Below are 72,089 nucleotides of genomic sequence, written 5' to 3' on the forward strand. Positions count from 1 at the left end.
CAAGTTTCTTTTTTGATGATCTATCTTGGGAAGCTTCATCGTTCCTCTTCCAATCACCACCCTTGCAGGACCACCGCACAGAAAACCAGTCAATGGGATCACTTCCAAAGGCGTAATCCTTATCATAAGGTGCAGCCAACCTAGTTTCTGCAACTTCTTTTGATATAGCATCAAAAGATCTCCCAAATTCCTCATCTCTTCGATATCCAAATGTCTCCCCAGTGCCAGGTCGGAACCTTGTAAAACCTGCATGTTCATACAAGAAATTATTCATCAACTGATACAAACTGGAGTAGAAAATAATTGTTAACTGATCCTTGAAAACTTGTATAGGAATGACAGTGGTAAGGGATGCACTGATAGGTAAAAACAAAATTGATAACATAATAGTAGAGCTTCACAATTCACACTGCATGATGTTACACTAAAGCTAGACCATCTTCTAAAATTTAGCTTTTATCATTTGAGCATGCTTAGAAATAGCTTCTTTGTAACACCCAGACAGCTAATTCTAAAAGCCCAGCTGGGGTTGAGCCAGTTGAAGGCAGACCCTGTCATAATGAACTAGAAGTTGGTGGCCAGGAAGGAGAAAAAAAGGTTCAGTGAGATCCATATTAGTGCCCTGATCCATTACACTAGTTTCCATTCCAGCAATTAATGTGTTGAATAGAAAATTGACAGCCAAAGCACTAAAATCTGTGGCCACAAAACAAATTCTGGAAAGCTGCATAAATTTCAACTTACTTGTTTACTCGATCTAAAGATATGCCACTTACCTTAACCCCTTTGTTATACTTGACTTTCTCATTCAATTGTCATGAAAGGCTGTGTTTAGGTTGGAGAGTAGATTTGGTTAACTTTTCTCAAAAAAAAAAAAAAAAAAAGTTGGAGAGTAGATTTGTAATTGAATTCCACACACTCAATTCTTCAGAATTCAATTTAGTACCCTCTACTAGGAAAATAAGGAAAGAGCAGAAAAGAAAAAATTATTTTCGATAAGGAGTATGCTCCTTGCTCATTATGATCTGCTGACAAAATGGATCCAAAAGGTTAACATAGAGACTTGTGATATCGGTCCCCCAATTCCACCTACAAATATAATCCCACCCTGATTAAAAAAAAAAAAACAACAACTAAATTTGATCTTATTTCTCTCTCAAAATTATCTCCAGGTTCTGTTTGTAGACTCTAATATATATTGAATATTTCCTGAAGATATGTTTATTTGTGAAATGCCATTGTACCATTGGATGGTACCATCTGGCTACCTAAAATATTTCCTAGAACCAAAAACAAAGCATATGGTTGAATATCATATGAAAATTTTAATCATATGACAATTATCAAAAAAAAAAAAATCATATGATCATTCTTGTGCAAGCAATTAGGTGCGCTCTTCTTTGATCTTGTATACATACATAAGCATTATGCTAGTAGACTTCCTTGAAATATATTGTACCCTTTATGGGCAGTGCACCCAAATCAATTTCACAGCACCAGTCAGTCGAGGTCTAGAACCAAGTTGGTTGGTTATTAAAGTTTAATGAATTAAAAGTGTTATGTATAATAATAAAAACTGTAAGAGGCTAAAAGGTAAGATAATCAGCTTGGTATTTCATAGGTTCGTGTATTTAATTCAGCATTGTGTCTGAAAATAAGACACTGAAATATGCACAAAGCCACAAACTATAATAGTTAAGCTTAGAGTTGTAAAGTGTTCTTTGATACTTAAATTTCTATGTTACTGCAACAATTGCTTATGTGCCTTCATGGTATGGTAAACTGCTTTACATAGTAGAATGCTTGATATCTCTTATTATGTAGCACATTACATAGTCTTTGGTATAGTATAAAGGCCATTAAATAGTCTTGGTATCATTATCCAAATTTATTACATAAATTAATTTTTCTATTACCTAGGGCACTACAGAGGTCATGTATAGACCTGTTCACAGGCCCGGCTTCAGGCTCAGCCCATGCAAATTTTACATTGCTTCTGGCTTGGGCTTTGGGCTGGGTCAATTCAAATTTTGGCAAAAGCTAAGCCCAATCCCAGCCCATGAACAGGTCTAGTCATGTGTTGCCTAGACAAGATTGGTAAGCACCATCGTTTCTGTCATTCAATCAAAAGTTCTATTTATGTTAGTTAGATGGCAATAATATTTTCCCCCACCCCAACCACATCAATCAGAGACAGTCTGGGGCACTAGATTCAAAAGCTTGGCACTGTTATGGTTCTCCTCTAACTTTCAAACCTCACTCTGGCCACCTGGGTAGTATTTGGCAATAGCACTGAAGGGGCCATATCAGCAAAAATTGCAAAAAACATGCTTGCTACCTCTTCTTATAAAGAAAATAGCAATGTAACAATTTTCTCAGGTTTTGGCAATTTGGTCAACTTCTGTAATCATAAGATAATGATTTCTGTTATTATAGAAACCACTATCATCAACAAATTGATGTAGAACATGCACCTGATATTTGTAAAGACAGTCAATTAAGTATAAAACTGAAACTGGCATGCTGAAAACAGGTACTGGCAAATATGTTTCCACAAAACTGTTCTGAAAACAACACCAATATGAGATCTTACAAACACCCTTTGAAGCTGATTTCAAAACACCTTATCTTGAACCGCCAAAATCAGAAGCTATGAAATGCCACCTTATTTACTGGTCCCATCATGCCAGGTGAATTTATTCCTATTTAAGAGATCCCATAGGCTAGACTTGATGAGACTAACCAACCACCCAGCATGCCCTCAATTTGTATGTAGTACCATTTTACATCATACTATTCACATTATACTACAAGATTTGGCAAAATGTTAAATTTTAGAAAGGTACTTGATTACTCAGAGTGAAGAATCCATCAGTCAGATATTAGTGAAGGTGTGCAATAAGATTTATCAGAATAATCTGTCCAAAGCTTTAAGTATGTAGGAGGCATGAAATTCATGTTTCCCCACTCATCAGGTCTCAAAATGCCCTTAAGTTTGTGGTAACTCCAATATAATAAAGTCATTATCAAGTAATCAAATATTGACAATTTTCATTCAAGTAAAGAAAACAAATCAAGTTACATATACAGACATATACATACTCAACCCTCTCTATGTGGACCACAGCCATAACAAATTACAAAATAGAAAAACTGAATCAACAAAAAAATGTGATAACATTATTGATAAATTTTGTACAATGCAGTGCTAGAACAGTCATCATATAACACTATATTGCAATTTGAAAGTTAGTTATTTACCTAGTGATAGAAACAGTCAAATAGAAAAGAACAGCACAATGACTACACACACACACTCTCTCTCTCTCTCTCACCCTATTCTTTTTCCATTTTTTGGATCAATCTAAAGTAGATCATATGAGTAAAGGCAAACCCAGAGAAATAAAATTAATAAAATAAAACCCAATGCAAAATAAGATGTACCTTCATGGCTACCCCATTTCTCCAAATCCGTGTGCTCAAAGGTTGTCTGTAAAATTTCTGCAAACAAAAAGAAGTGGAGAAATATATAGAATCAAGATACTCAACCATAAATCAAAAATGACAAAACATAAAGAATGATTTTTTTTTATAAATAAAACATAAAGAATGATTCAGGAAAGCAAGAAAAATGGGAAAGGGAAATAAAACAAGAAAAAAAGAGCATACCTCCTATAGTCTCAAGTTCCCTTCCAGGAATAACAGTATAACCCCTTAACAATGCCCCAACCCTTTCATCAATGTGGAGATCTTCTAAAGGCTCGGATGAAACTATACTACTGGCAGGTTGTTCCTGCCCATATTGATAGAAAGATTGCCCAGCATCACCACCATCTTCCAATACATTTCCAGGAGCTTCAGGGGGGCTTACAAGCTTAGTAATAGAATCTGAAACAATTGATGAGAAGTTCATAGGCACCAATGGAGAAGCAGCATTTTCAACTGTCATCCACCGGTCACTCTCAGAGTGCTTTATTAAATGATCTGACAGAAGAACCCCTTCAGCAACAAGCCTCTTAAGGTCAGATAACTTAGAAGGACCTTGTTCAATACCAAGATGATCGAGGTAAAACCATTTTCCTGGGTTGGAATCAGCCATGAGAGGAACATGTGGCGGTGTGTCACATATATCCATGTCTTCTTCCATGGAGAGCAGCTCTTCTGGACCTCCATCAACTTGAGGAGGTTGTTCGTTGGTATCAGTATTTGGATTTTGCAATTGTTCTTCCTTGTGAGTCTGATCATTGACATTTTTCTCAACAGAACCACCACCACCGTGTGAACTGCTGTCCTGTGATTGTTTATTTGAGGAATGCCTATGGGAATCTTTTCCAACAGAATCCACCTGGCCAAGCTTTTCTTGCTGTGCTTGGCTTCCATATCGACTATGATGTCCTTCACTCTTTCGACTGGTTTCCCTGTGATCATGGGCCCGTCCACGATCAAGTGGAGATCGTTCCAAGTAACCCGGAGTCCGGTCCCTGCGGTCATGGTGGCGCACTCGGTCATGTGGGGACCGCTCAGAATGAGCGGGACTTCGGTTCCTGTGATCATGGTAACGGGCTCGATCATGTGGAGATCTATCAGAGTGGACTGGACTTCTGTCCCTGTGATCATGATGTCGGGCCCGATCGTGTGGGGACCGCTCGGAATAACCAGGACTTCGACTCCGGTAATGTCTATCATGCACTCCCCTAGAAGACAAAAAGGAATCATGATGCCTAGAAGAATACCTGCTTGACGAAGAGACCCTTAATGAAGAGGAAGAATTCCTATGTGAGCTCTCGACTGAACTGCGAGAATGTTGCTTCTCTGGGTGGCCAGACCTGTTACCGTCCTCAGAAATCCTCCTGCTTTTAGAACCAGAATAATCACCATATTCTCCATGGTATTTCCGTGTGCCGGTCTCTGAGTCTGTACCATGCCGTTTCAGCCAACTTCCAGAGGAATACTCCCTTCCATAGCTCTTTCCATTAGTGTTTTCATGCTTATAGGAACTCAGTTCCTCGTCTATAGTTCTCGAACTGATTCTTGAATCTCTCTCATGGTCCCACCTGGAAGACCTCCTTCTACGCTGACTACCACTCCTAGTGAAGTCTTTTCTCAGAGAAGCATCCTCATCCGAAAACTTAGTAGGAGGTGGGGTACGCTCTTGCTGACATTTCCAGCCCTTCTCCTTGGCAGTGTCATCTTTCTCTACTTCCCATTTCCGCCCTCTTCCAGAACTAAATTCATCCTTCAGGACTTCTCCTTTTCGCCATTTTTCTGGGATAAACTCACCTTTCTCCAGTTCACCTCTCCGTGGTTTACCTGAACTATAGTCTGACCGTTCTGCTTCTCCTCTTCTCCACTTCATCGAATTGGACTCTCCCTTGGCTACTTCTCTCCGCACCTTTCCTGTACCAAGTTCCCCCTTTTCTACTTCCCCCTTCCGCCATTTCTCTGGAACAAACTCTCCCTTCTCTACTTCCCCCTTTCTCCATCTATCAGGCACGAACTCCCCCTTCTCAACTTCTCTTTTCGGCAACTTATCTGGAATAAACTCACCATTTTCCAATTCTGCTTTTGACCCCTTCCATGGACACAGTTCTCCCTCCTCAATTTCTTCCTTCGGCAGCTTGTCTGAAACAATATCGTCCTTTTCTACTTCCCCTTTCTTCTCTCTCCCAGAAGCCAAGGCCTCCTCCGAGCCTTTTTTGCGCCCTTTGACTGAACCGGATTCTTCTTTCTCTACTTCCATCTTCTTCTCATGCTTTCGCTGAAGCTGTGACTCTGCAAATTGAAAAGACTTGGAGCTGAAACCACCATTGCCTCCGCAGAACGTATCTGGAATCGGAAATCTTTCCATAACATGCTGCAAAGGCACGCACGCGACTCCGCCATCGCCCATGGAAATCCAAGGACTGCAGAAAAGAACCCTAATTCTCCCCTTCCTTGGGGCTATCGATGCTCATACTGCAGATTCTTTGGCCGGATCAATCCAAACACCAAACTTGAAACCCTAAATTGAACCAAAAATAAAATCATAAGCCAAATCAACACGGAAATCTAACTGAAGCAATGTAGGGTTCCGGAAACATCGGAAAGAACACAAATTACCCAAGAACCTCGAATTACAAAAGAAAAGAAGAAAAAAAAAAGAAACACGAAAATTCATAACCGAAGTTTCAAATCTCAAATTAAAAGAAAACAAAACAAAACAAAATCGATAAGAAAATTTTAAAATAAAACTCACGACGAAAACCGAAGAGCTTGAACAGCAGATCCGTGAAGAGATTTCAGGAACTTCAACTGCAACAACTTAGGAAGAAACACTCATGTATACACGCGACCGACAAAAGGCCATGAGAGGTCTAAGAAGGAAGCTCTGACACCCTGTTTATCTCCTCTGTTCTCTTCCCTCCCTTTCTCTCGTTATTTTTTAGCTCTCTCACAATCAAGGAAACGAAAGTTTTCGTCTATAATTATTATTTATTTTTTTTCTTCCCTTCTCTTTTTTTCCTTCCTCTCTGCCTTTCCCACCTAGTATTTATTCGAAGAACGAGAGAGGAGAAATACCGTCCAGGCTCCAGAGTCAGGCGTTAACGTATTATTAGACCACGGATCAATGGGACATACCGCATACGGACGGTCAGCGGGCAGGCAACGTACATACATAGAGGTTGCTAATTTGCAAATGCTCTATAGTTTCGAGCCGCCCGAGCTTGGTGAATCGTATATTACTAGCTTTACCATAACATATTTGTGTTGTGAGATACGGATGACTTTTGTGTTTGTTACCGCGCCAAAATTACCATATGTTTGGGATTATGAGAGACATTTCGTTTTCTTTGGTTAATTTCGATGGTATACTATTTCACTTTGGAAGTGTATTTTGGTCAATTGAAACCTAATGGGCGCTCAACTCAACTTGATTTCTTCCGAGATGGAGGGAGAGGCAAAGAGTATATATATTTCTTGCGCACCAAGTGATGGAGCCCGGGATTCTCTGTAATGTTTGGAGCCCAAAGTTGTTGGAGCGGAGTATCATGGTCTAACCATAACAGGTGAAAGTTCAAGTTGCTCTGTCTCTGCCTTGCCTTGTAAGTGCGTTAGTGCCTGTGCCAGATTCCATTGTTTTAAGGCATGCCTAGTGCCTGTACTGGTGTGTGCATATATGGGCAGGGCGGGAAAAGGGATCTCGGTTGCGCTCATATCGCCTCTCCCTTTGGTTTGCTACCGGCTTGGTCCAGTTTCTTGCCCATGGTTGGATTACTACAGTTTGCCCAACAAATGTTTAAATAAATAAGAATAAACTCCCAAAAAATTCCCCTCAACTATGGGAATGGGGATTGCATCACTTCAATATGGTGGTGTTCGTGTTCGGTAAAATGTCTGAGATCTAGAAAATTTGCTTTTCTGCTTTTAAATATATCTGAATGTAGCGGAGTTGTTCGGCAATCTAAATTTTTGGCATCTGAAAATATGTATTTTGCAAATTTACCCTTTGTATTATTTTCTTTTAATAATAATAACAAAATTTATTAAAATTGTATAATGTGATGTTACAAAAAAATATTATAAAATATTAATATTTGTTATTTTTAATTTGTCTTCAAAATATTAATATCAATGTGCAAATATTAATATTATAATATATCTTTAATATTAATATTAATATAAAATAGTATTTATAAGATATTAGTATATTAATATTATATAAAATTATAATTGAACAAATGAGAGGTTATCTTCAACAGTTCAACCTCTTGCACAGTCGCACCACCACCAAACCGCATCAGTAGGTGTTCTACCTGAGTCCAAATCTCCTGCCCACGTTTATCGCAGCCACACAAGGAGAACATCTCATCCTCTGCATAGTATTATGCAGGGGGAGATGTTCCCAATTCACAGGGGGTAGTGTGTTGTGGGTAGATGTGGACAGGAGATCTGATCTCATTTTACCTCTCTCTCTCTCTCTCTCTCTCTCTCTCTCTCTCATCCCTTCTCTTCCCTTCCCATTCATTCACTGTACAAACCACCATGTGCTTTGTCTAGCCCTTGTTTAGTGTCAATTCTTCAATCCAATCCAAAGCAAGGTTTTAAATTTTGATACGATATGCTCGATACAGGGCGTATCATATCATATCTTTGAAAAACGTATACGATATACATATTGGACCTGTATCAAGGGTGTATCGATAGCATATCAACGAAAAAGATACCGCCAAAAACTAAAAAAAATAAAGGGGGAAAGCAAGTTTCTTTTCCCTAAAATAAGCCTTATTTCACCCCCCCAAATGACCCTAAAACTCCAAACCCCATTCCTAGAGTGCTAGATTTGCAAAAAATTTGCAAGTAATAAGTGTTAATCATTAATTTTTTAAGATTTTTCAAATTTTGAAAAAATATGGCAAAAATAGGTAAACTTTTCAATTTTTTATAATATCTTGTGATTTCTTTTTCTCTTGAATGTTTAAATTTATGCTGATCTACATTTTTTACCTTCAAAATCACAATTTTTTTGTGTTATCAATAGATTGAGGGAAAATTCATGAAGATATTTGGGGAAAATATAAATTAACAAAAATTTTGAAAATATAATTTTTCCCTACCTATAAATTAACAAAAATTTTGAAATTTATTCTTTAATATATACATATTTTATTTTTTATTTTTAGAATTAAAAATAAAAAATAATCAATTATATTTTAGCATTTGATCACCACAATTGAATATATTATAATTCTATAGATGATCTATCATATTCAAGACCAATTGAAATCATCTTTAATATTTTTTTTTACTTTTAAAATTAATTAATTAAATTTTATCATTTGATCACAATGATTGAATATATTATAATTCTATGGATGATCTATCATATACACAAAGCAATTGAAATTTTTTCTTTAACAATTATTTTTTGAATATGTTATATAATGTTTATTTATTTTTTATAATTTTTGGAAATAAACAATAATTACTAATTATATTTTCACTTAGAAGTTATGCCAATGCATGTTTTATAGTTGGATAGGAGAGTTGGGCTTTTCTCATCCCATAAAACATTAAAACTTAAGAATTATAATTTATAAATTATAGTTAAGCATAGGATTTTTAATGAAATTATAATTAACTACATTTAGTGTTGTTGATGTAGTTTTATGATTTATTAAAGTATTTATAGTGTTTCCAAGCGTATCTATGCGTATCTTAGTTGTTCGCCAATATGCATGTGTATCTCGATACGTCTCTTAAAATTGTCTTTTCGATACATTTGGCGTTTTCCGATACTTTGAACATTGATCCAAAGCACCCATGTGCAAGTATGAACCAATATCTCCATTGTTGGTTCTCCATCACCATGAACAACTCAATAAAACAAGTTGAAAAATGACCATTTTCTAAATGTTAGAGCATTGAACATGTTGCAACAACATAAATAATATATATATATATATATACTAATAGGAAATAGGTACGGAAGAGATGCTAAGAATTCGCTATTTGGAATCTAATAGTAACTTTCGTGTTGCTTTCCCTCTAGTGCCCTCCACAATTTTATTTATTTTCTTTCAAGCAAGAAGCTTAACAAATCGATTGACATGTGTAAGATCCAATGGTGGTCGATACCTATGCAAACTTCGATACTAACGAGACTGACTGACTAAGATTGGGGCTAGCGTAAAACACGGCACGCTTGCCAGTTGTGCCTTTACGTGAGGATTGACTTTTGACTGACAGATTGACTAATGCTTGATAAGGGTCAGCGTGAAACGCGGCATGATTGCCATGTGTGGAAAGTTGGCACCAACGTGACTGATTGACTTCTACTATTAGATTGTTGGGGAAGGCATTTATTTCCCGAGAACCTTTTCTTTAGTTGTTCATCATCTTGAAGAAAACTGCTACTATTGAATTATTGAGAAAGGCATTTGTTTCCCAAGAACCTTTTCTTTAGTTGTTTGTTGTCTTGGAGAGCCTTCTTCTTTTCGGATTCATCTTCCGATAGGAGCTTTTACCTGAGAACCTTTTCTCTGCCTTCTTCTTTTCCGATTCATCTTCCAAGAGGAGCTTTTTTCCTGAGAACCTTTTCTTTATCTGTTCATCGTCTTGAATAAACTTTTATTGAGGGAGCCTTTTCTTGCTCTAATCTCGCTATGCTAGAAGTCAGGTATACGTTTATAGTAACGAGGGAACCTTTGTTTGCTCTAATCTCTATCGTTCTCCATCTTTTTCCCTCTCGTTATACTAGAAGTCAAATATGCATTTATAGTGGTATTTGTTAATAACCTTTTCTTAAGTCGTTTGTTGTCTTGGAGAGCCTTCTTCTTTTTGGATTCATCTTCCGATAGGAGCTTTTACCCGAGAACCTTTTCTTTGCCTTCTTCTTTCCAATTCATCTTCCAAGATGAGTTTTTTTCCCGAGAACCTTTTCTTTAGCCATTCATCATCTTGAATAAGCTTTTATTGATGGAGCCTTTTCTTGCTCAAATCTATATCGCTACTGAGGGAGCTTTTTCTTGCTCTAATCTCGTTATGTTGGAAGGCAGATATACGTTTATAGTAATGAGGGAACCTTTGTTTGCTCTAATCTCTATCGCTCTTCATCTTTTTCCCTCTCGTTATGCTGGAAGTCAAGTATGTGTTTATAGTGGTATTTGTTAATAAATCTTGGTTGTGATGCCCTTGTGTTTGGGGTTTTCTTTATTTGTTTCTCTTTTGCTTAGTCCATTGCATTGAAGAACCTTTTAATGAGATCATGCTTGGGTTTTTCCATTTGGCTCTACCTGGTATTTGTATTTTGATGTGTTTCTCCTCTACTTAATTTTTTTATTGCATGCTTGGCTTTTTCTATTCAACTTTGCCTGGTATTATGTATTTTTATTATGTAATCTCCTTCACAGTTTCGTTCATTTATTCATCTACGTTAATAATTTTTCTTTGTCCTGTTAGTTTCTACTTATGTATTTATATGTATATTCTTTTCTATTGATACTTTTGCAATGTTCTGTTATTTTCTATTGGTTTATATAATTGTATCTATTAATTTCTGTCCTATTGGAATGGGTATTAAATGTTCTATTGCCTTCTTGTTTTTTTCAAAATTTTTGTTTAAGTTTTGATGTTGATTTGTTTTATGTGTTTTATTAGACCTTGTAAATAATGGGTTTTCTCTAAGCTTCCTTTTCTGGTTCTTAAACTAATTTTGGTTCTTGTTATCTTTGTTTTTTTATTTAGCAGCCATGTGGGGTGGATTTGGCACCTTGAGGGCTACATCCATAAAGGGTGTTATGCCTTGTTTGATTCTCTTTTTTGCTAAACATGTACATGTTTTTTGTTTCCTTTGATGCAATTATCTTAGATAGTTGTTAGTTATTTATACTCTTGCTTATTGTTGTCTTTTTCAACAAGGTTGTTGCACTTGCTCCTTGTAGGATGTGTTTACAAGTTATTTGTATTTACACATGATCCTGATGTAGTTTACTACTAGCGAAATAACCCGTTGAAATCAACCACCGGGTTTTCCTCCGTAACAAGTTCAACCACTTCCTAAGAACCCTCAGCCTAAAAATACCAAGGCTATTACAACCTTAAGGAGTGGGAGGATTTTAGAGAACCCGTGTGAGAAAAAGAGAGTTAGTAAAAAGGAGCAAGAAGACCCTAAGTTGGGGGGAGAAGAAAAATGAAATGAAACTTTAGAAAAAAAAAACCTTTAGTGAACCAATCTGTAGTCACCTTTCCAACTACACTCACAGTCGGGCCGATGCAAAAGAAGAAAGAGATCCACAACGAGGAGAAAAAGGAAGTCCATATTAACTTCCCTCTCCTCAACGCGATCCAATATATTTTGGCCATTGCCAAGTTCTTAAAAAAATTGTGTACTCAAATGAAAGAGCCATGATCGACTCCACAAAAAGCGTTGTTCTCGGTAGATGTTAGTGTAGTTATCCTAAACCAACTTCCCCAAAAAAACAATCAATAGAACCATCAGCTTTCCTCTTCACTTTATACACCCACTTGCAACCTATAATATTATTGTCTTGGGGAGGTGGTACTAAAGGCCATGTATAATTCTTGAGTAGCGCATTCAACTCATCAAGCATAACACCATGCCAAAGAGGGTCTTTCTCTGCTTGTGAAAAACATGATGGTTTAGTTGGGATGAAAGAAGAGGCAAGGCATTGATACCATAATAACAAAATAGAAAGAAATAGGAGTTATTGTTAGGCAGCCATCAATCCTCTATGGTTGCCGAGAATTGTATTTTAAACTAACAGTTAGATAGTTACATGTTTTTGAATATTTGTATATAATTATAATAGTTTGTGCATAAACATAAAGAACATCATATTAGAAACTAATGTGACAAGTGTTAGACAGTTCTGTATGCCCTTAGCTTCAATCAAAATGATGTACTTTATGAATTTATTGTAAATGAATAAAAGTGCATATTTGATTCACGTTCCTTTGGTATGTTTCTGTGTAATACCCTTAAACTGGACACTTAATGAAACTCGTGTTAGTTTAGAATGTTCACAGCCAGTGGGTCGGTCTGGGGAGACCTATCCTGACAAAGCTGGCACTGTGATGCCACCAAGTCGGTTGGGGTGGCTTGTCTCAACTGCCAGGGTGAGACCCTAAGCACATACAATGTATGATTAATTGAATATTTGAACTGGACTAGATTTCCAGTATTGCCCTGGACCTTGGAGATTGATGGGCAAAACTGGAAAATTTCACCCGACCCCTAGACTGGATTATGATACTACACTGGGTGTCAGATTAGGCTGTCTTTGATGCACCAATCAATGAGATCCTTAGCGGGGGTCAAAACCTGGGTATATTGGGACAGTCTGAGAATTCATCTGAGTGGGCGATCATAGTGATAGGATCAGCCCCTTTGTCGGACAAAGGTAATGACCGGGGATGCACTCTCACTGATGAAAACCAAGACTATCGGCAACCGATTTCAATCGTTGAGATTTGTTTTGCAAAATATATTTTATATAAGATATAAAAGTATATAAATTATGGTTTCGAAATGATTTACAAAAGGTTTTAATTCTCAGGATCCATACAAGAGAGAGTGCAACACTATTCCTTGCAACCGAAGGAGAGGTCCTCTCTTGTCGGGTAGTGTATGATCATTATGGGCTGAGAGGTTAAATGTAAGACCATTGAAGATAATACATGATGGGCTAATATTGCGTCTGCCCACAGTCCCTAGGTGTTACAAGGTGGCTTGGCCCATGAACCACTTAGGGTAAGTATTGGGCCCATAGAGCCCATGAGATGGATTTCAGAGGGTGCACTGTCCATAATAGTGTATTCGGCCAAGCCTTGTAACAAAGGCTGGGCCGAACCTATGTGGCTGATGTGTAGATCAATGTTTGGGTCCCACGCCATACAAGGAAGCCCAATTGGGCAGCAATTTGGAAGGCTAAATGAATACATAACCTTAAATGGGCCTTAAGCCCATTTCGAACTGGGTTGATTTAATTAGTCACTTAAGGGGCGAATTCTGAGATGGATCAACTGATAGGATTGGGCCCAGACCCTATCCACTTAGAGAGTCCAATATCTAAATGAGATTTAGATCTGGAAACATCCTAATTAGATTAGGAGATGGCTGATCTGATCTGCAGATAAGATAAGGGTTATCCCTTATCACTTAAAGGGACTTCTAATCCAAATATGATTTGGATCTCCAACTCCTAATGGAATTAGGAGATGATCCCTTTAAGTCTATAAAAGGAAGAGGGGGCGACAACCTTTAGACATGCAATCTAGAGATCCTTGTCTTCAGAGCTGAGATTACTAGAATAGAGAATTTTGCATCCTACAAAAACTCTCTTGCCTTCTCCTTCCTGCAGCCGCCGCCTACAGCAGTTCGATCTCTAATTCTTGGGAGAAATCAAGATTTGATCTTGATACCAATCTTTTGGAGAAAAGATTGGTGGAAGTTGTATTCACAAGCCGTCCAATTGATTCTTGCAAAGGGTCAAGTTCTTTTGGAATAACACTGTTGATTATGCTCCACCATGCATAGCGTCATCTTCAGTGGGAGCAGATTTTGGATCATTCCTTGGGCGTAAACACCTCCATCAGGAGATACTGCTTCTCTGTATCAGGTATTATCCCTCCCTACTCCTTTTGGTTCAGTTTATGGTTTAAGAATAATCCTTGAAAATATGATTTTCTAAATAGGGAATTCGATTCCCAATTGAAGGGAGAGATAAATTTTTGAAATTCGCCCTCTTTATTCCGCAATCTTTGGGTGTCCATGTGATGGATTTCCTATCCCTTCAATAAGGAGGTTTTGCTAACACCCATCATATGCAAATGTCATCTTTAGTCCGTTCAATGATAAAAATGGCAAGGTGAACGGAGTCGAGAACCCTATCTATGATTTAAGAAAATCCGAAGGTCTATGAAGATTAACTTCGTCGAATTATGAATACTTAAAGATTTTTATGTCAAATCCTGTAAAAGAACATGAGACTTTGAATTCGCTTGTTATTGGAGGAAACACTTCATGTATCTAATCATGGTGAAAACTAACATGTATGAGTTTGGTGGATCAGAGTTCAGCGTGCAGAGGCACTTGTTCCTGCATTGCAGCAACTCACTGAGATCAACGTCATCATGTTCTACGCCTTGGTGCTTTTCAAGATCATCGGGTTTGGATTTGATGCATCTCTTATGTTGGCCATCATCACTAGTTTGGATCTGTGTAGTAGGACAATATCATTGCCATCATCATAGTAGCAACCAATTCAATCTTAAGGTAGAAAATAATGAATAGCGTCTTCTTTCAAGGTAGAAGATAGGGGTGGATTTGAGACGAGCCAAGCCGAATAGCTAGCTATTCGAGCTCGGCTTGCCTAGGCAGTAGAGGCTCAATCTCCAGCTCGAGCTTGGTTTGAGTCAAAAGCTCGTAAGCTTGAGCTCGGCTTGAGAAAAATGTTCTATAATATATATATAATTTATATTTGATATTTAAAAATTAAGAATTATAATAATTAGTTATTATTATATATAAAAATAAAATATTATATATAATATTTTATTATTTATTATTTTCTATAATATTCTATTATTATTATTATTATTACTACTAGCGGGGACCTATGCGATGCACAAGATTTATTTAGAGAAAGCTAAATAATAAAAAGGGTCATACACTAAAATATCCTTATAGTTTCATGGATTTACTAAAATCTACCCGATAGTTAGCATTTTACTTAAACACCACTTATAATTTGTAATGGATTTAATCAATCTTCCATTAGGTGACTGTGGAAAATGACAGTGTTGACTTTAATGTTCATTTAAATAAATTTAATCAAAAGAAAATAAAAATACCACTTTTTCCCTTAATAAGACATGGGCAACCACTTTATTGGCTACATTTGTTCAACTTTTTTATACAAAAAAAATGTTATGGGTATTTTTGGAATAAAAAATCATGGGCTTAGGGGCAAAACAAACACTCCTTAATGAAATCGTGAGCCTAAGGCCTTGGCCTTGATTCTAAAATTTGCCTCCATCCTCGATCCTTGACAAGGCCTGAATCCCCAAAATGTCTTCAAATAATAGTATTTTTTAAAATAAATAAAAATTTTAAATTATAAATAATGTTTTAAATATATATATATATATATATATATATATATATGTGTGTGTGTGTGTGTGTGTATGATGTGGCATGATCCGGGCACTCCTAGCTGGCTGCTGACTGGCTCCTTGTTGACAACGGACGACACCTGAGAAGATGGAAAAGAAGGATTCCCGGGGATTCACCCGGTGGGAATACTCCGAAACTTAAGTCAGAACATTGGGAAAGGAAAAAGAAGAGTGTGAAAGCTAAGAGTGTAGGTCGCGCTTTATCACTGTGCTCGACAGATTAGCTCACGAGTAAGTAAAGACTTAGGTTGAGAATATGAGAGTGCGAAAGTATTCAAAAATCTGAGAAAAATCTCCCTCTTCTCCTTTGCCTCAAGAGCTTTTATAAGGGAGTTCTTGTCAAATCGGGTGTAACCGCCACTAGGCCCTTGCCGCATCCGTTACATGCTAGGGCTATGTAGGTGATCGTTGCAACGTACCTCTTGTTCGGATGAATGACATGTCTTAAAGGGGCATGCACGCCTCCGCCTGCTGAGCGACGTGGGTGCAGACTGTCGAAAAAACAGGGATTGTGCCGTCAGTCAAGAGATGTGGTGCAGTCTGATCGGTATGGTTTGTCAGGTAGAAGCTTCCTGAGAAACGTCTGCACTGCTGATTCGTGAGCTACTTTGTAGCGAACTTAGGAATACTTCGGGGTTACCCTTACTAATATTGTTTTCTGGGGTGACTTATCCGCTTAGGGGCTGGAGCGAGCTGGTTTCCCTAACTCACGAGCTGAAGTAGTCTTGGAGTATCCCCTTTTAGTTAGCTCGGGGGACCCGGAGCTTGTGTTGTAGCGATCTTCTCCTACAGCGAACTATGATATAGCGAGCTGCTCTATGGGCTCGTTACTTAGCCATGATCAGGCTATGATCATGAGTTGTTGTCCATGTTGAGTCAGGTCCACATGTCATCATTTTATAGGTCGGGTCAAATCATCCTCCGTCTTTCCTTCCCTTTTGTTGTCCTTTGATTCCAATCTCTTGTTGGTAGGTAAACATCACCATACACGCCATGGCCCTCTAGACGCATGCCCACTCTTGTGACGCTCATAACCAGAAGGTCAACATTCAGAAGCTCTAGGGCGAGCTCCTTCACACTCGCAAGGGGAGCGAGTCCCAGGAGCTGCTCGTCCGAGACCAGGAAGCGTAAATTGTCAGGCTTTTTGCAGAGAGCATGCTCTACAGGGAGGAGTCGTTGAGGGTGGCAGCGGAGAAGGAGCTCCTTCGCCAATAGGTTCGGGACTTGGAGTCCACTCTTCTGGATCGAACTCAGAACTTCAACAACATGGTGGAGGCTGAGCGAGAGAAGGTGGTCCGGGACTTCAAAGACTCCCAGGAATATCATGACCTCCAGGTAGAGTATGGCTCAAGTTCGTACCGCTTCGGGTTCAAGCTCTACCAGTGGTTGGTCCGAAAGAAATTCTTTGGGCTCAACCTCAATGGCATCACTATGAAGGGCCTGTCTCCCAAGACGGCAAACCAGGCGGAGGAAGAGGAGCCTGACTCTCTGGAGGATGAGGACGAGGAGGTGGATCCCTAAGGCTTCGGTGGCATTTGATCATCTGCTTTGACTTTTGGTGGCTCCCAGGTGCCATAAACCCGGTCTTGAAAGGATCTTTTCCTGGGCAGTTGTGCCCTTTTATTTTCTATTAGACTTTTTTGAGCTTTTTAGCTTGGTTGTTGTTTTGTTGTTTTTTTTTTTTTTTTTGAGACAATAATGAAATTTTCTTTTTCTTCCATGTAAGGTGTGCTCTTTTTGTTTTTGCTAAAGCGATCTCTTCACTTCGAGCTGTTAGGGCTATATGCCTACAATAAGACCTTTCAGCAGTTATGTTTAAGGCATCTCTATAGTATACTGCGGAGTGGTCACCATGTATGCCCGAATTACACGTTTGTTTCCTATACTTTGGTTCAACCAATGTGCGAAGACGAGCCATGCTTCATGGGGTTTGGACCCGATCTACCAACGCCTCTGATATTTCATACTTTGCCTTCGCCACTAAAACGACTAAGTCTTTCCTGGTGCTGAGTTTTTTTTGTTAGCTCTGTGTTTTAGCCCTTAGGCTGAGGGGGTGACATAGTCTGCCCTTGAAGTTTGCCCATGCCATAGAGGCGATTGGGTCTTGTTGCACCAAGGTTGTGTTAGCTCGGCATTTTGGCCCTTAGGCTCCAGGAGTGACTCATGGTCTACTTAGTAGTTCACCCATGCCACAGAGGCGACTAGGTCTCATCGTGCCAAAGTCGTGTTAGCTCGACATTTTGGCCCTTAGGCTCTGAGAGTGACTGTGGTCTACTCAGTAGTTATAGGTAATATTACCTTAAGTTGACAATATTCCATGCCCGATGTACTTGTTTCCCTTCGAGGTCTCGATCTCGTATGCTCCTTCCCCGAGAACTCGTTTCACTCGGTATGGTCCTTCCCAATTCGGTCCGAGCTTGCCAACGCTGGGCTTAGGAACCATAACTTTCCGAATGACCAGGTCGCCAACGCAGAGGTTCCGCTTCTTGACCCTAGCATTATAGTATCAGGCTACTCTTTGTTGGTAAGCTGCAGCCCTGATATATGTGAGGTCCCTTACTTCGTCGAGTAGGTCGAGATTGGTACGTAGCTCGTCTTCATTTGCCTTAAGGTCACTCCCGTCGTTCAACTGGGATGACTGCTTCGATGCCATAGGTGAGGTTGAAGGGAGTTTCTCCTATGGCGGTCTTCTCTGTGGTTCGGTAGGCCCATAAAACGCTGGGTAGCTCATATACCCACAGTCCTTTAGCTCAATCTAGGCGCATTTTCAGTCCGTGAAGAATAGCTCTGTTCGTAACCTCTGCTTGACCGTTCGCTTGAGGGTGTGCGACCGAAGTGAAGTTCTATCGTATCCCCATGTCTTGGCACCAGTTTTGAAATTTTATGTCCTCGAACTACTTGCCGCTGTTAGAGATTAGCACCCGAGGTAAACCAAAGCGGCACACTATGTTCTTCTAAAAGAAGTTCTATACGTTTTGGGCTATAATTGTTACAAGAAGTTCAGCTTCTACCCACTTTGTGAAATAATCCACTGCTACCACTAGGACCTTCCTCTGGCCTGTCGCTGGTGGCAACGACCCAAGTATGTCGATACCCCATTGTGCAAAAGGTCACAGGCTGGTGAGGTATTTGAGGTCGGCAGCGGGCTGATGATGGATGTTGGCGTGCTTCTAGCACTTGTCGCATTTTTGACGAGTTTGGTGGCATCTATTTTCATTGTTGGCCAGTAGTACCCTTGTCGTAGTGCTTTTTGGGCGAGGGCCCTGCCCCCAAGTGTCCGCCGCACAGGCCTTCATGAGTGTCGAACGGCCTGGGAGCTTCGGGCTCGCCCAAGCTGGGGGCTTCGTGCTCAACCGGCTTGGGGACTTCGGAGCCGAAAGTGCATTCTGCAACAAAATTTGCTAAGGCTTGGGCTTTGATAGCAGTTTGTGGCTTATATTGAAGATCGTACTCACTGAGCTCAACGGACCACTTCGTCAGTCGATCGGATACCTCAGGTTTGAGTAAGACTTGCCTCAGAGGTTTATTGGTAAGGACGACAACAGTATGAGTTTGGAAGTACGGGCGGAGCTTTCGGGCTGCGATAACCAGTAAGTAGGCTAATTTTTCTATCTTTGGATATCTTGTCCCTGCTCCCTACAATACTTTACTATCGTAGTAGATAGCCCGTTGGACCCGATCTACTTCCTTTATTAGTACCGAGCTGACCACTTCGTCGCTGGCCGAGAGGTACAACTCTAAAACATCGCCCTCTTCAAGCCGGGTTAAAACCAGAATACTGGCAATGTACCTTTTGATCTCGTCAAACACGAACTGACAATCTTGGGTCCATTTGAACCCTTTGCTTTTCATTGCCTTAAAGAAAGGTAGGCAGCGATCTGCTGATTTGGACATGAAGCGGCTCAAAGCGGCTATCCTGCCATTCAACCTTTGAACCTCTTTCGCTTTCTGAGGTGGTCTCATATCTAAGATGGCCTTTATCTTGTCCGAGTTGGCCTCGATGCCACACCAGTTCACAATATACCCTAAGAATTTACCTAAAGCAACTCCAAAGACACACTTATTCGGGTTCAACTTTATATTGAATTTATGCAGAATTTCAAAAACTAAGTTCAAGTCTTGTATTAAATCACAAGAAAGTTGGGTTTTGAAGACCATGTCGTCTACATAACATTCCACTTTTTGGCCAATTAATGGCTCGAACAGTTCATTTACAAGTCTTTGGAAGGTCGCCCCAACATTTTTTAACCTGAAGGGCATGGCCTTGTAACAGTACAGGTCGAGCTCGGTTATGAAGGTAGTTTTCTCCTCGTCTGCTGGGTCCATCCTGATCTGATTGTAACCCGAGTAGGCATCTAGAATGCTCAACAACTCATGCCTCGAGGTCGCGTCCGCTAGGCAGTCAATCATGGGGAGTGGGAAGTAGTCCTTTGGGCAAGCTCGATTCAGGTTGGTGTAGTCAACGCACATGCGCCATTTACCATTAGCCCTTTTCACCAGAACGAGGTTGGCCACCCAGCTCGGGTAATGGACTTCCCTGATAAAATCAGCTACAAGGAGCTTACCAACCTCCTCATCGACTGCCCTCCACCGCTTTGGGGCTAGGTTGCATTTCTTTTGCTTAACAGGCCTAACTACAGGATCGGTATTTAGCTTATGAGTTATAATGCCGGGGTCAATGCTAGGCATCTCTACCGTAGACCAAGCAAAAACATCTAAATTCTTAAGTAAAAATCGTACCAGTTCGGACCACAAGGGGTCCTCGGCAGAAGCGCCGATCTAAAGTGTTTGGGTTGGGTCCTCTACCAAGGTTAGAATGGAGACAGTCTCCTCCATAGGCGCATCTCACTCCTCGCTCTGCTCCACAGGTCGCTTTAGCTCGAGGTCATCGGCCACCTTGGCTTTTCCCTTGAGGGCGGCAACATAGCACTTGCGGGACTCAAGCTAGTCACCCCGCGCTACCCGATACCGAAGTCTGTGCGAAACTTCATGGCCAAGTAGTAGGTGGACACCACAGCCCGTAAGACATGGGTAATCGGCCGACCTACTATGGCGTTGTATGGGGAGGGGGTCGCGACCACTAAGAAGTCATGGTTGAGCCTTACAATGCTAGGCCAGGTGCCGATTTCCATAGGTACTGTTACTCTTCTTAGGGGTCGAACTTCCTCTCCGCTGAAGCCAACCAGGGGAGTGTTTGTGGGCTTTAGGTCGCTCTCCTAAAGCTGGAGTTTGTTGAAGGCCGCTTTGAAGAGGATATCCACTAAACTGCTTGAATCAACGAGGACTCGCTTGACTTCGATGCCGTTGACCCTCAGCTTTATGACGAGCGCGTCGTCATGGGGGTAGTGGACCCTGCGTGCATCGTCCTCTATGAAGAAGATGGGGTCTTCTATCCTTGGCCGTTTTGGAGGGTTCTGCTCTTCCCTGCCAGATTCACAAGCTGACGCACGAGCTGCTGCTGAAGTGCAACCCGCTACAATCGATCCTTCGACTATGACGTGGATGATCCCCCGAACTGTTCTCTCTTTGAGGGACTGCTTCTGCGGTTGCTCCGCTTGTTGGCTGGATTCGGGGGCATCTTTGCCTTGCTCCCCCTATCGACATGCTTTATTATTATTATTACTATTATTATTTTGTACAAAATTTTGTAAATATCCATGATGGATGAACTCTTCTATCTCATCACGGAGGTTTTTACAACTATCAGTACTATGATCGTGATCTTTATGAAAACTACAATACAAATTTTTATTCTGGGTGCTAGGGTCGGCCTTCAGCCGGGGTGGCCACTTCACATACAGAGCGTCCTTGATCGCCATGAGGATCTTAGCCCATTTTGTATTGAGGGGCGTGTAGTCCCTTTCTACTGCTGGGGCTCGGGAGGGCTGGACTGGCCTCACCCCTCGAGCTATGTCCTTCTTCCTGCTGTCCCCCTGAAACGGGGGTTCTACTTCCCTCTTTCTTTTTTTGGGGCCTGTTCTCCCTTCTGGTTGATCTCCTCCTCAGTCCCAATAAACCTATCTGTGAGCTTAAGGAACTCGGTTACAGTTTTGGGTTGGTTGACAACTACGTGCCACTTGAACTCCTTATGGGTGATACCTCGCTTGGCTATTGTGAGGCATACTGCGGGATCCAGGTCGGGTATCTGCAAGCAAGCGTCATTGAACCGCTTGATGTAGCTTCGGATGGACTCCCCTTCCTTTTGCACTATGCCGAGGAGGCTTTCCTGAGTTCGCGGGCATCTCTTGCTGGTGATGAAGTGGGAGGTGAAGACTTGCACAAACTGTACCAGGTGCGGGCCACTCCTTTGAAAGTAGTGGAAAAGGCCACGCACATGCAGGACTCGCTAGCCCGTGCCAGGTGCATTTGGGACTGGAAGGTATCCACATGGTCATTTGGATCGAAAGATCCATCATACTTGTCTAGAGGAGGGGGTAGTTTTCACTTCAGTCGAGCACACCTCCTCCTTTCCTTTGAGCTCGGGAGAGGCTCTGGAAGCAGTTCGATGAGCTCGTCGGCGCCTTCGCTGCTACTTTGCTGGTTCGGCGTTGGTGCTCGATGCCTCGGTGTTGCCAAGCTCGATAGGCTCAAACTGCTGGTGACGGCTCTGGACTGAAGGACCTTGTTTGTAGCCCGTGCTAGGACTCGAACGGGTTATCTACTAACGGGAGCTCAAACTGTGAAGGTTGTGGTGACACGGGCTTTGTTGGGTGAGAGGCCCCTGACCCGCCCGCAGGCTGCGAAGCGGGTGACGAGATGGCAGCCGACCTCTCTTTCTTGCCACAGGAAGAGGCGCGGCTCTTGGCTGGATCTTGGACCTGGGAGGCTTCTTCTCGACGAGGCCGCTCACTCCGACGGGTTGGTTTGGCCTGCTTCATGGGTGGGTACCGAGGTGGAAGCGACATTTGGGCCTGAGGTAGAGAGGGAAACTGCTGCTGGTACTGGTACTGGGAAACCTGGTGCAACACTTGTTGTTGGTAGAGTTAAAATTGTTGGAACTGTTGCATTTGAGCCTGCATGGCCCGCATGCATTGCACTAATTCTTCTAGTTGGTTCGGGTTGGCCACTGGGGGCACAACCAAGGGTTTAGTAGAGGTTGCTCCTACAGTAGAAGGGAGCGGAGCAATGGCGGGTGCCATTGTAAGAGGCACATTCAGACTGGGGACTCTGTCCATGGTGAGGGGGATGGTAAACTGTCCAATGCAGACAGTAGGAAGCTTGGGCTGCTCCCCACTAGCGTTATGGCTGTTGCCACGTCCGACGTTGCTGGAAGAAACCATTAAGAATGCTAAGTTTTTGGAAGAAAAGTGCTATAAAAACTTGGAGGAAGGCTTTTAGAAGCGTTTCCCACAGACGACGCCAAATGATGCGGCACAATCTGGGCACTCCTAGCTAGCTGTTGATTGGCTCCTTGTTGACAACGGACGACACCTGAGAAGATGAAAAAGAGGGATTCCCAAGGATATATCCAGTGGGAATACTCTGAAGCTTAAGTCAGAACGTTGGGGAAGGAGAAAGAAGAGTGTGAAAGCTAAGAGTGTAGGTCGCGCTTTATCACTGTGCTCGAGAGATTAGCTCGCGAGTAAGTAAAGACTCAAGTTGAGAATATGAGAGTGCGAGAGTATTAAAAAATCTAAGAAAAATCTCCCTCTTCTCCTTTGCCTCAAGGGCTTTTGTAGGGGAGTTCTTGTCAAATCGGGCATAATCGCCACTGGGCCCTTGCTACAACCGTTACATGCCAGGGCTGCGTAGGTGATCGTTGCAACGTACCTCTTGTTCAGATGAGTGACACGTCTTAAAGGGGCAGGCATGCCTCTGCCTGTTGAGAGACGTGGGTGCAGATTGTTGAAAAAACAGGGACTATGCTGTGAAGCTTCCTGAGAAACGTCTGCGCTGCTGATTCGCAAGCTACCTTGTAGTGTGCTTAGGAATACTTCGGGGTTACCCTTACTAAGGTTGTTCTTTGGGGTGACTTATCCGCTTAGGGGTTGGAGCGAGCTGGTTTCCCTAGCTCACGAGCTGAAGCAGTCTTGGAGTATCCCCTTTTAGGTAGCTCGGGGGACCCGGAGCTTGTGTTGTAGTGAGCTCCTCCTACAATGAACTATGATATAGCGAGCTGCTCTATGGGTTCGTTGCTTAGCTATGATCAGACTATGATGCTGAGCTGTTGCCCGTGCTGAGACAGGTCCACATGTCATCATTTCATAGGTCGGGTCAAATCATCCTCCATCAGTATATTTAATATAAATAACATTTAATGTACACACTCATATGTATAATCAGGGCCGGGGTGGGGCAGGGACCTCAATCCCCATCCCCGACCCCGACCTTGATTGGTGATTCCTATTAATCCTTGTCCCTGCCCTTGCCCCACCAAAATAATCCCCATCCCCACCCCCATTGGGTTGGGGAAGTCAAGTTCCCGTTGAGGATGAGGAAAATTGCCACCCCTAAAAGTGTGTTCTAATAAATGACCCTAATAGAAATACATAAGAGTATACAATTGTTTTATATTTTTAACTTTTAAATAATTAATAATTATTCATATTTTATATACTACTTTTAATAATATTTTTATAATACAAAAATAACAATAATTAATTTCAATTAGGTTAATTTATCAAACTGATGAAACCAACCAACCCAAGTTGGTCGGTTTTCTAGTATTTTAGGTTAGCTTTGGTTAAAAAATTTCCCAATTCGACCAAGTTGGATCAATTCCACTTTGGCCATTTGTTAACCAAAATCGAACGACCTAACCATGGATATATATATATATATATATTATATTTTAAATATAAAATTTAATATGAAAAAGTGGGAATTTTCCCATATTTCTTAGTCTAAAATGTTTTATATCATAAATATATTTTTTAGTTTTATTATTTAATAATCACATTTTAATTTTTAAAATTAAATTAAAATTTTAAGCTTAAATCTTTTGAACAGATTGACCAAACAAAAAAATCGACCCAAACCAGTACAACTTGAGCATGTAGGTTTTCACAAAAGATTAGTAGGTTTTAACTAACCAACTCCCTAACCTGACCATGTCAATTTGGTTGGCCAAATAGCTTATGACCACACCGAACCAACTAATGAACACTCATAATTTTAGCTAAATTAATAGTCTTATCTCTAATAAATAACAATAGTTTAATCTCTCATTATTATTGAAAATTTATAGCAAAAATACACAATTATTGAAAATATATTGATAATGAAAACTACAATAATTACAGAAATTACAAAAATACAATAAGTACTAAAAATATATTAACTTAGTCAATAAAAAGTATAATCTCAAATAATAGTTTAATCTCTACTAAATATTGATCAATAATTTATAACAAAAACACAATAAATACAGTAAGTACAATAAATTAAACATAGTTATTGAAAATCCATTTATAACAAAAGACAAAAAATATTAATTTTAGTATATATAATTATATAATAAATATAGATTAAGAGTTTAACTTTATTATTAATAAATATTATTTTTTGAAAGTTATTTTCTTGAATTATTATTCGATATAAGTGAAATTAATTATTTACAATATTGTGTAAAATAGTAAATTATTATTAATATCAATATTATGTTATAATTATTTTTCTACTTTTTATATATATTTTTTTAATTTGTTACATAATGTATTTATTTTAACTATTTAAAATCTAGTTATGTTAAATATTTTGTTATTTAAATACTTAAATAATATGTAAGGTATTTAAATTTTAAAATATTAATTATTTATTGAATTTAATTTTTTCATAAAATCATAATTTATTTTATGATTACATAATTTCATTATTAAAATTTTAATATATTAAATTATTATTACTTTAAATATTATGTTATAATTATTTTTATACTTTAAAGAAGTTTTTTAAATTTATTACATAATTTCGTTATTTTAACTCTTTAAAATCTCGTTATGATAAATATTTAGTTATTTAAATATTTAATTATTCTATTAAATATTAAAGTTTTTTTGTTATTCAATTTTTATTTATTTAAAGCTTCTACATATTATTAAATATTTTAAAAACTTTTAAATTGATAATCCAAAAAAACATAATTTAAATTGTTAGTACATAATTTCGTGATATATTTTATAAAAATATAAAAGTTTTTTTTGTGTTTCTAATAAATATTTTAAAGTTATTTTATAATTTTGTTATAATATTTAAATAATTCTTAAATATTTTAATCCAAACTTTCTTTAGATAGATATAGATAAAAAGTATGGGAGAGGATAAATAGGAATCAAAGATAACTTAGGAGAGAAACTCTCTACTAAATTAAAGATAATTTTGGAGAAATTATGAGAGATAGTTTAGGAGTAATTTTAGGAGAATAGATTATTTAGATTATTGGGAAACTGATTTTCATTAGTTGTTGAAAAGATGACATGGAATTAAAAAAAATTCAAAAAAGGAAAAAATAGATAAATAGATTTTCTCAGAGGAGAGACTTTTAATATATAGATTATTATTATTGTTGTATGTAGCCATTCGAACTCGACTCGTGAGCCTCATGAGACGAGATTTATTAGGCTCGAGTTTGACTCGATTAATAAACGAGCTTGAGCTCGAGCTCGGTTCGAAGAAGCTTCTTTCAAAATAAAATACAATAGACAATGTCTTCGGTTTTGATATTTTAAAAAGTTGTAAGCGGCACATGTCATCATGGCCATTAAGGATTGGGACCTATTAAACATATTCTGAAAGTTCAAGTACTATATGGACACATTTTAAATTTTGGGTACCGACTTGAAAAAACCGTTAAAATTCAGGGTACTAATCAAGAATTTTCCAAAAAATAAAATACAGATGTGTAATTTGGCCGGATTAAAATTACAAAAGGGTAAACCTGGATCATCATTATGCCAGCCTCGATCCCGTGAGGCTCAAATTACATGCAGTCTCAACTCTCAAGCGACAACGCCGACAAGACAAGCCGCAAGGCCCGTAACGGCATTTAACCAGCTGAGTGAACTTTGGGTAATTTCGTAAATAAAAAAGAAAACGAAGGGCATTTGTATGAGATTGGCCATTCATTTAATAGGGGCCGAAAATCACTGTATTGCAGCAGGGGAACCTTTCTTGGCATCTCTCCTCGCTTTTGATCTGAATTGGGTCGGTGCACGCTCTCTCCCTAAACGCTGGTATCCATCGTCCTGAAGAAAGAAGTTACAAGAGTAAAGGAAGAGAGGAAATAAGGTCGGAGGGACGCAGAGAAGGAGAATGTCGAAGAAGAAAGCTTTCAGCGGATCTACAATGACGCTGAAAGACTTTCACGGCGGTTCCATACCTTCTGATCTTCCTTTACCTTCTGCGCCTGGAGTGTAAGCTACCACCAATTGCTTATTGATCCATTTCTTTTATTTTGTTTGTGTTTCTTTGTATATCAATACAACTTCCTTTTTGATTGAATTTTCTACAGATTTAGTTCAGAAGAATAGTTTTCATTTTTTTTTTCTTCCTGGGTTTCTATCCTTAAACATCTGTTATTTAGTCAGATAATCGGAAGTTCAGATATTCGAGTTAGAATTTCTTTTTATTTCAGCTCAATGCCACCTTAGGCTGGATCTATGAATTGAAACCCTAGTTTTCTGAACTTTCCTATATCTATGCAGCACTGTAAGGCCTTCCGATCGCCCTGGTTTTGACCGTCACATCCCAACAGCTTGGGGAAACCCTATAGGACGATCCGATCATCGTTCCAGGCCAGGATCTTCTGGGGCAACCCGTAACTTTGACGAGAAAGCTTCGTTCCTTTCCCACCCTGCACACATCGGCCGGAATTTCGATGAAGATGAACGCAAGCCGTTAGATTGTCTGTCTGTTCCGCGTCGGACCGTCAGTGATGAAAGCCTACGCCCACCAAGTCGTCCCGAACAGAAGCCAGATTCACTGTCTTCGGTAAAGTTTTCTGGATCTGGGAAGCAAGTGTCGAGCCCTGTATCTTACACGGCAAGTACTGCTGCAAGTTCCTTTCCATCGAGGTTCACTGGAGCGTCACCTGTGGGTGGTAATCCACAACCATCGAATGCTTCTAATGGCTCTACTGTTTCCAGCTCTTCTCCAAATGCGTGGGGGATGAGGAAGGAGGTGGTAGGCGTCAGTGAACCTGTTCCTTCATCTGCCTGGTCTGGTCCGAGTGCTGTCTCAAAGTTTGCCCAAGCCACTGCGCTTGAGAAGGTTTCATCAGGTAGATGGCAGTCTAAGCATCCGGTCCATCATCAACCCGATGTTGAAGTAATAAGATTACCTGAAACTGAGGGTGATTTTTGCCCAAAGGATGGCTATGCATACAATGTTGTTGATCCAGCGAGTGAGAGGGGTGACCATAATGTGACACAGGGAAGATATACTGAAAAGGGCTGGACTGCTGCAGACGGGATACGGAGTGGTGGGAAGGAGGCGGTAGATTATGAAAGGGCAAGGTCTCCGATTTATCCAGAAGCAAAGGAGAGGAATTTGTCATTCTATTCTGATGGGGTTCGTCCAGCTTCTACTGAAGGAAGATTTGTTGGATCTCAATTACCACCACCAGTTCCTTCAGAAGTATCTGAGAGGCCTAAGTTGAAACTTCTTCCAAGATCTAAGCCATTGGAGAATTCAGAACCACATCTTGTGGATTATAAGCAGGTATTTCCTTAACCACTGGGTGTTACTTTCTGCTTTATAGAGTCTGTGGATGGTTTGATTTTGACAAGTATTTAATGTCTGTTTTAATTCAGGGGCACCATCAGTCCACCAACTCTGGTCATTTAGAGACTCTCGACGAACCATGTGCAAATGCAAATTCTTCAAAACCAGGGTTAACTGGTGCTGAGGGGTCAAATCGCCCAGCTGAACGACCCAAATTGAATCTAAAGCCCCGCTCACAACCTCTTGAACAATCTGAAGGAAATGTTGAAAGAGAAAGGTTGGTAAGCTCGTCATGAATCTTTTTGTTAATGTTGATTAGGCTGCTCATGGAACACTATTACACTGCATGCTGAATGACATACCATTTGCTGACAACTTGAATGTGTTTAACTGTTAGAAAGACATGGAATGATGTACTGTTGGATAAAATGAACTTTGTAAGACTTTTGGTATGTTGGTAAATTTGGCGATGTTACCTATCCCTGAATTTACTTGTTGAATGCTCGATGAAGATCGTTCACTTATGTTTATTGTGTTGATATCCATGCTTCCTTGATGTGAATATTCATCCATGTCTTCTTGGAGTCATGGTTTAAAAATTAAAAGGGTTATGGACTCAGACATGAGAAGGTGAGGTTGAGGAAACGCATTGTTTGCTCTGTAAGACTTAAGTCATCACAACATCACCTTGTCAGCCATATCCTCAATGCTTAAGATGCCAGATGCAGCTAAGGCATATGCCTTGTAATCCTGCAGCACTTGGTTTGTGTTAAAGCTTTATTTTATCTTTTTCTTTTTCTTGTTACTAAGCCATTAGCCATGACACGGTAGACCTCTAATATCTTAACCAAGTCAAAGAAAAAAACAGATGAACAAGAGATAATGAAGTTCTAGTTCACTCTTTTATTCTCTTTTTATTTTATTTTTTATGATTGGAGAAATTTGTAATTTGTAGGGATTTCTTAGTCATTTTGTGCTTCTTTGTTTGTTAATATATATTATATAAGTTGTTTTTTCCTCAAAAAATACGCTGTTCTATTCGCTTCAATTTAGTTACTTATTCTCTTTGGAATGTTGATTTGAAGTCATCTTACTATCCTACTAGTCTACCAAAAAAATGTTGCCTTTTGCTTGTGTTCTGGACTTCTAGTATTTATATTTTCTAGATTGATTATCAATCAAACATTCTGTTGTAACTGTTATTTTATTTTATTTTTGATTTGATTAAATATTAAAAGGTGTTAAGAAATGGTTTTAATCTTTAATCATAGTGAGCTCATGGAAGTTGATGCTGTGGGAAGGTGGTTGTAGGGTTGAGTTCTGGTATTTTAGAAATTTACTTTTCTTAATGAAAAAGCAAGCAAAATCTATTATAGGAACTTTTAGACTGATTATTTCAGGCAGTTCCTGTGCTTGCTTTTTATAGCAATTGTGGTTTACTATTTTTTAGTAATTTCTGGTTTCTTTAGAATTAGATTAAGTTAGTGGTTCTTGCTTGCTTTAACGAGTTTGTGTGAGATTAGAAGTTCTTGGGTGTCAAATTTATAAATATAGTATAAAGCTTCACTTAAGAAATGGAATGAATATGGGTTTGATTTGGAGTTGTTATGCCATTTGAAGTACATTATCCTCTCTCTCTCTCTCTCACACGCAGCACAAGCACCTTGGGCTTCAACCTACTATAGCTTGTAACATAATCTACTTTAAATTGCACATTCCACCACTAAAGGTTGCAGCCCGAAACTAGTTCTATCCCCTATATAAACACCTTCAAAACATTACCTTTTCTTCATCCTTAGCCCACCGATCTATTCCTTAAACATACTATAACCATCCTAATCTCAGAAATTTACTAGTTTATTTTCCTTCATAATCTACAAATTTCATTGCTTCTCCTTAGCCCACCAATGTCTTCCTTAAACATACTATAACCATCCTAAATTAATTATCAGGAATTTAGTAGTTTATTTTCCTTCATAATCTACATATTTCATTGCTTTTCCTCCATTTAGCCTATTATAGATCTTACTCGTAAGACTTTTTCCTCTGTCCTACATAAATAATATAAATAGAAATTTTAGGCTGTGTTTTGTTTGACAAAAAATAAGAGAGAAACAGAGAATTGAGGGAAAGTTCTTAAGGAATTTCACAGGTTTCCTTATGAAATAAGAACTTTCCTTCACCTTTCTGTCTCTCTTTTATTTTCTATCAGACCAAACATGGCTTTAGTGTTTACAAAAATTGGGAAGTCCTATATGTAAAAACATTAGTAGTTTATTAGCCTCAAAAATTATATTAGCAGTTTATTTTTATTATGATTTATTAATTTAATTTTTTTAAACTTTTCCTAGGCTTATGTTTTAGCCCCAAAAAGTCCCATGTCTGACCTTTGCCTTACTGTTCAGATACATAAATTATATGGGAATATGAAAGTGTTCTTTGATTGAGTTCGATCTTTATAGTGTCCTTGTTATGCTTTATACTATTACATATTCTCTTAAAACGGGTTAGAAATTTTTGGTTTTAATAGTATGAGCTTTCTATCAAAACTTTTTTGTTTCTGGTGGTGACAATTTTCTTGGGTACAGATGAAAGAAAGCTAGATTTCAACATTATATATATATATATATATATATATATATATATATATAAATTATATGGGAATATGAAAATGTTCTTTGATTGGAGTTCGATCTTTATAGTGTCCTTGTTATGCTTTATACTATTACATATTCTCTTAAAACGGGTTAGAGATTTTTGGTTTTAATAGTATGAGCTTTCTATCAAAACTTTTTTTGTTTCTGGTGGTGACAATTTTCTTGGGTACAGATGAAAGAAAGCTAGATTTCAACATTATATATATATATTTTCTAATCCACTGTAGTTGAAGTAGATGGGCCATGGGTGCAAATGTATGCAAGAAGATTTCTGTAATCCATCTAAATGTGCTTCATCAACAATAAGTTCAGTTTAGATTCAGATCAGGAAAACTGAATCTTCTGATGAGTGACTAATTATTTACTTAACTATTGAATTGTTTTTTAGCAAGAGGAAACATATTGCCCTCCCACCCTTCCTTCTCTCCCCTATTCTCTTTTATGGTACTAAAAAGAAACCCTTGAATGGGTGGAAATATATGCTGGAAAATTTCTGTAATCCATCTAAATGTGTTTTATTTGCAAAATGTTCAGTTTAGACTCGGACAAGGAAACTGAATCTTCTGAACTATTGAAGAAACTTCTCCTTTTCCTACTATTCCCTTCCCTTTTCTTTTAGGGTGCAGAAAAAAATCCTCCAATTTGCACTAATTTGCAGTGCGACCTTTTGCTGATTTAGCAACTCGTGAATATGCTAAAAAAGATTTGACCTAGTTCTCTAAATCTAATTGTTAGCAAATATTTCCCATGGGTTTCAAGCAAAGAAAGTTGTCTGATGAGACACCACTTGCTTGTTTCCAAATATTTATGAAGAATCACTTTAACATGTTATTAAGTGAAAGTATGCATTGATATCATTAGGGGACCTGCCATGAATTGTGACATTGTACATGGCTTGTCCAGTACTTGGATTTTCTTTTCATTATAACTTCTAATGATACAAAAATCAGTAGTTCAAACTTCAAAGACTTTTTCCTTGTAACTGATCTAACCTTTTGATTAATGAATTAAATTTTCAATTATAAAAAAATAAAACTTCAAAGACTTATTGCCCCTTCCCTTGCAAGTGAGCAAAAGATTTTGCTGTTCTTTGTATCTATCTAAAGGAGAAGTTCATTATGGTAGCATACGATCTTGCTTCCATTATAAAAATGCTGTGTCTGCTAAGGGCTTAGGTTGCCTTTTCTTATCCATCTTATAGATACTTGAGAATCTCCTTCTGTTATTAGGTTGCAGTAGTTTAAGTGGTCTAGTCAAAGTCCCTGTGGCAAGGGTAGGACTTCAGTTCGAATGGAATTGCCAATGTGTTTTGGCCCTGAATGTGCACCAGTTGGATCCCTCATTGATGATACTCATGTGCTCCATCCACACCTCAGTATCTTGTTTTACAAAAGGCTGCAACCATGAAAATTAACTTGTTCAGTGTGGAAGGAATCCATTCTTGTAGTGCTGGATTATTGTGGATGATGAGGCTGCCTAATGTCAGCCCCAAGGATGTCATCAGTGCTGAAGATCTTGATTGATACTTTCAGGATTTGCATTCCACCACATTCAAATTGCCCAAAGTATAGAAGTTCTTACATATCTCAATGGGATCTTTCCCTTCTTGTTGCAGGGAGAAGTTTTTCCCCTAAAACAAGGAACTTCAATTCAATATATCTGAGTCCTACAGCCAAGCTTCGACCAAAAGCAAGAGCTTGTGGTCATTTAGCCACATGATCAATTGTTAGCTCAAGCTTCATTATGTAGCTTATGCAAAGAGCTGCCCCAACTCTTTGTGTTTTCACTTTAAGACTTCACCTTAAATATGGCATTCCATTTTTCTTTTCCTCTTATGCCTTTCTCATCTTTTCTTAATTACAAAACTACCCAAATTCTGACAAGCATTGTTCAACTTCCTTGAAACTGTTATTCTATATCTGTTTTTGTTAAAAATCACCTAGCCTTCAGTACTCCCAAATGGGCTCTAAGTTATTATTAATGATGATTAATTGGTGTGGAAGTAAAAAAAGTTTGTATGAGTTGATCTTGTTATTATGATTTTTCCCGGTTAGTGTATTAGAACATTTTTGAATTAAGCCTTGCACTAATTCTTATGTGCACCTATAGGCTGGGGATTCCCATACTTGCCAATCTCTAATTGTATTTGACTCAGACTTATATATGCAAAGTTTAAAATGTTGGAAATGCTGGATGGAAGTATTGTAAAAATTATAGACATAGTGGAAACATTGTGAAATATGTGAAAAATATACTATGATATTTTATGAAGTGATAAAAAAGCAGAAATATACCCCCTTCAGTAACTTATTTGTTAATAATATAGTATACTATGTGTTAATATATGTGGTATATGTTTTTAATTTTTATTTTGCATATTACATTTTTTTGATAGGAAATGGTAACTTCTATTGATGAAGTTAAATAAAGAGTACAAATATCACCCCACCCACAGGATGGTTGGAGAAGCCAAAAACAGAAAATGCCTTACAAAAAAGCCCACAACAAAGCCTCTCTATTATCTCCTTGCTTAGCTAAAGCATCGGCCATTCCATTTGCTGACCTTCTTACCCATTTAAATTTCACCCCAAGCTCCCTTTTTAAGCTTACAATCTCTCTTAGAGGCTGTCTAAGTGACCACACTCCCAAGTTTCTAGATTGCATCCATCCACCCTATTACTAGCTTGAAGTCTCCTTCCACTTCTAAGTTCTCATTCCCCATTGCTTTGCCAATCTCAGGCCTTGACTTCTGCCCTTGAGGGATCTCCTGCCCCAATCTGGCCCGAGTGTAGGGCTAAAACTCTTCCTTCCTTGTTTCTGAAAACACCCCAACTCTCGATAGACCTGGATTACCTAATGAGCTTCCATCAAAATTTAATTTCACCCTGAACTGAGGCTGTGGGGACCAACTCTCTTGAACTTAAGGGGAAGAGGGAGAGGATACAACAATAGAATTCCAACTTCTAATTAAAACAATTGAGTAGAAGTCCTTGAAAAGCTTTCAGCCAATGTAGAATCTTGATGGTAATGCCCTCAACAAGTGCTTCCTTAGATTTTTCTTGCCCTTGGAAAATCCTATTATTTCTCTCTTCCCAAATTGACCAAAGGAAGGCTTCTCTTGTTATTTTCCACATTACCCTACCTCTTTTCTTTGGTTGTTGGAAGAAGCTAGAGTCAAAAAGGTTCAACACACAATTCATCAAAAAAAAAGGTTTAACACACATGAGGGGGGATTTCACCTGCAACCAAAAAGAGAGGAAAACCAATCCCACAAGAAGCAAAAGGACATGAAATCAAAAGATGAGTCACCGTCTCACCACTTCTTAAGCAAAGGCAATAGACATGTGGTGAAGGCACCAATTTAGTATGAATTTTGCATATTACATTTTCCTAATTCTATTTTTTAATTTTTCTTATTTTCTTGAAATTTAAATTAAAGACAGTAAAATTATTATTTTAATGATTTATATGTTACTATAGATATACTATGTGTCATGTATGTATATATTTTTATTCTAATAAGTAATTAGTCTACTTCTTAATCTTTGTTTTTGTTTAATTGTACCTTAAATGTCAAATTTAAATTTAAAACAATAAACTAACTAATGACTATTTAAGTACCTTATTTGTTAATAATATAATATACTGTGTTAGAATTTGTGGTATAATCCATGTTTCTCATATAATATTTTCCTAACCCTATTTCTTTTTTTCTTATTAATCATTTGTTGAATATGAAATTTAAATTAAAGATGGTAATTAACAATGATTATTTTAATCAATTATTTGTTACTCATATAAATATAAGTATATAAGATATGATATATGTTATTTTATTTAACCATTCTTTTCATTTGTTTTTATGTTAAATATGTTAGATTTGAATAATAAATTAGCTTAGTACTATTTTACTATCTTATTTATTTTTTTGTACTTGTATCTATTACTTAATGAGGTTTATTGTTCACTATGATTCTAAATGACTGGCTTGTTTTATGAATTTTTGCAAAACACTTTCCAACTTGATGTATTGTAGTGGGCTTTTATATTAAAAGTGAATATTGTTTATTAAATATTCCACTTGAGTGGTTCTTTTGTGGGGGTCTACAAAATATCTATAGACCTTCATTTATCTTATATTGTTTGTAAAGGTTTCATTTTAATGGTTTCTTGGTCTGGTTTTGAACTTTTGATTTTTATTTAGGACTCTTTTTTGGGGATTAAGTTAGGAGGGTCTACAAGATTTTCATAGACTGTCTACTATTGCATGACTTTTGCAAGTTACAACAGGGGTTTCACCGTTCATTATGCCATTCGGTGAGCAAGGTTGTATTGACATGACACGCTGATATGCCTTTTTTAAGGCTAATCACCAAACTTTTTATTTTATATGTTAATCCATGCTTAAACCTATTCTTCAGCCCTATTTTCAAAAAAATAAAAATTAAAAGAAAAAAATAAAAAGCGCGTAGTACAGTGTTCCATTACACCCATTATGCTGTATCGTAGTGTATCGATACTTCAAACCTTGCCAATGAGTAATGTCCTGATTCCTGAGATTGAGTGTAGGAATGGGAGAGCTGAAATGGAGCTTTAGTTGGGAACGCCAAATTTAAAAAGCGCGTGGTACAAAGTTCCATTACACCCATTATGCTGTATCATGGTGTATCGATACTTCAAACATTGCCAATGAGTAATGTCCTGATTCCTGAGATTGAGTGTAGGAATGGGAGAGCTGAAATGAAGCTTTAGTTGGGAACGCCAAATTTAAGTGTTGAGCTGGAAGAATTGAGCTCTACAGAAGCTTCCATTTCTTCGCAACCTCCTCCTTGTCTCCTCTTCTTATTCTTAATTCTTTTTTTTTTTTCCATTTTCTCTGTTGTAATGATAGATTTATGGTAGGAATACATCCTTACCAGATAACACAAGCTTTGTTGTATTTTCTACTATTCCCTACCAGATTTATGGTAGGGAATGCCAAATTTAAGTGTTGAGCAGGAAGAACTAAGCTCTACAGAAGCTTCCATTTCTTCACAACCTCCTCCTTGTCTCCTTTTCTTATTCTTATTCTTTTTTTTTCCATTTTCTCTGTTGTAGTGATAGATTTATGGTAGGAATACATCCTTACCAGATAACACAAGCTTTGTTGTATTTTCTACTTCTTCCAAGATGCAGTCACTAAACTACTTCCATGAGCTCCTTAGCTCCACTCATTCTATCAGTGTCTTGTTTGGCATCTTGCCCTGAAGTTCTAGTGTTCAATAACTCCAAAAACTCCACATATCTAGCACAACTCTTCAACTTATGGGTTTAAGGTATGTAAATCCCCTTTCCCATTTTACTTTATCTCCACTTGATCAATTATTTTTTGGCTTTTATTCCTTTCTTTTCTTTTGAATATTTGATATTTGGTGTTCTATTCTCATATACATATCACCCAACCTGTCTGTCTTGAAGGGATAGGAAATCCATCACGTGGACGCCCAAAGATTGCAGAATAAGGGGGCAAATTTCAAAAAAATTTCTCTCCTTTCAACTAGGAATCGAATTCCCTATTTAGAAAATCATATTTTCAAGGATTATTCTTGAACCATAAACTGAACCAGATCTGAACCAAAAGGAGTAGGGAGAGATAATACCTGATACAGAGAAGTAGTATCTCCCAATGGAGGTGTTCACGCCCAAGGAAAGATCCAAAATCTACTCCCACTAAAGATGGCGCAGTGCAGGGTGGAGCAGAATCAACAGTGTTCTTCCAAAAAAACTTGATCATTTTCAAGAATCACCTGGACGGCTTGTGAATACAACTCCCACCAATTTTTTCTCCAAAAGATTGGAATCAAGATCCAATCTTGATTTCTCTCAAGAACTGGAGATCGAACTGTCGTAGGCGGCGGCTGCAGGAAGGAGGTGACGAGAGTATTTACAGGGTGCATATTCTCTCTTCTGTGATTTCAGCTCTGAAGACAAGACTATCTGTTGCTTGCTCGTGATGTGTCTAAAGGCTGCCCCGCCCCCTCTTCCTTTTATAGACTTAAAGGGATCAACTACTAATCCCATTAGGAGTTGCTAACCCAAATCATATATGGATTAGAAGTCCCTTTAAGATGCAGATTAGATCAGCCATCTCCTAATCTAATTAGGAAGTTTCAAGATCTAAATCTTATTTAGATCTTGGACTCTCTAAGTAGATAGGGTGTGGACCCAATTCTATCAGTTGATCCATCTCAGAATTCGCCCCTTAAGGGACCCAAACATTGATCTACACATCAACCACATGGGTTCAGCCCAGCCTTTGTTACAAGGCCTGGCCGAATACATTGTTATGGACAGTGCACCCCCTGAAACCCATCAGATGGGCTCTATGGGCCTAACACTTACCCTAAGTGGTCCTTGGGCCAAGCCACCTTGTAACACCAGGGATTGTGGGCAGATGCAAGATTAGCCCATCAGGTATTATTTTCAATGGTCTTACATTTAACCTCTCAACTCATAATGATCATACACTGCTCGACAAGAGAGGACCTCTCATTTGGCTGCAAGGAACAGTGTTGCACTCTCTCTTGTATGGATCCCGGGAATTAAAACCTTTTGCAAATCATTTCGAAACCATAATTTATATACTTTTATATCTCATATAAAATATATTTTGCAAAACAAATCTTAACGATTGAAATCGGCTGCCGGCAGTCTTGGTTTCCATCAGTGAGAGTGCATCCCTGATCATTACCTTTGTCCGACAAAGGGGCTGGTCCTGTCACTATGATCGCCCCACTCAGATGAATTCTCAGACTGTCCCAACATACCCAGGTTTTGACCCCCGCTAAGGATCTCACTGATTGGTACATCAAAGACAACCCAATCCGACACCTAGTGCAGTATCATAATCGAGTCTAGGGGTCAGGTGTAACTTTCCAGTTTTGCCCATCAATCTCCAAGGTCCAGGGCAATACTGGAAATCTGGTCCAGTTCAAAGATTCAATTAATCATACACTGTATGTGCCTAGGGTCTCATCCCGGTAGCTGAGACAAGCCACCCCAACCGACTTGGTGGCACTACAGTGTCAGCTTTGTTAGGATAGGTCTCCCTAGACCGACCCACTGGCTGTGAACATTCTAAACTAACACGAGTTTCATTAAGTGTCCAGTTTAAGGGTATTACACAGAAACATACCAAAGGAACGTGAATCAAATATGCACTTTTATTCATTTACAATAAATTCATAAAGTACATCATCTTGATTGAAGCTAAGGGCATACAAAACTGTCTAACATGTCTCTCTTCCAACGTGAAATTTTCTGTCTGTATTTTTAGTAACATTGACATTTTAGATGAATTACTGTGTTGAGCAATAAATGTTTTGTGTATATCAACCAAATTGGTTGACATTGACCGGAATTTTTTGACACATCGACATTTGTACTTTTAAGATTCATCTTAATGTTTTTGTTACTGGCGAAATATGTTAAGCCAACATTTCTGATATTTATCAACTTTTTAAACCATTGTTTTAGGATTATTAAATGGTAAAAATTAGCATTTGACCTTCAAAATAAGAATTTCCTCATTAATGACTATTAAATGGTAATAATAGAAGTAAATCTTGAATATAGAAACAAGAATTTACAGCCTCTTCATATTACATTTTCACTGGTTCGTACATGATCAAAAAGAAAAGAAAATAATTCTATTTGGTACAACTGTATAAGGAAGATGTAAGAATGGTTATTATTCTCTTAAGAATGGTTAACTGAACCACCCTGAACAAAGCTCGGGAAGCTCAGCTGAATATGAACTATGCTCATTTAGTTATTGTGATATGTTTGATGTAATTGATACATCAGATATATTTGATAATTTCTGCATTAAATCAGAGTTAAAATCAAATATGTAGAAAACATTCCAGTATAAAATTTGGATAAAAAAAGGAAAATTAAAGGCAACATAATTTATCAAAAAAGAAAATCTAAGCCAACATATAAAGCAGATGTGCACCGCCAACTCTTACAATACCAACTAAAGAAGATGAACATTAGGCACCTACCATAGTCCTCTAAGTCAAATTTGAAGAGCCACACTTGGGAACTCAAACAATCACTGGTCAGCCTAAGAACATGCCTCAGATTCATCCTCAAGTAGCCAAGTCAATGTTTACATGGAAGCACGAGGCAAGGCACTGGGACCTTTAGATGCATAAAGCACAAAGCCTCAAGTACTTTTTAAGAGAAATATGAAACTAATGTGAGATTATAGAAACATGCATGATAGTATGCTGTTTTGATCAGATCATGCATGATAGGTATATTATTATCCAATAGAAGCATTAATGAATAAATGATAATGCAAACAGTGGAGTTAAGTCTAAATGATTCTACAAACATAATGCTATATTATCATTAGCAAATAGAAACATATGAATGAATAAATGATAATACAAAGGAATTAAAGAATATTATGATCCTTAGATAGAGGTGTAATCATGACCCACTTTTGTGGGCTGCCTACACTGTAGTGGGCCTTATTGTGCTGGCATGCGGGCCTCGGCAGACTGTGCCTTCATGTCATGACTACTCAAAAGGGAAGCTTGGCACAACTACCGGACGTGCTCCTTTTTGATTTGCATCATCTGCTGAATCATCAATTGAAATGTCACGTCCTCCTTGATCTTGGAATCTGTCATTTGCATCTAGCCAATCCTTCAAACATATGCATATCTCCAAACTTTCATCATTAATATAGCTTCTCTTGTCCTTCAATACCCTGGTACCTGCACTAAAACAATTGTGGCCCGTTATCCAAGCCATGCCATGCTTGGGTTGTGGTCTGTGCTGGCATGCCCCAGTTGTTCATGTTGTTTTATGTTGGCCCGTGGGCCTCAAAACCCAAGCCCGACATGGCACGGTGGTGTGAGACGGGCTTGGCACCACCTGTGTTGTGCAGGGCTGAGCTGGCTTGTGGGCGGCCTGACCCACTTTACAGATCCATCTTTAGAGAAAGTTATCAAGGGAAGCTGTTATTGTTAAATATTAGAACATTTCGGTCAATGTTGACTAAATTGGTTGATATACACTATATATATATATTGTTCATTACAATATCTGGTCTCAAAGGTTGATGGTACTCAATATATAGACAGAATATTTCATGTGGTAAAAGAGAGGAAGGCAAATTTGTTTCATGATACATGTGAGAATAGAATAGCAAGCATTAAACAATCAAAAGAAAAACAAGGCATGAAAGAAAAAAAGCAACCCTCAATTGGAGAGATTAGATTGGGGGGGGGGAGGTTTGTATTATATACCACCTACACGTTGAGGAGCTGTGCCAGATTTGTGAAGCACTAGAACCTTAGGGCAAGATGTTGAGACACCAACAGATTGAGTGGAGCCGAGGAGCTCTTGGCGAGGCTTGCAACTTCATCTTGGCAGCAGTAGACAACACATGTTCATCTTATTTGATAAGGATGTATCCTTGCTATGAATCGGTTCCTGCAAAATAGAAGATGAAAAAAATGAAACAAAGAGGAGATTAGGATCGCCTTATCCCTTCCACTACTGCCATAACTTCAGCCTTCAAAGAGTCACTGATATGCGATGGAGGAGGACAAAAACTTTGTGGAGGCAAAGAACTTTCTGTTGGAAGAACTAAGAATCGGAGGGCAGATTAGTTTGAAAATCAGAGAAGCCAAGATAGCTACGGTGATGTTGGTAGGATTGAATGTGGTAGAGTGGCTCACTGATTTTATAGTTGCAGCGAGTACAAAAGGGAAGGATAGGTGTTGGAAAGAATTCCAAGCAGAGATGGGAAGGAGATACGTGGTGGAGTGCAGGAAAAATAAAAAAGGATTCTTCATAACTCTCTCAGAGCATTTTAACAGTACCAGGAAGCAAATGGTCTGCTTCCCAGAAGGAAGAACTTAGGGGTGGACTGAAATAGCCAAGGCATTGAGAGAGTTTATGTCTAGAATGAAAGCGAAGAAGGAAAAAGTTTTGGAAAAGAAGATAAGAGAGGACCTCTCGAGGACAGAAGTGGACCTGGAGTCCCCCAACCAATTGGCCCCTACTGTGATGCAAGATGGAAATAGAGCGGCAATCTTGTTATCGGCCGATAAAAGAAAGTGGTCCAGTAAGCTGGTTGTTGAAGTTGATAAACCAGGGAGAAGCTGGGAGGAGGTAGCTATATTGGTGACAAAACAGTTGAGGATGAAAACCACATTTGTATTAACGCCTTTTGATGGGTGCAAAGCTCTGCTTGATCCTCTAGATAACAACCCAGAAGTTGAGGTTGTATGTCTGCAAGACAAGATGGGCTCGGTGAATATTTTCAGGTGGTCTCCTTCATCAAACTCGAAGGAATTCCCAGTAATGGATGGGGTAAAAGTGCGTGTGGTTGGTCTACCCTTCCATCTTTGGAAGGATGAAGTAGCAAAAGCCATCGCAGCACTGTGTGGAGCAAGGCTGGCTGGTGTCTTTTGGGGAGACCTCAGGTCTGTAGCCCTTCTATTGAATGGGGGGTCAAGCCTGAGGAGATTCCTAGGAAAGTGAACCTGAGAGTTGAAGGAGCTTTCATGGCGGTCTGGTTGACTTCCTCCATTGAAGCTGAAATGTGGAGTGATGCTCGAAGGGAGGAAGATGGTAAGACTGAAGAAGAAACCTTACATGGCAGCAAGGGGTTGGCAATCCTGCAAAGAAGAGAGATTTACACAGAAAAGGCCAAGCAAGGTTTTGGAAATTCAAAAGCCTTGCTGAAGATGGGAAGTCTCAAGCGTGTTCTACAAGGCACTAGCTGGGCCTCTGACAGATCATTTGCACAAGCTGTCACAGATGGCATTAAAACCAATTCCTTAAACACACATGGTTGTTTGGGAAAAGGTGATAAGGGGGCTGCAAGTTTTCTTGAATTAAAGTCAAAAGACAAGCATAGTTTTCAAGGCACCAAGGCGAGGCTAGGCGACTGGGGGGTGCCTAGTTGCCTAGTCGCCTAGGCGATGGAATTTTTAGGTAAAAAAGCATAGATCCTAGGATAGTTCTCTAGGTACCATAACCATATTTCTTTAATAATTATTCATGATTTTCATAAGAAAAGTATAAATTTCATATTTAAGTATAGAAATTCAACATATTCATGAGAAGAAAAGGAAGAAGGAAAATAAAATTCAAAAAATATAGGGCTGAACCCTTATTTTTGTTATAGGAAAAGAAAATAAAAAGTGTTGGTAGTAGTAGTAGTAGAAGAAGAAGAAGAAGTAGAGGAAGAATATATGGAAGGGGAAAATGTGCTGATTAGATAAAATTTTTAGTTCTTCCTTACTTATTGGTTTGGGTTTTTAAGTCTTTGAGGGTTCAATACAGCCTTTAACAATGTTTTTGTTGATTAAACCCAAATAAATAATAAATTAATAAAAAGAAATTAGTATATAAACACACAAAATGATTATTTTATTTTAATAATGTCTATTTTATATTATAATATAAAAAAAGAATGAATAAAAAGTTTTTTATAGTAGGAAGTAGAAAACTGTTAGGCGATTAGGCGAGGCGAGCCTCAAAGGTCGCCTTGACAAGTATGAAAACAAGTGGGAAGCTAAATTGTTGGGCCGTTTAAAGTTATTTAGGACCCAACCCAATCCAGGCCAGGTAATAGTGAGTGGGCCTTCTCAAATTGGTGGGCCCGGGCCAATTTATAGAAGAAACGACAGAACTAGTGGGCCGAACTCTATGGGCTTATCTAAGCAGGGGCAAAGGGCTTCTTAAAAGGTCACTTGACCAGGCAGGCAGCGTCGATAGAACCTCTTTACAGTGGGTCGTGTTAGAGAGAGCTTCCAGGAATTCGTCGAAAAACAGCAAGCCGAGCCGTCTCAGTTGAAGTGAAGCAGAGGACAATTCCAACATTTCTGATTCAGACGATACGGTCAGTTTAGGGAGCATTGACCTGAACAGTTCGAGAGATGTGTTTGATGAAGATAGCTTGGGTACGAAGTTGCTGTTTCAAGAGAACAAGCAAGATGATGACCCACAAACAGGTGAAGGAGTTGACGAGAACTTCTTGGTTTGGCTGGCAAAGGATGTGGTACAAGTGCGACCTGCATTTGCAAGGGAGATCAACCCAATAGTATAGGAAAAACAGGATATCAGGTCGGTAGAGAAGAATTCCAACACTTCGAATTGTAATGGGACACTAGAAGAAGGACATCGTGGGAAGAAGAGTTCAGCTGTTAAAGGGGAGAGGGTATTGAATCCAATTGTAGAGACTCTAAGGCAAGCTCAATCAAAGGGAATCGATTTAGGCCTTTCTCTTGGTGCGAGTCCCCCTCCATTATTTGCTGGTCCTTCGGTTCCCAACAACAAAGGTATGGTTGTCCATTCGGTTTTGGTTACTGATGTGCCTTCTGTGCTTGAAATAGATATTCCTGCATCCCAAGCAGAAGTTCCAGTTAGGGGTAAAAGAAGAGGGAATAAGAACTTTGACAGTGAGCTAAGAGAGGGAGAAGGGACACCTAGAGAGAGATAGGAGGTGGAATTGGAGAGAATTTGGGAAATGATTTGCGCTTTGTTGGAGGAGTATAAGGAGAAGAGGAATTAGATCAAAGGGAGAGAGCAACAACTTATTAAGAAGAGGAATATTACAGAAACTCCAATTGGGGGGGAGAGGTGGCTAAAGATAATGCTTTATGTAGGAAGAATGAGGGGAATAATAAAAGGAAAAAGAAGAAAAGATCAGAAGTGGAAAGGTTGATTTCAGATATTGAGGGTGGTACTGGATTTGGTGGGAGAGGGGAAAGAAGGAAGATTTTGCCGTAAGGTGGACTCTCTTGGGAAGGGTGTCTGAAAGGAGTGCTCAATGAAGATTATTAGTTGGAATGTGAGAGGATTGGGAAGTGAAAGAAAGAGAAGGGCAATTAAGGACTTGCTAAGAAGAGAGAAACCGGACATAGTGTTGATATAAGAAACCAAATAGGCAGAATTGGATAGAAGATGGGTTAGAAATGTGTGGAGATGAAGAGGAGTGGGAAGAATCGGTGGAGTTAATTGGGAGATATTCAGTGTCTTTAAAGGTGAGGAATGTGGGGGATGGCTTTACTTGGGTTCTAATCAATGTCTATGGGCCCAACACTTATAGAGAGAGGAATGAGATGTGGGAAGAATTGTATGGCATTCGAGGTTTATGGGAGGGCCCTTGGTGTCTTGGGGGGGATTTCAATGTAATTAGGTTTTGTAATGAATCAAGCAATCCCCAAAGAACAGTCACAACCAGTATGAAAAAATTTAATGAATTCATTAATATTTGTGGGTTAAAGGAGCTACCCCTCTCACAAGCCAATTTTACCTGGTCCAATTTCCAAGAAAACCCTCTTTGTTTGAAATTAGATAGATGTCTCTTTAATGAAGAGTGGGAGAACCATTGGAGGAACCTGATGGCTAGAGCCTTACCCAGAGTCACTTCTGATCACTGCCCTATCCAGTTAAGTCCTAAAAGTTTAGCCTTTGGTACACGACCGTTCAGATTTGAGAATATGTGGTTGACTCACCCGGATTTTGTGCATTTGATTTGGGATTGGTGGAGGGAAGAGGTAAGAGGGGTGAAGTGGAAGGGAGTGAGATTCCACAAGAAGCTAATAAGTTTGAGATCCAAGATCAAGGATTGGAACAAGGAACACTTTGGAAGGATAGAGGAGCAAAAAAGTAACTTGGTGTCTAGGATTGAGGAATTAGATTCCAAAGAAGGCCAAAGGACAATGAGTGAACAAGAAAGGATCTTGAGAAGAAACATTAAGAAGGATTTGGAAGAGGTTCTTTTGAGAGAGGAAATTTCCTGGAGGCAAAAGTCAAGACAATGGGTCAAGGAAGGGGATGGAAATACAAAATTTTTCCATGCGTTGGCTAATGGGAGGAGAAGGAAAAATTTTGTGGCTAAGTTAGAGGTAAATGGGGAGGAAGTCACAAATCAAGATGAGATAGCAAGATTGTTTGTGGATCACTTCAAATCAATCTATAGAAAACCTTTGATTAAAAGGCCAACATTGGAGAATTTGGAGTGGACTAGGTTATCTGAAGAACAAGTGTTTTTGGTTAGAGAGGGATTTCAGTGAAGTAGAGATCCAATAGGCGATATTTTCAATGGATAGATCCAAAGCACTTGGCCCAGATGGCTTCACAATGGCTTTTTATCAGGACTATTGGGATGTGGTAAAAGAAGATCTTATCGGGGTGTTTCAAGAGTTTGCAGATACGAAAAGGGTAAGCCCCGGAGTTAATGCCACCTTCTTAGCCCTAATCCCAAAAAGATAGATGCGAAGAGCCCTAAGGAGTACAAGCCGATTAGTCTGGTTACAAGCATCTATAAAATTCTAGCCAAAGTGTTGTCCTTAAGAATTCGAGTAGTACTACCCTCCATTAGTCAAGCACAAGGTGCTTTCGTGTAGGGAAGGCAAATAACAGATCAGATCCTAATAGCAAATGAGTATGTGGAGGACATGAGAAAGTCGGGGAATCATGGTTTTGTATGTAAGTTAGACTTGGAGAAGGCTTATGATCTTGTGGATTGGAGCTTTTTATTAGAGGTCCTTGGGTGCTGTGGTTTTGGAGATAGATGGTGCAACTGGGTAAAGGGTTGTATTGGCTTCTGTCATTACTCAGTTTTGGTGAATGGGGTGGTCAAATATTTTTTCCCTACCTGTAAAGGCGTTAGACAAGGTGACTCTCTCTCCCCATTTATTTTTACCTTAGTTGTAGATGTTTTCAATAGATTAATCTCTAAGGCAGATAGGGAAGAGGAAGTGAGTGGCTAGAAGATAGGAAGGAATAACATTAGGATAACCCACCTATAGTTTGTTGATGATATCATAATTTTTTTGTGAAGGGGGTGACAGGCAAAAAGTGAGGAATTTTAGAGCATTGATACAACACTTTGAGGAGGTATCAAATTTGAGAATAAACACGGAGGAGGGTTGTGTGGTAGGTGTGAATATGAATGAGGGGATCATCCAGATTGTGGTAGGTTGTTCCGTCATTACTTGGCCTCTACAGTACTTAGGTCTCCCTTTAGGGGCTAATCCAAAAGATAGTAGTTTCTGGACCCTAGTGTTGGAAAAGTTTGAGAAAAGATTAACTTCTTGGAAAAAGAACTACATCTCTATAGGGGGTAGAGTGACTTTATTGAGAGCTACTCTAGCAAATCTACCGGTCTATTTTCTCTCCGTTTTCAGGATTCCTAATAGGGAAGCTAAAAAGTTGGAGAGATTAATGAGAAATTTCCTTTGGGAGCTAGTGGAGGAAAAGAAAGACCACCTAATTAACTGGGAAATAGTTTCTAGGAGTAAAGAGGAAGGTGGCTTGGGACTAGGAAGGCTAACTCTCAAGAATAAAGCTCTCTTAGGAAAGTGGTTGTGGAGATGGCCTAGAGAAAGGGAGAGGTTGTGGCATGAAGTGATAGCTAGTATACATGGTAGACTGGAAAATGGTTGGGATGCGGGTGTATCACGTCAAGCTATGTTGGCTTCCCCATGGAAAGCAATCCAGAGTATCCTCTCTCAGTTTCTCAACTTTGTTTGGTATGATGTTAATTCTGGTACCTCTGTTTTATTTTGGGAAGACACTTGGGTGGGTAATGTTGCCCTAAAGGACCAAATTCCATCTCTTTATTCCATTTCCCTTTACAAGGAAAAGGTTATCTCTCTTTTTCTCCCATCACCTTTTTCACCCCTCCTTAAGTTGGGACTTTGGATTTCGGAGAGGCTTGAGGGATGGTGAACTTAACAGTGTTTCAGATTTGTTGTCCCTTCTTGGCTATGTCTTCTTGGACCCCCGTAGTTTGGATGTGAGGTTATGGTTCCCTCACCCAAAAGGTTACTTTACCTATGCTTCCATTTTCAAATCCCTTTGTTCTTCCCAGGGACAGTGGGGTTTTCCAATCTCCTTTTTCACTCCCTCCTTAAGTTGGGACTTTGGATTTCGGAGAGGCTTGAGTGATGGTGAACTTAACAGTGTTTCAGATTTGTTGGTCCCTTCTTGGCTATGTCTTCTTGGACCCCCGTAGTTTGGATGTGAGGTTATGGTTCCCTCACCCAAAAGGTTTCTTTACCTATGCTTCCATTTTCAAATCCCTTTGTTCTTCCCAGGGACAGTGGGGTTTTCCAACCAAGGAGATTTGGTCTAGACTGGTTCCACCTAAAGTTATTATTTTCTGCTGGGAGGTGTTTTATAGAAAGATTAATACCCTGGACTGTTTGCAGAGGAAAAGGCCTTCTTTGTGTTTGACCCCTAATTGGTGTGTACTTTGCAGGTCTAGTGGTGAGGACTGCTCTCACTTACTTGTATCTTGTTCCTTTTCTAGTGCTATTTGGAGTTGGATTTTCATTTTCAAATCCCTTTGTTCTTCCCAGGGACAGTGGGGTTTTCCAACCAAGGAGATTTGGTCTAGACTGGCTCCACCTAAAGTTATTATTTTCTGCTGGGAGGTGTTTTATAGAAAGATTAATACCCTGGACTGTTTGCAGAGGAAAAGGCCTTCTTTGTGTTTGACCCCTAATTGGTGTGTACTTTGCAGGTCTAGTGGTGAGGACTGCTCTCACTTACTTGTATCTTGTTCCTTTTCTAGTGCTATTTGGAGTTGGATTTTCATTTTCAAATCCCTTTGTTCTTCCCAGGGACAGTGGGGTTTTCCAACCAAGGAGATTTGGTCTAGACTGGTTCCACCTAAGGTTATTATTTTCTTCTGGGAGGTGTTTTATAGAAAGATTAATACCCTGGACTGTTTGCAGAGGAAAAGGCCTTCTTTGTGTTTGACCCCTAATTGGTGTGTACTTTGCAGGTCTAGTGGTGAGGACTGCTCTCACTTACTTGTATCTTGTTCCTTTTCTAGTGCTATTTGGAGTTGGATTTTCTCTTTGTTTGGGTGCAGGTGGAATCTGCCCATAGATTTAAGTCAGCTATTCGATCCTTCATTTTTTGTGTGGCCTACAAAAAAAGGAAAAATAATGTGGAGATGTATTAGAGCAGCCGCCTTGTGGACAATACGGGAAGAAAGGAATGCAAGGGTATTTAAGGAGGAAGAAAGAAGCACTCAAGCTGTTGAGGACTGTATATTAACTAGGGCCATTCATTGGTTGAGAACTATGGACCTATTTTATACGTTCTCCTTTGATGATTTTTGGAGAAACTGGATGGCGGTGGCTAACAGCCATACAAGGACGGACAGGAATTCTGTTGTGTGGATGCCTCCACCTGAAGGATGGGTAAAGCTGAATTTTGATGGAAGCAGCCAAGGAAACCCAGGCCCTTCCGGGATAGGAGGGGTGCTGAGAGATGATGAAAGCAAAATATTAGCATTATTTTCAGGCCCCGTGGGAATAGGAGACTCCAATAGAGCTGAGTTTTTAGCGGGAGTACAAGGTATTCAGATTGCAGAACAGTTAGGAGTCCAGCACTTGTTAGTTGAAGGGGACTCTGAGATTGTTGTGGGATGGCTGACAGAACCAACTTCAGCTATGTGGCGACATGGAGATATGCTAAGGAAAGTCAACTGGATCACAAACGACATGGCTGTTACCTTTCATTGGGTGGGAAGATCAGCAAATGCCTTAGCGGATGGGTTAGCTAAGCAAGGGGCCTCAAGGGAACATTTATTTTGGGCTGCTTTGTAATTTTAGTTCTGGTTAATTCTGGTCAGTTCTGCTTTAGTTTGATGTAATATTTATTAGAAGAGGTAACAACTGGTGCCTCCTCTTGGGTCTACTGTATTGCCTCATATTTCTGTTTTAATAAATTATCTTCATTCATCAAAAAAAAAAAAAAAGAGAGGAGGAGATTAGGATGGGGAGGAGGTTGTGAAGAAATGGAGGCTTTTTTAGAGCTCAGTTGCTGCTTCTTGTTTAGTACTTAGTTTGGTGCTCCCAAACTCCTCGTTGCCTCTTCCTTTCTTGCTCTCAATCTTAGGTCATTACTCGTCAAATGGCATAATCAACGGTAAAATCCTTGTACTTACAAGGGCCATGCTATAGTATATGAAGGTCTATGAAAATCTTGTAAAACCTTGTAACATAAACCATAAACCAATCTTAAGCATGAAGTAAAATTTCGAAAGCAGGCCTAGAATTAAGATGGAATCTTTATAAACAATATTGGATACATGGAGGCCTACAGAAATTTTGTAGACCCTTGCAAAAGTACCACTGAAATAAAATCATCATCATTGAACAGCATTCACTTTCAATATGGAGGCCCACTACAATATATCAAAGTTTGCAAAGGTTTTGCAAAAACTCATAAAGCGAGACACTCAATTTGAATCTTAGTGAACAATAAATACACGTACGCAAAAATAAATTAGATACTAAAATAGCAACTAGTTTTTTCACGTACGCAAAAATAAATAAGATACTAAAATAGCAACTAGTTTTTTATTTAAATCTAATATATTTAACATATAAATAATGACAAGAATGATCAGACAACATATATTATATTTATATACTTATATTTATATTAGTAACAAATAAATGATTAAAACAAACATGGTTATTTACCATCTTTAATTTAAATTTCATGTTCAACATTGGAGAATAAGAAAAATAAATAGGATTAGGAAAATGCCATATGTAAAATTAGACTTTAAATATATACACTACAAATATTAATACATAGTATACTATATTATAAACAAATAAGTTACTAAAGGGGTGTAATTGTGCTTCTTTTATCACTAGATAAATTTCGTTGTATATTTTCACATTTTTCACATTGTTTTCACAATGCAATTTTTGTAGTATTTCCATTTGACATTTTGATTGACACCAACATTTCCTAATCCTCTTTGTCAGCCTGGCTCCAAGGGATATCATCTTAGATCAAACTATTTCTTATGTAGGCACTTAGTTATGGTCAAGACAATTAGGTACACTAATGGTCTTAGGTGGACAGGTTTCCTATGATTATGCTGGTTTGGGCACTGGGAGATGTACAATGGCTTAGATGTTTGGTCTAAATGGAATTTTAAAACATGGTCTTTTTTTAGATATTTTGTTTGTGTGAATATAGATTTTGGAAACTTCTGGTATTTCTGAAGTGTGCTAGTACCAATAACTGTGGTAGAATATCTTTATCTGCGGTATCTTCTGGCTCTTATTACTTGATAGTTGGAAATCATGACATGATAAAAGAAAGAAGAACAAATGAGGACATTCTTTGGATGCACCCAAGCTAGATTGCGTGTGACATCTTTATGAACTTGTTCTCTGTCTAATAATATGGAGTATTTGACTTATGAATGATGTACGATAGGTGTAACAGGTAAGGTTGGGATTTAACTTAATATAAAGTTGTAAGATTTAGCATTCTTATTTCTTCCTAACTCCAAATTGTTAGATAAAGACCATTACTCCAAGGGGTGGATTTGGCTCCAAAAATGGTAGATCACATTAAGTCATTTGATTTAGGGTGCTCTGGGCCTCTGGCTTCTTTTCAGGTGGGAAAAGAAAGATGCCTTAAAGTCACAAGTGTTGGAATTTCTCAGAACTCTAAAATATAGTATATACTAATAAAAAGGATGTAACAGTATATTATTTATTCATTTGATTTAGATTTCTTTGTATTCATATGGCATTCAAAACTCATCAGATTGGTTACAGGTCCTTTATCTGATTATGTTATTCTTTTACTCTGCAACTATGAGCTAACTCTTTTCGCCTTGTTGATGCAGGCAGATGTTATTTGGTGGTGCACGCCCTCGAGAGCTGGTAGGTGGTTTCCTCAAGTTTTTGTATAGAGTGGTTGTCTGGTTAATTTACTTGGAGAGTTCATAAAAGTTTCCCATGGTATAATTGCTTCTATGGTAAATATAGCGTTTTTGCTAATCTCTTGTTGCTGTGGTAGTTGTGAGGAATTCTCAGTTTTAGCTGATAGCTTAATAAACAAACAAGGCAGGCTTCATTATTTACCAGTCTAGAACTAGAGCGCATCTTGCTTCTATTTTTTGTGTTTAAGAACAAACAAGGCAGGCTTCTTTATTTACTAGTCTAGAACTAGAGTGCTTCTTGCTTTTCTATTTTTGGTGTTTTTGCCTAAACATTGTCTTACGATGTTAGCTTGATGTTCTGCATATTCTCAGGTTTTGAAGGAGCGGGGTATTGATGATGTTTCCATCAACAACCTTGACATAAATCAACAGTCCAACAGGTACAGGCCTTCTTCAATTGTCCATTGGTAGGATTGCTTGAATTCACGACCCTGGATATTATTAGAATACAATTTTTTATAGGCATACATTAACTATAACGCATTTTTATGCACAGGATTAAACATGAATTCCCCAAGACTGAAACAAAGTCTGAGCCTGTGGGTCCACTTGCCCGATATGGTGAGAGGGCAGATAATTTTGGTTCTGATCAAAGGATCACAAGGGATCCTGAGAGAGTAGAAATGCATATGAGTTCATGGCGGAATGAGAATAAGAGGAATGGTAGGGAGACTGATAAGCAGCAACAAGAACGACGTCCTGAGCCTGAGACCTGGCGTAAGCCTGCTGAGCAGGCAAAAGCATCTCCTGATGCTCCTGGTCTGCGTTATGGGAAAGCAGCAACAGCCTTAGAACTTGCTCAAGCATTCTCAAGGTCAATATCTGATCCAAAGGCAGCTGATCGCTTCTCTGGCCAGAGAGGTCTGCCTGGCCGGAACCAGGTGCCTTTTTCGCGTCTGACAGATACCCGTGAGTTTTATTCGGGTCCAACACCAAGGCGTCAAATCAATGGTTACTAACAAGGCATCTGAGAAATGGGTCCATTGGTTTTGCTTAAAGGCAAAAAAAAAAAAATCCATCATTGATGGTTACTATCAAGTCTAACTTTATGGCACTGGGCATTTAGAAAGTTTTAGTAGGGGATATTGGTCTGGCCCTTCAGCAAGGAAAAGAAGGTTTCGAATTCAACTTTTCAATTTTACAGATTATTGTTATAGAAAATTTATTTCACTATGCTACTTTGGGTAAGATTCCGGTTTCTGATGCTATATCTGTGGTCGTAGTTGCTTCATCATTTTTCTTCCCCCATGCCCCAACAAGTGATGGGAATCCTATTACCCATCAGATCATAAAGAATATAGATAGAATTCCTGTTCCGAGAAGGAAAACAGATTCAGAAAGTCTGGCATAGTGGGGGATCTCAAGAGACTATACTTATTATTTGATGAGTTGCAAGGTTGAATGTAAGAATCTTAGGTGACCGGAGAAAAGACTATATACAATGTAGAAGCCTGTAACCGTCAATGAATGATAGACCAACGATCTACTTAGCTTAGGGCTTGGTGTTAGGCGGGAGCAGAGCCGACTGAGATAATAAACGTATAAAATATGCGCGTTATTACTTACAAGAGCTGTGAAAAAATCAATGGTTTTGTTGCAAATGATGGTGGGGTTCTATATATATATATATACACGATATAGTGTAAGATATGCGTGTTAGTACTTGCTAGAGCTGAAAAAAGTCAATAATTTTGTTTTAGATGATAGTAGGTTTCATGAGTAAATTATACATGGGGATGTGTAATTTGGGGGAAGGGAGACTTGAGGGCCTGGACTTTTAACTTGATACTATTCTTTCGGACACTTGAGGTCCAAATTCGTTAAAACCAACATTAAGATAAGAATAAAATTATAAAATGCTAATGTTTAGATTCTCTTTTTCATTCTTTTACTTTTGGGTACTTTTGTACCCACCTGGTGGGCATCTGTCTCTACTTGCCCCGATGGGGAGGTCTTTTTCCCTGAAAAAAAAGGATTTTGGAGCGGGATGAGTTATCGGATTTCAGAATCCATATGGGTATATACGGCTATGGGTAGGATATTAGTATTAGGCTAAACCCAACCCTCCCCAATGTTTTAAAATCGAACTCAGAATTGGAACCTCTTTGACCATTGGTTTTTGGGTCAATGTTTTGACCATATGGTCCAAATGGATGGCCTGTCACAATTTAGAAAAATAAAAAAATTGAAACAAAAAAGTGCAAAAACGTTTCATCAGGTTGAAGGGGTTGGTGGTTCGGTTGCTCCTTGCTCGGGTTAATGGGTTATTGATGAAGTCAATATTTTTTGGCATAAGACCGGGTTTGGGGTGAAACCGAATTTGTTGCCTGGATGATTTTTGGGCTGAACGGTCTAGTCATTCGGTCAACAACAGTTTGAAAACCATGCCCTTCCCGACTTATATATTGTTGGAAGGCATATGAATTTGTATACTAGGTGTTGAATGTAATAATATTTTGATTTTTTTTTGTAAAGAATAATTGATAATTTTTGTGTTTTTTAAATGTTACTTGACATAAAACAGGAAATAATAGGAAATTATATAAAGAGAGGGTAGGGTTGAGGTGGTTTTGCATTTTCATTTGTTGGATTATGAAAATCCAACCCTATTATGGGTTTTGGGGAGGGTGTGGGTTGGGAGGTCTAGGGGGTGGGTAGGGTCTAGAATTATAAAACCCTCCTTAAATTCACCCAATTGCATCCCTAAACACTGGCGGCATAAAAATTTTGGTGCTTGGTACATTTGTATGGATACAAATACCAACATGTAAGTATTGCTTAGTATTCATCCATGCTGTCGTTTGGAGGCTTCACTAGAGAACTCAAATGTTCTTGCTTGTTTTTGGATGCTTTTATTTAGATGCAGGCTTTAATTGCTTTGTTATTTTATGAATGGGTGTTTCTTTGTGTTATTGGATTGCATGTAAAAGTAGTTGAAGAGGAACACTAGAAAGGAAAAATCTGAATATGGGCATTTTAATGATTTTAACTCATTATGTTGTGCATTGAGAGGAGTCAACAAAATCAGGGGACTCGTACATATACATGTACTTGTATTCTATCATTTGCAACTGTCATTCCTTTCCAATGTGAAACTCTTTATATTATTATTCACACGTGAATCGCAAACATTATAATGCCAAATTATGGAATTAGGCTGAACTGTATACTTATAAAAGTTCAAAATAATTAACTTAAAATTCAAATGTCAAAGGCAGTTACAGTATTGGTATCGGTTGTGATGTTTGGGCTTTCGATACTAGTGGGTGATGCTTTTTGTTTTGCCGTCTATGGTTAAGTCCGATCGTAGTTCTCTAGCGGAAACAATTCATGATCAGTTCCATTTGTAATTCTCCGATGAGTGCCGTTATGGAAGGCAGTTACAGTATTTGGTATCGGTTGTAATGTTTGGGGTTCTGTCATCTTTTGTGGATCTACCCCAACCATGCTATTATCGGTTCTTTGCAATTTTTTTTGGGAACCTCTCATGTCTTTTTTCTTGCCGTTTATGGTGGATTAGAGTTGTGCTTTTCTACCTTTGTTGATGATTTTTCATCTTTGTTTGATTGTAGAAATTTTTTTGTTCTCTTACATCCATTTTTATATTTTGTTCTTCATGAGAAATTGTATTTGAGTTTTATTTGATCTTTTTAGCAAGTCTATGCATTTTATCAATTTCTTGAATGAATGAAATATGTTTTAAGCCTTAAAAAAATTCAAATGTCAAATACGTCAAAAGTATAGAAGACCTATATGTAAATTTATGCTTTTATGTATTACACGAGATTTGCACCATATCATACGTTTTCTCCGAGCGTTGTTGGTTTGTGATTGGTTACGGAAAATGTCTACAGATGTGGTTACAGGATATTAGAATTTAGTAGAAGGGCGAAGACATGGGAAGGAGAGGAAAATCAGGTAATGGGTCTCATATAAACAGGCAATTTAGTGGTAAATGGTAATTGGAAGCCTGTGTGCTGTCTGTGTCCACCCTCTCGACGACAGTTTAATAGGGGACTAGGGGAGAGAAAGGCAACTTATTGATCCATCAATGCGTCCTTCTTGGATAGGTTACAAATCTACGACTATATATACCAATTTCCTACAGGATGGGCCTCTGAAATACTCATTTGTTGATTGATGTGATGCAGTCTGCAGTTAAGCTCCGAAAAATCTTGGTGGCAATGGACGAAGTATGAGTGGTTTTTCCCCCTCTTTTATGTCAGTTTTAAATATTGTCGGGGTGTTTTTGTTTTGAATTTTGAAAGGGAAAAATGGTATATTCTTTTTTTTTTTAATTTATGTGGGGGTTAGGGAAAATTTATTTTTCTATGTATACCCATCTCTTAGATGGATAAATAACTTTTTCACCTAGGAAGAAAGTTGTTAGCTAACAATTGAATGGAACTAAAATACCTATTTTAATAATGGATTTTTATGGCTAAAATGGTCATTGCCTTATTTACTTGAAAAATAAAAGAACATAGGTAAATACACTTACCTGGATCAATGTTTTAAAAATCGACCCAGAAATGGAACTGTTCTTGGCACCGTTTTCCGGTTCCATGGTTCAACCGTTCGGGTCAAACCATTCGATCCGTGATGTCATAAATAAGTTAAAAAACAAAAATATTTATATATAATAAAAATTCCATAGAAATTAAATAAAATACATAGAAAAAATATAGGAAAAAGAACACCATATGAAAAAATAAAAATAATAAAATACAAAAAATACAAAAAATATAGAAAATTACAAAAAAATACAGATATTTTTCTCTAATTTGTATGAGGAAAAATTCAGTCATACTAGTTCAAAAGATATTCTCATGCGAGTTGTAGCTCAAAATCTGTCCCTTGAGTTGACATTAGTGGAAAATGTTTCTATTTCGCTTCTACATGATTCTTACTTATCTAGATACTAGAATATGCTATGTTTTGTACTTCTTTCCAAGAATCAGGCGTTTTAAGTTTTATTCCAATCAATGGGAGTTGTCACATACAAAGGTACATTAAACTGATCAAACAATCAAAGCTGATATCATTCTTTGTAAACTTTTTTAGAAACTAAACTAAATGTTCAATTTCATTTCTTTTTCTTTCATCATTGTAGCTTATATTAACTTATTTATGAGATTATATCAATACCTTAAATTCTAGAACATATCTAGTGTTGGACTGCTGTGATCCAAAGCTGACGGATGACAAATTTGAGGGAAATTGATAAAATAAGTGATGATAGTAAGGGATTAGGTCCAAGGTTTTAGGTTTGAGGGGATGGAGGTAGGTGTAGATAAGGGGGGATGTGGTTTTGGACACAAAAAGACTAGACATGGGAGTCTCAAAATTAGAAAATTTTGTGAATTTGGATTTTTGGTAGATTTTTTTGAACCATTTTAGGGGATGAAAAAGAACCTTAGATATGTGGAATGACTGAATTAGTTATTGATGAAGGAAGATTTGGCCCGACCTCACTATTACATGACATGTGACAGAAACAACAGCTCGGCAAAAGGGGCCAAGCTTAGGTGGGAACAAGGGGACACCAGCGGACCGAACTCCCTACGGGAGGCCCGAACTCACCCTTTGTAACAGCTCGGGATATACCTTGCCGAACTGGCCAACTTTGTAACAGCTCGGGATACACTTCGCCGAACTGACCCACTTTGTAACAGCTCGGGATACACTTCGCCGAACTGACCCACTTTGTAACAGCTCGAGATACACTTTGCCGGACTGACCCACTTTGTAACAGCTCAGGATATACCTCCCCGAACTGGCCATCTTGTAACAGTTCGGGATACACCTCGCCGAGCTGGCCACCTTGTAACAGTTCGGGATACACCTCGCCGAACTGACCTGCCCTATAGATACCTTCGAGCTCAAGACTTCGCCTCGCTCAGCACTTCGCATTACCTTCTGGGCACCAAAACCAAACAAGTCGTACCATGCCTAACACTAAGGAAGTCCGTGCCCGAGGGCGCCGCGCCTGACTGACTTGGGATCTGACGTTTGGCGGCCGCACTCTAAACGGCCACCTGCCACCGCCACTGACACCGCCATCTCCAGTTAGAAAGACGGTTAGGCAGTGACGGTTCTATCCCAGCAGAAAGGACGACGACCGAATTGACAAGCACAAGGGTAATCATACCCGACCTGACAAGGGCCTCGGGGCGAGTGCATGAAGTGATTATAAGAGCCCCCTGCCCCCCGACAAACGAGGTATGCAAACTCTGCGCTATCTGGTATTACCTTGCTTTTGAAGGATTCTAACTTGAGCTTCGTAGCCTCTACACCGGGTTCCCCCCGGAGTTTCCCCATCTCCTCCGTTTCAGGTTCCCTGCTACCACGTTCAGAAGCAAGGCCGCAGACAGCTAGGACCGGCCGGATCGCGCTCCATCAATTGGCGCCGTCTGTGGGAAACGCTTCAAAAAGCCTCCCTCCATACTTCCATAACCCCTTTTCTTCAAAAAACCCAACACTCATGGCCTCCTCCAGCAACACCGGACGTGGCACGGAGACTAACGCCACCGGGGAACAACTTCAAGTCCCCGTGGTGTGCGTTGGACAGTTCACCATCCCCCTTTCAGTGGATGGGATCCCCAGCTTGAACACGCCACAAGCAGTGGCGCCCGTAAACCCTCCTACCACAAGCATCCCCTTTCCTCTCCCCATTGAGACAACCTTCATTGAACCGACTGCCGTCCCTCTAGCAGCCAGCCAAAACCGGTTGGACGATCTGATGCAGTGCATGCGGGCAATGCAAGCCCAAATGCAACAGTTCCAGCAGCACCAGCTTCACCAGCACCAAGTACTGCACAACATCTCCCAGTATCACTACCAACAACAGTTCCCCCAACTGCCACTGAACCAACCACTACTTCCACCTCGCCACCCCGCTCCGAGGTCGGTCAAGGCCTCCCCGCAGGATGGACGCCCCCACCAGGCGAAGGCCTCCCGGCCCCGGAACCCCCCAAACAGCCAGGCCTCGTCCCCAGGCCGAAGAGAGAAAAATGTCATCCCCGCCTCGCAACCCACAAGCGGGTCGGGAACCTCGCTCGCGAGGTCGGCACCCCGACGCTCCAAGTCCAAGTTCCTGCTCACCGAAAATTGATTCGGCACCCTGGCGGTAGACTACCAGCATTCCGGGCCCATCGAGCTCGGTAACACGGAGGCCAACAGCGCCAGTACAAGGCCCGCTCAACAACGAAGGCGCCAGCGAAGTCGCCGAACCGCCACCCGTGCCTTGTCGGAATTCAGAGGCAAAGATAGAAGCTCGGACGAGGTAGGGGCTGCCCCGATTCTCTCGGTTTCTTCCCCCCTCGCATCAGAACTCCTGGCGGTCCCCTTACCCAGAAATTTCAAGCTTCCACCTCTGGACAAGTACGACGGGTCCTTCGACCCCAACGACCATGTTGACGCCTTTCAGTCCCAAATGCACCTCGCCAGGGCCAGCGAATCGTGCATGTGTGTGGCCTTTACCACCACCCTTAGGGGGGTAGCCCGCACTTGGTACAGGAACCTGGCCCCCGGGTTGATAAAGTGCTGGGCCTAGTTCGTGCAGGTCTTCACCGCACACTTCGTCACCTGTCAACGGTGCCCCAGAACAGAGGAAAGCATCTTCGGAGTAGTCCAAAGAGAAGGAGAATCCATCCGGGGCTACATCAAGCGATTCAACGAAGCATGCTTGCAGATACCGTGGTTGGAGGCGGCCAAAAGAGGGGTGATGCACAAAGAATTCAAATGGCACATGGTGGCTAACCAGCCCGCAACCGTGGCCGAGTTCCTTAAGCTCGCGGTTAAGTTCATGAGGACAGAGGAAGAAATCAACCAACGGATCGAAGGCGGGAACGAGAAAAGAAAGAGAGAAGGCGAGCTCTCCAACCCGGTGGACAGAAAAAACCCGACCCGGGAACCGAAGTTGAACCAGTCGTTCCGGGCTCCCCTAGCGGTTCGGACGGACTACACGCCATTAAACACGAGGCAGACGGAGATCTTAATGACGATCAAAGATGCCCCGTACGTGAAGTGGCCACCTCGCCTAAAGGGAAATCCGAACGAGAGAAATAAGAATTTGTATTGTAGTTTCCATAGAGACCATGGTCATAGTACCGAGCAGTGTAATAACCTCCGGGACGAGATAGAGGGGCTCATCCATCGCGGATACATGAGAAACTTTGTACAGCACAACAATAATAACAATAAGGCAGGTCGACAAGGGGAGCACGAAAAGGATGCCCCCGAGTCTAGCAACAGACCTGCCGAACCGTTGCAGCTGTAGCCTCCGGAAGAGAGGCCAGTTCGGGGAACCATCCATGTAATCGTGGGAGGTTCGGTGGTAGTGGGGTGTACCTCGGCAGCAGCCCGGACTTCAGTTCACGAAGCGGCCCTCGAAGAACAGAACCCCCCAAAGAGACCAAAGACCGAAGAACCAATCTTCTTCACGGAGGACGACGCGCGAGGGGTCCACTACCCCCATGATGATGCGCTTGTCATTAAACTAAGGATCAACGACTTCGAGGTCAGATGCGTACTCGTAGATTCGGGCAACTCAGCGGACATCCTCTTTAAATCAGCATTTGACTAGCTGCAGTTATAGAGGAGCGAGCTGAAGCCCGCGAGCACTCCCCTGGTGGGTTTCAGCGAAGAGGAAGTCAGGCCCCTCGGAAAAATAACCGTCCCTGTGGAAGTCGGCACATGGCCTTGTGCAGTCAGACTCAACCGTGATTTCCTGGTAGTTGCGACCCCTCCCCATACAATGCCATAATAGGGCGGCCGATCACGCATATCCTACGGGCGGTGGTCTCCACCTACTATTTGGCCATGAAGTTCCCTACGAACTTCGATGTAGGGGTAGCGCGGGGCGACCAGCTCAAGTCCCGCAAGTGTTATGTTGCCGCCCTGAAGGGAAAAACCAAGGCGGCCGACGACCTTGAACTGGAGCGGCCTGCGGAGCAAGGTGAGGAACTAGCTTTGCCCACGGAGGAAACGGTCGCAATTCCGACTTCAGCTACGGACCCAGCTCGCAAACTTCAGATCGGAACTTCCATCGAGGATCCCCTACGAACCGAACTGGTGAGTTTTTTGCCTGGTCCGCGGCCGACATGCCCGGCATTAGCTCCAGACTGATAACTCATAGACTTAATACTGACCCTGTAGTCAGACCCGTTAGACAAAAGAAACGCAACTTAGCCCCAGAACGCTGGAGGGCGGTCGACGAGGAGGTCGAGAAGCTCCTCGCAGCAAACTTCATAAGAGAAGTCCATTACCCGAGCTGGGTGGCCAACCCGGTGTTGGTAAAAAAGGCAAACGGAAAGTGGCGCATGTGCGTTGACTACACCGACCTGAACCGAGCTTGCCCGAAAGATTGCTTCCCCCTCCCTAGAATTGACCGCCTAGTGGACGCGACCTCGGGAAACAAGTTGCTAAGCTTCCTGGATGCCAACTCGGGCTACAACCAAGTTAGGATGGACCCATCCAATGAGGAAAAAACCAGCTTCATAACCGAGTTCGACCTGTATTGCTATAAGGTCATGCCCTTTGGACTAAAAAATGCCAGGGCAACTTTCCAAAGACTTGTAAATAGGCTATTTTGGTCTCTGATTGGTACGAAGATAGTGTGCTATGTAGACGACATGGTCGTCAAGACTCAGTTTTCACAAGAATTAATACAAGACTTAGATTCTGTCTTCCAAATCCTGCGTCAGTTTAGCATGAAATTGAACCCCAACAAATGTGTCTTCGGCGTCACCTCGGGCAAGTTCCTAGGGTACATTGTCAATCAGCGCGGTATTGAGGCCAACCCGGACAAAATAAAAGTCATTCTAGATATGAGACCACCTCGGAAAGTAAAAGAGGTTCAGAGGCTAAACGGCCACATAGCCGCTCTAAGCCGCTTCATGTCCAAATCAGCAGACCGCTGCCTACCCTTCTTCAAGGCAATCAAAGGCAAAGGGTTCGAGTGGACCTAGGACTGCCAGCTCGCGTTCGACGAGCTAAAAGGTTACCTCGCTAGTGTGCCAACCTTAGCCCAACCCGAGGTGGGCGAGGTCTTAGCACTGTACCTCTCGACAAGCGATGAGGTGGTTAGTTCGGTACTAATAAAAGAAACAGACCGGGTCCGGTGACCCATCTATTATGTTAGTAAAATTTTGCAGGGAGCAGAGGCAAGGTACCCGCAGATAGAAAAACTAGCATACGCCCTAGTGACAACAGCTCAGAAACTCCGCACATACTTCCAGGCTCACACCGTCATCGTCCTGACTGACAAACCTCTGAGACAAGTTTTACTCAAACCCGAGGTTTCCGGTCGACTGACGAAATGGGCCATCGAACTCAGCGAGTACGACCTCTAGTACAAACCAATAACCGCTATTAAGGTCCAAGCTTTGGTAGATTTTATCGCCGAGTGCACTTTCAGCCACGAAGCCCCACAGGTCGAGCCCGAGGTCCCCAGTTCGGGCAAACCCGGAGTTCCCGAGCCCATAGAGTTAGAACCCCGTGAAGTAGCAGCCAGTGTGGCATCTCTCCTGGTCAGGCGAAGCGCGAACTGGGATGAGGAGCCCTGGATCCTTCACGTGGATGGTTCCTCGAACCGGCAAGGCAGCGAAGCTAGAATAGTCTTGTGCGGCCCGGGCGGCACAAAATTAGAATACGCACTACGCTTTGAGTTCGCGGCATCCAACAACGAGGCAGAGTACGAAGCACTGATCGCCGGGCTGGACCTAGCGTGAAGGTTAAAGGCAAAACACTTGGTCATCTGCGGCGATTCTCAGCTCGTGGTCAACCAAGTTACAAGCGAGTACGAAGCACGTGAGCTCTCCATGATCGCATATTTGGCCAAAGTAAAAGAATCCCTGCTCAACTTCCAGTCACACTTCATCAGGCAGATCACGAGGTCAGAGAACACTGAGGCCGACGCCCTGTCCGGGTTAGCCAGTACAAGTCACAACAACATGAGAACTGTTTACATAGAGGACTTACCTCGGCCTAGTATTCTTGGGGGGATAGAGGAGGTCGCTCCCGTCTTGGAGGCAGAGCCGAGCTGGATCGACCCGCTCGCGAGCTTCTTGATAGACAAAACCCTCCCTGTAGAACGCAATGCGGCCAAGAGGGTGCAGCGCCAGGCAGCCAAATACGTCATAATAGACGAACGGTTATACCGACGGTCCTACACGCTCCCCTACTTGCGTTGCCTGCGACCTGCCGAAGCCGAGTTCATACTCCGCGACACTCATGAAGGCCTGTGCGGCAGACACTTGGGGGGCAGAGCACTCGCCCAAAAAGCACTTCGACAAGGATACTACTAGCCAACGATGAAGGCAGAAGCTATCGAGCTCGTCAGAAAATGCGACAAGTGTCAGAAGCATGCCAATATCCACCATCAACCTGCCTCCGACCTCAAATACCTCGCCAGCCCGTGGCCCTTTGCACAATGGGGCATCGACCTCCTGGGGCCATTCCCACCAGCAACAGGTGGAAGAAAATTCCTAGTTGTTGCAGTAGATTACTTTACGAAGTGGATAGAAGCCGAACCTCTAGCAACTGTTACGGCTCGAAACATACAGAACTTCTTTTGGAAGAACATAGTATGTCGCTTCGGGTTACCTCGGGTACTAATCTCTGACAACGGCAAGTAGTTCGAGGATATCAAGTTCCAAGAGTGGTGCTAGAACATGGGGATTCGGCAAAACTTCACGTCAGTCGCGCACCCGCTGGCAAACGGTCAGACGAAAGTAATGAACAGAGCCATCCTGCGCGGACTGAAAGCACGTCTGGATCGAGCTAAGGGATTGTGGGCGGAAGAGCTACCAAGTGTCTTATGGGCTCACCGAACTACCGAAAAAACCGCCACGGGAGAAACCCCTTCAACCTCACTTATGGCACTGAAGTAGTGATCCCGGCGGAAATCGAAGTACCAACATTGCGATTAGAAACATACGATGATCGGACGAACGGAGACGAGTTACGTACCAACCTTGACCTATTGGATGAGGTAAGGGACCTCGCGCACATCCGAACAGCGGCATACCTGCAGCAGGTAGCTTGCTACTACAATAGCAGAGTAAAGCAATGAAGCTTCCGAGTCGGCGACTTGGTCCTTCGTAAGATTATGGTACCCGAACCCGGCGTAGGCAAGTTTGGACCTAACTGGGAAGGGCCCTATAAAGTAAAAAGAGCGCTCGAGGGGGCATATGAACTCGAAACCTTAGAAGGCAAACAAGTACCTCGAGCGTGGAACATCGTGAACTTAAGGCGATACTGCCTATAAACCACCAAGCGAAGTGGGCGAAATCAGGTCCTATGTGCCACGATGCAAGCCAAGAGATACCTCGGCGTAAACAAGCAAAGAAGTCGAGCATATTATCAGCTCAGCAAAAAAAAAAAAAAAACCAGTTCACGGCAGAACAGATCGCGGAAGTATAATAACCCGGACAAAGTGACCAACAAAGAATCAGTTCGGGGAAAAAGAACCCGGGCAAAAAGACCATCTATTCCATTGCAAGAAACAGGAGTACATTGGCCATCAGAAAGGACTTACAAAAAAAAAAAATTACATGCCCGGAGCCACTTCTTCGCCATCAGAAGGCACTTCAACAACACCTGAAGGCCCTGCCTCTTCTTCAGAGTCTGGTTCACCATCGGCAGCATTGGCCATCTCCTGAGTTATACGCGAAGTGGATATGGCACTTACATCGAGGGCGGGGTACGTATTCCAGATCATCCACCTGCTCAAATTGAACCCCCTCCTGAAAGAATCCACCATCAGATCGTCAAAACGCGGAGAGGCAATGTAGTCCTCAACTGCCTTCTTCTTGGTGTGTTCAATGCCTTGGGAAAAAATCTGTGTTCTCTCCCTGATGTCCTCCTGAAGATATTCGACTTGATGCTGCAAATCCAACTTCAAGTCTGCCATATGCTTGACAACTACCCCCATGGCTTTGGCGTCACGCTGAGACCTTGCCTGCCTGGCCATCGCGACGTGAGCAACCTCTTCAGCAGCGTAAGCAGCCGCTTCAGCAGCCCAGGTATTTGCCTCTGCAGCACGGAAAGCTTCTTCAGCAGCATGAGCGGCAGCCTCAGCAGTTCGCGCTTGTTGCGAGCTCCTCTCCACTTGGGCCGCCCAGGCATGAATTGAATAATTCACCTACCAAAAGAAACAAGTGAGCAATAACCGCAGAAGCATCAGAAAAATGAAAAAGGAAGACGGAATCTAACTTACCACCATGGCATGTGTTACGGCACGGCAAGCGACCTGATTCAAAGGAAGATCGGTCCACGCCGCGACCTCATCTGGGAAAATAGCGTCCCTACTCTTCTGAAGAGCGTAGTTCGGCGTCAACACGTTCCTGAACTCCCCTTGAGCTCCCGAGCCCGAGGGCCCAGCCCGCGTATGAGCGGGCCCGGAGTGAGCAGGAGCACTTGAGTATGTAGGAGCGCCCGTATGAGTGGTCTCTGCGTAAGGTGCCCCGGCAGTTTCGTGCATCGGTGGAGTCACTTCGGGCTCCCTGGGCAGATCCTCCGGCGTATGGTCTGGAACTTGGGGCTCCTCATCCAGGGGCAGCTCGGTACGAGTTCGCTTGGCGACCCGCTTCCTCCTCTTCATACCTTGGAACAAACGCCCCCCACGAGTTCTCTCCGCGTCCATCACACTTGCAGAAACGAGTTCGACATCAGAAAAAACGAAAAGAATAGAGCAAGCAAGAAAACCGCATAGCTAGAAACCTACCCGAACTCAGGCCGACTGCAATAAGCTTGGTCTCCGTTAAGTAGTGGTGGCACTTTAAAACTTGCCGTGCCCATTGCCGGAGGCCCTTCACCGTCTCTTTATCGAGAGTCACGCCTAAATCAGGAGGGGCCTCACCCCACCCGGTCTGAAAGGGCCATCCTTGTGCACTTCACACACCGAAGTAGTCCCGCTTCCACGCCGGGACCTTATTAGGAAGATCGTGCAGAAGCTTAAAACCATGGCGAGGAGAAAGGTAATATGCCCGTTTCCCCCCAGGAAGAGAACCCGCCTGTCTCTTGAGCATCAAGATAGAGGAGAATATCTCTAAGTCAAAGGGGAAGTTCTGCTCACAAAAAAGGGAAACTGTCCCCACCAGGTTCCGAATAGAGTTCGGATGAAGTTGGCCAATGGTGACACCGAAGTGATTTATGACTTCGACGAGAAGGGGATGGAAAAGAAGTCGCAACCCCGCAGCGAGCTGCTCTCAAAAAATCACGATCTCGTCAGGACCGTGTTCCCAAGGAAAGCTACCCAAAGGAATAAAATATGTATACCCCCCGGGAAGGTTGTAATACATGAGTATGGATTGAAGCCCATCAGGCGTCATGGTTGAAGGACCAAACCTGTCTAGCATCTGACCTCGACGGGAGGTAGACGCCAAACTGCCCGAAGCGGCTCGGCCTATTGGTTCATAGTCCTCAAACTCCACCTCGGGATCACTGAGGCAGTCGGGGGACACGGCTCGGTTGGTGGAACCTACGTCGGCCCTACTCGAAGAATTGTCTGAGCTATCAAAGCTAAACATTGGGGAAAAGATGGATTCAGGAAAGTACTCACCAGAAAGTTTGAAGAACAAGCCAAAGAACCGTGAAGGATATATAACCAGCCTTGACGCGAGTTGAAAGGTTGGATGCGAGCTCAGTAGACAAACCGACTGGGGTCCCCCACTATTTATAGCTACAGTAACCAAGAATCGACCATGCAGATCGAAGACGATCCAATGGCCCACGTTCTTACTGACCGCACGACCCTTAAGGTCGAGAGGTGATTGGCGCACGTCTTTCCGAGAAAAGCGAAACGTCAGTGCACGTCTTTTTGAAACCGACGTCACTTCGACACGCGTCTTTCTGAAACTAACATGCCGCACGTCTCCCTGACAGTCGCCCGCGCACGTACAGCAGTGGCGCGCCTTTTTGAAATGACCCGCTATCACGTCCCAGCGGCGCGAATTGGTTTGAAATTTAAAACGCGCACTGTCACAACCATCAGCATTCTTGAGTAAGCACGTTTCCAGCCTTCTCGGAAACCGAAAGAACCCTAGCAAAAGCAACTCGCGCAGTGAAGATTCGAAGGACGGGACAAATCCACCTGCTACCTCGCAAAACTCCCCGCACCGTGGCAAGACCCTCGGCGCAAGGAGTGGGGGGAAATTGATGAAGGAAGATTTTGCCCGACCTCACTATTACATGACATGTGGCAGAAACAACAACTCGGCAAAAGGGGCCAAGCCTAGGCGGGAACAAGGGGACACCAGCGGACCGAACTCCCTACGGGGGGCCCGAACTCACCCTTTGTAACAGCTCGGGGTATACCTCGCCGAACTGGCCAACTTTGTAACAGCTCGGGATACACTTCGCCGAACTGACCCACTTTGTAACAGCTTGGGATACACTTCGCCGAACTGACCCACTTTGTAACAGCTCGGGATACACTTCGCCGGATTGACCCACCTTGTAACAGCTCGGGATATACCTCGCTGAACTGGCCACCTTGTAACAGTTCGGGATACACCTCGCCGAGCTGGCCACCTTGTAACAGTTCGGGATACACCTCGCCGAACTAACCTGCCCTATAGATACCTCCGAGCTCAAGACTTCGCCTCGCTCAACACTTCGCATCACCTTCTGGGCACCAAAACCAAACAAGTCATACCATGCCTGACACTAAGGAAGTCCGTGCCCGAGGGCGCCGCGTCTGACTGACTTGGGATCTGACGTTTGGCGGTCACACTCTAATTGGCCACCTGCCACTGCCACTAACACCGCCATCTCCAGTTAGAAAGACGGTTAGGCAATGACGGTTCTGTCCCAGCAGAAATGACGACGGCCGAATTGACAAACACAAGGGTAATCATACCCGACCTGACAAGGGCCTCAGGGCGAGTGCACGAAGTGATTATAAGAGCCCCCTGCCCCCCGACAAATGAGGTATGCAAACTCTACGCTATCTGGTATTACCTTGCTTTTGAAGGATTCTAACTTGAGCTTCAGAGCCTCTACACCGGGTTCCCCCCGGAGTTTCCCCATCTCCTCCGTTTCAGGTTCCCTGCTACCACGTTCAGAAGCAAGGCCGCGGGCAGCTAGGACCGGCCAGATCGCGCTCCATCAGTTATGGTTTTTCACTTTTTTTTTTTTTGCAGATGATAAACCTGTAACTTGTATTCCATAGAAAATTGCAAAATAAAAAAAAAAGAAAAAATAAAAAAATAAAAATATGTTTCCTAATTCTAAGTGAAATAGAGTGATTTTCCCTTCTTCTTAAAAGCTGGATTATTTCAAAAGAAGTATTGTGTACTTTCATTTGATGACCTGAAATTCGAATAAGTGCCTCATGAATCTGCTCTCTCAGCTTTTCTTTTTATATTCTTTACATGAGGTTCATAAATACATAATATGAAAATAAGACAAAATAGTATTCTAACCCAACTTATACAATTTAGATATGAAAAGAGACTCACCTTAGGACAACAATTTCCAATGAAGTAATAGCCCTTGGTTGAGTTATTGAGTTCATGAGTTCTTGACTTCTTGATTGAGTTCTTGAATTTATACTTGAGTTCTTTGTTAAACTATCATAAAAGTATAATAGTGCAAGAGTGCCAAATTAAACTACCATAAAACAAGAAACAATAACATGAAATTAAGTAACCTTTTCAAGTCTCCATAACTCATGAGTTGTAATTAAATAGTAAATATAAAACATAAGGTTCATAAATTAAAATCTAAGAAGTGTCAAAGATTAGTCACCAAATTAAAATATAACTAACAAGTGCAAATTTCAAATCCATAAACTCTTTATCAATGGAGCCAACTAAAACCAAGTGGTATATCATCCTCATTTTTGGGTTGTGTTTCACCTTCATCTATGAGTTGTGTTTCATCTTCATCTACATCTAGATGATCATGTCCTAGATTTTTCCCCAATATCTCATTGAAAAAATTACAGTTATCGAAAAAAAATAAATAGACAAAATTAGAATTCTACACACATTAATTATAAGGTTCAAGATTCAAGACTAAAGTATGAAATGAAGAATATGAGATGATATTAATCAAGTTATCTTCATCCCTAAATCACTTATTTGTTTGAGGTTTCAATATTGAATTTGTTGTATCATCACCACAAAACATATTATCCTTTTCAACATTGTCAAGTAACAGAGGATTCTTGTCCTCATCTACCACCCAATCTACTAAAATATTAATATGATGATCTTCAATTGGGTCAAACTTTTGAATTTGTCTCTTACAAATTATTATTGCAAATGACAAAGTAAGATGGAGTGACACAAGAAATTAGAAATATATTAGGTACTAATAAGTAATAAATAATATGCATTATGAAACATAAAATGCATACCCATCCATCAAATGCAATTTACAATGAACGTATACAAGATTATTGAGCTTTTGATGCTCCAACCTATTCTTTCTCTTTGTGTGAATGCATTAAAAACACTCTAGTTACATTCACAACTAGACGAATTACAAGTTTGACTAAGATTTTGAACAACAACTCTTGTAAGAATTAGGACACCACAACCAAACTTCATCCACCATTCACCTAGAAATTACATAGATGATAGAACCAAATAAATAAAATGAAATAAGTGATTATATAATAAAAACAAAATAACAAACATGTCATAAGAAAGAAAACAACTATTACCTGGAGCCATTCTCTTAATCGCTCTTAAAGCCATGTCCCTCCCAAGATCACCAAGATGAGATTCAAAAAGAGAGAACTCTTTGTTGATCTGTATTTTTACATCTTCATTTTTATCAGAGTCTTTCAATGACATTAAGAACAACTGACATAACGGTTGGGGTTTTAATTTTTGAATTTATATCATATTGAAAGGCTGGATTGAGATAATAGCCTACAAGATGAAGATTTTGACCCATTTGTCTATTTCATCTTTTTTTCAACAATATGCAAAACTGGGCCATATTTAGATCTCATATTATGGAACTATTTTTTAATTGCTTCCTTTGCTTTCAACATGATATGGTACATATACCTCATTGCAGGCCTCTTGTGTGAATCAGCAATTCTCAATGTACTAACAAGTGGTGATGTGAAATCCATAATTGTTTTGCATAATTTGTAAAAAACTGGATCCAATACAATCTTTATCACTTTTCTCCCCTTTGCATCTATTGCATATCTAGATTCATTGAAATTTCTATCAGTCACCAAATATTGCAGATTCTGCATGTGCTTCAAAATACAATTTAATGCAATGAAACTAATTGCAAAGCTGATGGCTCCAGGGCACACTATCTTTGTCCATCCATGTCTCTTCCTTAGCATTGGTGATACTAAAGTATGATTGTATGCAAACTTTGTTATTTTAGAAGCACGTCGAATCACATCTTTAATATATTCAATCTCTATAATTTCCTTCAACATCAAGTTCAAGCAATGTGTTGCACAAGGTGACAAAAAATCCATGAAAATTCTTCTTCCAATAATCTTCCTGTAGTTACATAATTTGATGCATTATCTGTGACAACTTCAACAACATTTTCAACCTTAATCCAATCTATAACTTCCTTGAACAAGCGAAACAAGTTATCTACACTCTTAACCATGTCAGAGGCATCTATAGACTTAATAAATGTAATTCCTCTAGAATAGTATGCCAAAAAGTTTATCAAAGTCCGATTACGTGTATCTATCCATCCATCAATCATTATGGTACAACCAAATGATCCCAACTCCCTACAAAGTTTATTAATAAACAATTGAACCTCATTGATCAAATTTCTTAGCAAATTAGTCATGCAACTATAATATGAAAGAGTTGTATAACCTAGACCAACACTAGCAATTGCATCCAATATCGGTTGAAAATATTTTGAGTTAATAGCATTTGAAGGAATGCAAGCATCATACATTCATCTCTACAAGTTTAACTATTGTCTTAGATGCTAATGTACTCTTAATGGATGGTTGTGCACCTAGAGTGGTTCGTGGAGCAAAATGGTTAGTTATTAGTCTTGTAGGTGCTTTCCCCTTTCCTAAGGGTATATTTGACTTTTTCCCTTAACTACTCAAAGTCTCCCCATCTATACTAGATGGATGCACTTCCCTAACATCAACATCATCACTTGTTTTAGAATCACCCAATCCAAATTTAGAGCTAGAAGCTTCTTTTTTTCAATAATTCCATCTAACAACTGGTCCATTTTAAACTTGACATCATATGGTACTTTTCGACAAATTGCAATTTCTCATTTTCTTTGTGCAAGATGTTGTTTCATCCTATTAATGCTTCCCCCTTTAAAAGTCTTTTGATAATACATGCATGTCATTGACTTTGCTCCACTAATAAGATCTACTTTAAGGGTGACATGCTCCCATGTAGGATTAATTTTGGCCATAACATTTGAGGAGGTCAACTTAGTTGTTGGTTGTGGATCAGATTGATCATTTTTGTGCTTTCTTCCATTTTTATTCAACAAAAGAATCACAAACACCCATCAACCAAAAATTAAAGTAAATAACCAATTCAACTAAACAACTAAAAATTAAACAACCAATTAAGCTCAAATAAATGAATAAATGATTACACAATTCAACTGAACAACAAAAAATTAAGCAACTAATTAAACTCAAATATATGAATATATGATTACACAATTCAGCTAAACAACAAAAAATTGAACAACCAATTAAACTGGAATATATGAATATATGATTACACAATTCAGCTAAACAATCAAAAATAAAACTAAAAGCTAGCTAAACAACCAAAAATTAAACTCATAAACCGAAATATATACTATCAAACAAATCAAATGAAATTGGGCCAAAGTACTTTATCTTCTTGAGCATTTAGATTTTAGAAAACTAGCTAAAGAGCCGGAAATACAAGATTAACCGATTCAAGCATACCACAAAGCATGATGCATGATATAAAATCCAAATTTTAAGGCTTTAAGCTTCAAATAAGATAGAAATATACCAGTTTAAGTTTCAAATCAAAATTGGAAAACAAGGGATGTGATTCTTAGATTCTATAGTGGCTCTTAGTTCCAATGGAGTGGTCGCCGGCACAAATGGTGGTTTGGTTCCTTCACAAGAAAATGAGAAATCATAGTATTGCAAGAAATAAAAAAAAGAGTTAATGGCTTAATGCATAGATCAAATCATTCAAATGACTAAATGAGAGATCAGAGAAAAAACACACACTTATTTACCTGAAATTTGAATAGTCATCACTGTACTCCTTCTAGACTGGTTGGCGGTAGCCGCAGCGAAGATTGGTCGCCGGAGGTTGGATGTCCATAGTGGTTGTCGCCGTCCCCTTCAAGAGATGTCGTTGAACCATTCCTTTCAAGATGTCATTGAGTCGTTCCTTCAGAGATGTCGGAACTTTGGTCGTTCGCAAGTGCTTGTTCAGATTTCGGGAAGGAAGGTGCCAGTGTGTTGCCACTGTTCGGTGAAGGCCTGAAGTAGTTTTGGGCTTTTGGGTTTAGCAAAACAAAACCCTAGAGGAGAGTCATCAAAGGTAGATAGGAACTTAGGATATGTTTGTCATTTTTTTTGTTTTATTTTTATTTTAAAATAAAATAAAAAATACTAAACCGCTAACCATTGCCCAGTCAAATGGGTCAATGGTTCGACCATTTGGGTTGACATTTCTTTTACTTTTTCAATGGTTTTGCACTAAAAAACGGTTTGGAGTAAACCTAGAACTGTTTGGGTGATTAGTTTCCAGTCCAAACGGTCCTACCGTTCGAATCAACAGTGGTTCAAAAACGTTGACCTGGATAAATCTTTCCTAAACATTTACTAGGGATAAGTAACTTGTCAAAAAGCGAACGGTTGTAGAGGGCCGGGACCTCATACATTGGAGCCAATCACTCGTCAAAGTTTCTTGACCTGAAAATCATGCCTTTCCATTAGGGGTGTCAATTGGACTGGATTTGGTCCAATCCGGTCCAGTCCAATGTGTGTCCATTACAAATGGACGTGGTGCAATCCAGTCGAATGAATATTTTGGACCATTTTGGACCGGTCCAGAGATTGTTCAATCTGTTCAAATTCCTATTAATTTAGATGGTTTCAACTCAAACCTGGTCCATTGACACCTATGTTCTTATCTTCTATCAATGGACCAGATATTAGCTCAATCCAATATGTTATATTGGTCCGTTCAGTCCATCCAAATTCAACATGTCTTATTGATCCGTCCAATCTGTCCAAATAGATCTTGATTTGGATGGAGTCCAACCCAAAACCGGTCCATTGACACCCCTACTTACCATACCAGTTCACTAGAACACAGTAG

General features: G+C 40.3%; 2 protein-coding genes and 1 long non-coding RNA gene across 3 annotated transcripts in view; 2 read left to right on the forward strand and 1 right to left on the reverse strand.

The window, feature by feature from the left end:
- The window catches only part of LOC148875585 (histone-lysine N-methyltransferase ATXR3-like), an 18,850-nt gene extending 12,287 nt beyond the window's left edge, over positions 1 to 6,563 (reverse strand). Inside the window, exons 1-4 of the mRNA XM_088964900.1 lie at positions 6,236 to 6,563; positions 3,670 to 6,001; positions 3,445 to 3,501; positions 1 to 246 (exon numbers count right to left, since the gene is read on the reverse strand). The exon at positions 1 to 246 is cut by the window's left edge and continues 975 nt beyond it. Coding sequence (XP_088821026.1) covers positions 1 to 246; positions 3,445 to 3,501; positions 3,670 to 5,890 — 2,524 coding nt within the window. The 5' untranslated portion in view covers positions 5,891 to 6,001; positions 6,236 to 6,563. The remainder of the gene's footprint in view (positions 247 to 3,444; positions 3,502 to 3,669; positions 6,002 to 6,235) is intronic.
- A 20,162-nt stretch (positions 6,564 to 26,725) lies between these two features.
- LOC148875586 (eukaryotic translation initiation factor-like protein) lies at positions 26,726 to 51,989 on the forward strand. Its single transcript, XM_088964902.1, has 6 exons — positions 26,726 to 27,023; positions 27,315 to 28,329; positions 28,422 to 28,609; positions 50,686 to 50,722; positions 51,094 to 51,161; positions 51,278 to 51,989. The coding sequence occupies exons 1-6, from the start codon at positions 26,923 to 26,925 to the stop codon at positions 51,738 to 51,740; spliced, it is 1,872 nt and encodes a 623-aa protein (XP_088821028.1). The 5' UTR covers positions 26,726 to 26,922; the 3' UTR covers positions 51,741 to 51,989.
- On the forward strand, positions 34,862 to 48,830 carry LOC148875587 (uncharacterized). Its single transcript, XR_016105095.1, has 2 exons — positions 34,862 to 47,279; positions 47,372 to 48,830. It is a non-coding gene; the product is annotated as an uncharacterized LOC148875587 (long non-coding RNA).
- Positions 51,990 to 72,089: the final 20,100 nt, after the last annotated feature.

This window comes from Nelumbo lutea, chromosome 1 (assembly GCF_056320005.1).
Source record: "Nelumbo lutea isolate HS-2025 chromosome 1, American lotus-T2T, whole genome shotgun sequence".
NCBI classification, from domain to species: domain Eukaryota; kingdom Viridiplantae; phylum Streptophyta; class Magnoliopsida; order Proteales; family Nelumbonaceae; genus Nelumbo; species Nelumbo lutea.

What these genes read in the sequence shown, in the direction of transcription:
- LOC148875586 (XM_088964902.1), top strand. Translation starts at nt 26,923, where the DNA reads ATGTCGAAGAAGAAAGCTTTCAGCGGATCTACAATGACGCTGAAAGAC. An exon ending in ATCTTGTGGATTATAAGCAG is followed by an intron (nt 28,330 to 28,421) that starts GTATTTCCTTAA and finishes GTTTTAATTCAG; the next exon opens with GGGCACCATCAGTCCACCAA. An exon ending in GTGCACGCCCTCGAGAGCTG is followed by an intron (nt 50,723 to 51,093) that starts GTAGGTGGTTTC and finishes GCATATTCTCAG; the next exon opens with GTTTTGAAGGAGCGGGGTAT.